This window comes from Anas acuta, chromosome 2, assembly GCF_963932015.1.
Source record: "Anas acuta chromosome 2, bAnaAcu1.1, whole genome shotgun sequence".
Taxonomy (NCBI): Eukaryota; Metazoa; Chordata; class Aves; order Anseriformes; family Anatidae; genus Anas; species Anas acuta.
Window position 1 is genome coordinate 128,572,368 of NC_088980.1, and position 72,089 is coordinate 128,644,456.

At 45.0% G+C, this 72,089-nt stretch overlaps 1 protein-coding gene across 8 annotated transcripts; it reads right to left on the bottom strand.

The window, feature by feature from the left end:
• Positions 1-21,742: 21,742 nt before the first annotated feature.
• TPD52 (tumor protein D52) lies at positions 21,743-57,160 on the bottom strand. Of its 8 annotated transcripts, none has more exons than XM_068672159.1 (8): positions 57,028-57,160; positions 33,587-33,702; positions 31,803-31,951; positions 30,933-31,034; positions 29,931-29,957; positions 25,663-25,704; positions 24,268-24,316; positions 21,743-23,165 (listed from the first exon to the last, which is right to left on the bottom strand). In XM_068672159.1, the coding sequence occupies exons 1-8, from the start codon at positions 57,143-57,145 to the stop codon at positions 23,049-23,051; spliced, it is 720 nt and encodes a 239-aa protein (XP_068528260.1). In that variant the 5' UTR covers positions 57,146-57,160; the 3' UTR covers positions 21,743-23,048. The 8 variants fall into 8 exon arrangements, with proteins under 8 accessions (XP_068528260.1, XP_068528257.1, XP_068528255.1 ...); XM_068672156.1 differs by lacking the exon at positions 57,028-57,160 and adding an exon at positions 56,864-57,010; XM_068672154.1 differs by lacking the exon at positions 57,028-57,160 and adding an exon at positions 53,630-53,768.
• Between the last annotated feature and the right edge of the window lie 14,929 nt (positions 57,161-72,089).

The window sequence follows — 72,089 nt, forward strand, 5'->3', positions numbered from 1 at the left end:
TATCTGTAAAATATTTTAAAAATAGAACAAAAAGAGAAGAATTTAAAATGTTTCCCAAATAAAATTCACTCTGGCAACCATTCAAACGGCATGAACATTTTGATACAGTTTACCGAAACAACATTAGGTAATGTTTTAGGATGCTCATTAAGCTGTCATGATCTAAATCGCAGCCAGCATCAAATGATTTCTTCCCTCCTCTACTATTTAAGTTTGGCAAATATGCAGAGTATAAAAGGTGTCAAGTAAAATTGCCACAGGACATACTGGAAATCCCTGCACCAGCTGCACACCCAAACCTAAAGGAAGTGTCTTTCTGATCCTATAGCCTGATAATACTGGAGTTGCTGGAGGGTTAAAGCAGGCTTTGAAAATAAAGCTTCATTACCCTGGCATGGAAAGGTGCAGCTTAATCCTCTCTGGAAGTTGGTCCTACAATCCTGCATTTCAGAAAATTGCTGAAAGCCATTGTGCTTTGAATGGGAATTGGTCATTAACAGTACAGGTGCAGACCATGTATCAGGCAGTGTCAGCACAACCCCTTCCCACATTTTCTGGTTCTTAAGAATTCCATCTGATAATGGCAGCAGCAGGTTATAACAGCAACTTTTCACCATGGATTAAAGTGTTGCTCATTTGGAGATCGAAGAATGACACTTCATTTCCTCTGCATGTTAAAAGAAAGAAAGGGGAAAAAACATCATATTCTTCCTAGAACTGAAAAGTTACTTTACCCTGGCTTTCCTAGAGACCCTTTCTGCCATTCGTACGGTCTCTGCATGCTTCACAGAGTTCTGTATAATGTTGTCATAACTCAAAATTAATACAGCATTTAAATCAAAGCATAACAAGAAATGTGTATTTATTAATTAGTCTATATTAGATAAATACAGCACATATTAAGTAAGACCCTGAGATCATAACGGTAATAAGTACTTTTGTCACATGAAGTAAATCCCAGACAGCAACCCGCTGTTGATATTTATAACCAAATACATCCCTGCCTGACGCCTGTGACGTTTCTCCAACAATACCTTTGGTTTCTAAGCTGATTTACGCTTACAATCTCAAATCTCAAAACAATCAATACTGATAAAATATGCTTTTTGCAAACCTATGAAACAGCTTTTGCAAAGATGGTGGGAAGAAAGAAAACAAGCAGAAAAAAAGTAATTCAAATTTTCATTCAGTTTAAATTCCATACCACTACTGTTTTAAGATTTCTTTTACTTACTAGTTTACCTTTTTTGTTTTTAAGGTTGAAAAAATACTTTAGAAGAGCTGACACAAAAATATATTCAGGTAGCTGCTTCAAATTTGCCAAACTAAGGATATCTGTTTCTGTAGTTACTCCTTCAGCCAAGACAGTCTTGAGGATGAAATCCTGATTGCCATGGGGCAGTAGAACTGCAGGGTCTTTCACTTGCATGTCCCAAGAAATCACAGCTGTCAGGATCAGGACTTAGCAGGTTAAGAGAACGAGATTTTCGGAGAAGAACCTCAAGCAGGATTTTTTTTCAAATTCAAGCTCTTCCAGCACTTCCAAAGATCAAAGAACATTACATAAGAAAAAGCAAACTAAATTATAGTATCAAAGCAAATAGTTGAGTTCTGGTGAGAACTCAAAAAGCATAACAACTAAGAAAGTACCAATAGCACATGTTCTCATGAAGATGCCTCCTTACAGAAATGGCAAGAGAAAGGGTTTTCCCCCGTAGCAGTTCTAAACTAACATTTTGAGTAAGTTACTGAACACCTGAAGAGACAATGCAGAAAAAGCAAGGATCAGCATTAGAATACATGTGCTAGAATAGCCATGCTCACAAGGCAGACTGCATAAAACTTCTATTATGTATTTCCACATTTGAAGATTAAACCTGATTCTTCTGTCCTGAATTGATGGGCCTCTAGAAATCATCTGTTTTCTGTAGATTAATGTGCACTTCTTTCTCTTTGGCACAAACAATAAACATTTTGTGAACAAAACAGTAAACAGTCCTACTGATAACATGCCAGGAAGACACAGAGATAATGTCACTTCTGTCAGCAAGGGAATTCACAGAAATAACAGTATCAAAGTCTTATGGCAGTCACCAAAGTAAGTACAGACCTAAACACATACTGCAAATTCTACTGAGTTCTTTTCAAGTTTTGGAAGAAGGTACTGCAGCACTGTTTCGCCCCTTTTTCTGGTGATCTAAAACAGCCATACCCTTCCAAAGGGAATAACATCTCATTTCAAGGTGCTTTAACAACCAATGCACAAGACATTAAGCCTTCACACTTACTAAGAGGCCAGTATATGAAAAGATTATATTTGTTTTTGTAGGGCAAACTTTACTCAGGGAATCAATGAGCTACTGCCTTTACTAAGTACACAGATCAAAGCAATTGTACAAGCAACGACATTTGCTTGCATATTCTTCCCACTACATTTTAATAAGTCCTGAGATCCAAACTCAGCAGCACCTCGGTACTACTGATGATATATGCAGCTAAGATAGAAGTTTGCTGGGTTTATTTTTGATTCCACAAGTACTCTGCAAGTTTCACATTATAAATCCCCTTAGAAATGGGCTGGAACAAATATGTTACATGACTCAGCACCTTATGACAAGCTAACAACAAACACCAGAACAAAAGATTGCCCACAACTGTGTTCCTTGAAAAATCCAGATCAATTTTAGGAATTCTAATTACAGAGACATAATGAATTGGAAAAAGGGTGAGATTTATTTCAATTATTTATTTGCTAATAAAAATATTTTTATTTAGAGGATTAGGTCTGTATGGCATTTAAACGTTTAAGAGATCATCAGCAAATTCAGGTTCCAAGACTGAACTGATGAGAAACAGGATTTGAATCAATCTCCTACACCTCAATGAATGCTGGGGGTCTATGGGTCCATCAGTACCAACACTACTTCTCCCACTGTCACCACATTCTCGGTGTTTGTGGATATTGCCTATGCCATCAGGTGAAGTACCTACTGACTTTAGCTCCAAATCTTATTTCATTAAAAAATGCCCAGACTCTTTATGTCCCTCTCTCTACTGCCACTCAAAGGCAGTGGGCAGGCATGACCAAGCCTTATGTGGACCTACTTGTTTTTATCATTAGGACACAAAGCCAAAAAGTTTTATTGGCCTAGAGGCTCTCAGGGCCAGGTTTATGCTCCCAGCGTTCAACAGAGAACTCTGAAGCACCTGCTCCTACACATTTCCTTGGGCCTCACTTCCTACACCAGCACCACAGCCTGTGCTGACAGAGCAGAAACACAGCATTAGGAGCAAACAGAAAGGAGTTAAAAGAAAACCATGGACAGACCAAAACACCTGTCTACTTGTGAGGTTTTTCAGGAAGACACATTTCATTGAAATACCTTTCTTTCCCACACTTCATCTCATTACCCTGCTATTACAGAGCACCAGGACAAAGTGAGACACACAGGAGGAAGCAGGGAGTGGTGGGCTTAGCACTCACTGGGTAAACGAATTGTATGAGGGACTTACAGACAATACGAGAAGTTGCCTGTTCCCCAAACCTGGGACAAGAGAATGGGAGCTGCACCCTAAGCAAGGAGCAGCAGGAATGCATGCAGCCGTGCTATCCTACAGGCAGAGACAGCTGAGAGTTACAGGTCAGAATCACAGATAAGACCAAGACAGCCAGAGCCATGGTGGGTATCTGCCATTGTCTGTCTGATCAGCCAAATCACGTGCAAACTCCCCAGTATGTCACCTCACGTTCGTATATTTAGAATAGATAGTTCCTGTGCAACAAGGCGTGCTGTCTGTACAGGACTAAAGTTCCACGTTCACAAAGCTTCCAAGCATTTCAAGAAATAATGCTTGTTTTACCAACTCAGGTAATAACAATTTCCCTTTTTCTAGTGACAAAAGCCCCACCGGTCAGGTGAAACCTACTGCACAAGTGGAAATGAGACAAGAGACTGGGCTCTCCCTTTAGGGAAATTAAAAAATAAAAAATAATAATAATTAAAAAAAAGCAAGCTCCTTCTCACCTGCAGCTGCTGCAAAGCAACTGAGAACTGAAGAAAGCAAGACTCGATCAGTCTGCTTTTCATTCACACATCCTATGCTCTCTCACAAAGAACAGAGGTTTCTCCCATGGAATAAAAACTAAGCTCATTTTACAGAGGTAGATGAATTAGGTTTACTACCTTTACTATGAAAAGCTGATGCTTCTCTTACAGTAATAACCTCTTAAACTCAGATCTCCTTATCTGTAATTGAAGCAATATTATAACTAAGTTTCTTTAACTGAAATTCTCACAATCTAGTTACTTTCACGGAACAAACTGAAGAACCTGTTAGCTTTGTTGAATCAAACACACAAAAGTGAAATCATAGACACACATAACGTCATCCTATCACAAAACTATTCAGTCCATTATCAATTTGCTGCCAACATGCACTTCAGCAGAAGAAAAATGCTGTGAACTTGTATATTCAAATGAACACAGAACAGAAAATGCCAGCAAATTACTTCAGAACTGTAACTGGCATTCTGTGAACATCCCACACCTCAAAGAAAAGTAACTTCCTTTGGTCTTCATGAATAACGTAGATATCAATAAAGCAAGTTTACAAAGGAATTTGCATACAAAAGAGTGATTTCTGAGCTAGACAGATCTGCCTGTGATAAAATGCTGTGCAGAATGAACGTATTAACTTCCCTAGCTTAAACCACACAATTCACACAAACTAAGAAAGTTCAGTCCAGAAAATCATCAAGTCAAATTGCTTAGGCTCTTCAGTTCATCATTCCCCTATTTTATTTGCTTACCATAACTTTATTACTTACTTTCCATCTACTTCTGGTCTTTTGCACACACAGTGAAACTTGCCACCAAAATCTATGTAAAGGTCGTCTTCTACGATGTGGAATATTTGACCAATGGCAATTTTATCTTTGGCAGGTCCCATCTGAATCAAAGGTGAACGCCTCAGCATGGATGCAAAGGATTCCGACTTGTCTGAAGGAACCTACAGATAAATAAAAGTACTCATTTCACAAAATATACAATTCGGAGGAGGAAATATATTAAACCTGTAACATACAGAAAGGATTATTGCAAGTAAAGAGTTTAAGTCTTTTGCACATTTTTAGTAATACTTCTATGGAGTCATTTGTTCTATTCTCCAATCCAAAACATTTTACACACTGAAGGCAAAGATTTCATTAACTCAGACAAACATACCCAGTTACATCAAAGTAAGACTCATTCTCATGTGTTTCCTCTGATACACTAAATTTGACCACTTTTTAAAACTGTCACCTTTTAAAGGGGACACACGTTTTGGAAGCAATACGTACCTGAAATCCAAAAGTGAAACCGAGTGTTTTATTGGATGGCTGGATAAACAAATTCACAGAAAAGAGAGCACAAACACACAAAATGAGAGCCTATTAATTTTTCCCTCTCCTTTAGTGGTAATTAAATGGATAGAACAATTACTTAATGCGAGATTTCAGACTATTTTCACACCAACACAAGAACTAAACAGAACAACACAATGAAGTAATTAATGATTTAGAGATACATTGGCTTCAAAGTAAAAAGCTCTTCTGAAAATTCACTCCTCTTTACCATAAAGTCTGGAAGAAGAGAGAAATAATATTGCTAAGGATTCTCACGGTGAATTGCTATTCTATTACAGTAATCCAGTGACTAAGGATGTTCAGCACAGTATGTGAGTGTGGTAAGGATACACGGGCACTCTGGATTTTATATCCAGATTTTATCTGGATATATCTGGATTTTATATCCAGAGTTTGTGACCTTGCAAGGCTCTGCTCGGCACACAGGAACTTGGGGCTGAATTCACAGCATGAAGTTTAACTAAACTACACTGCCCTCAACTGTAAGAAAGCAACCAAAATCTGAAATTTGTAAACAATACATGATAGATTCCTTTTATAGTTACCATGTCCTCAGAATAGAGGCTAGCATTGACTGTTCCTCCCTGGTTTTCCATGACACTGATGAACAGAGCTGCGGGAAGCAATCGCATCCTGGATTTCGCACCAGGACTGTGGAAAATGCACCAGGATTTTTTTTTTTTCTTCCTGATTTAAATAACATAATTTCAAATGGTTTAAATCAAAGTATCGAAACCATGCTTTCCTAGACCGCAGAAGAAAGATGTCTCATTTCTGCCAACCAACTATTTACCAAACATGACAGAACCAGGGGGAAACATGTCCCCATTGACTACTGCCAGCAGATGCTGGAAGGCCGTCTGCATTTCGTACCAGCAGGGAATAATGCCATCATTTTCCCTTCGCACACTTGGAAACTTTTACTCTCAGGGAAGTCAAAACAAGGAACAGTTTTGAATTCCAGATTCGCTGGAATGCACAAACAGCATGGGTTGTTCTGACATGACATAACCTCAGGAATTAAAAGCTAGAGATCTGACACCTGGTCAGTTTGAAGCCTCAGAACTGGGGAAGTTTAAATGTAGCATCCCAAGGACAAGGACCGAATAAAATGCCTTCTAACACACACATATGCACATGCACACACACTTCACAAAAGTAAAGCTGCTGGTGATGGAGAAACACAAACTGAGCAGTAGGATTTCATACAGGAGAACTAATATCAGACAAAGTTTCAAGCACGGGAATTCATAATGCACTCTGAATTCCAATACACAAAAATTAATTACACAGGATGCATTTCTAAGTGCTGCAAGACCGAACGCAAAACACTGGAACCAGTAAGAGGAATATTTAAACGGCATCACAGAATCACTCAGGTTGGAAAAGACCTTCAAGATCACCTAGTCCAACCATCCCCCTACCACCAATGTCACCCACTGAACCCCGTCCCCAAGCACCACATCCAACCTCTCCTTGAACACCCCCAGGGACGGTGACTCCACCGCCTCCCTGGGCAACTCGTCCCAGTGATGACTGCTCTTTCTGAGAAGAAATGTCTCCTCATTTCCAACCTAAACCTGCCCTGGTGCAACTTGAGGCCATTCCCTCTAGTCCTATCACTAGTTACCTTTGAGAAGAGGCTGACCCCCAAATCCCCACACCTTCCTCTCAGGTAGTTGTAGAGAGCAATGAGGTCTCCCCTGAGCCTCCTCTGCTCCAGACTAAATGATGTTGAAGACAGAGAGAAAAATGCAGGACCATGAACTGGCAGAGATGCTGGCTTTTCAGAAAACGGTGTTTCGGAGATAAGCCTTCCATTCCAAATACTTCACCTGCTCTGAGAGTGAACATCTGACAAAAATCTCTCTAGGGTCCTCCAAAAATTCCTTTCAGTCTTGTTAATTTAGGATACCACTCCATAAATTGGTTAACCAATTGGTTTAAACCAACCAAGGTGGCACTGCCATGTGTCACCCTGCCTCCACTCTCCACTCCCTCCCAGACAAAATTCCTGTCTGGGAAAGTGCCCACAAAAGTGTGGTTTTTTGTTTTTTTTTTCCAGAAGACTGGTTCCCATCAGGTCTTTTCCAATGGGGTGGTGCCTCCCCGGTGCAGGACTTTGCACTTCTTGTTGAACTCCATGAGGTTCCTGTCAGCCCATTTTTCCAGCCTGTCCAGGCCCCTCTGGATGGCAGCACCACCTCTGGTGCACCCATCGCTCCCCCCAGTTTTGCAGCACCTGCACACTTGCTGAAGGAGCCCTCTGGTCCTTCGTGGAGGTCACGGATGGAGGAGTTTAACAGGACTGGACCCAGCACTGACCCTGCTTTGTGCCACTGATCAATCACATTCACCTCATCCTTGCTGCTTTCATGCCATGACACAGGCAGCAGCTAAAGCTACCCGAGAGCTGTTGCTTGTGACATTTTAATCTCTGCGTTGTGAAGACGGGTACATGAACATTGTATGGATTTCCTGTTTTTATCCCCTACAAATGGCCCATTTTAGTTAATAACATCCCTCTCCTTTATCTTTCTGGCAGGAAAAAAATTAGACAGAGTTCTCCCATCTGAAAGCCTGCTTGGGAAGAAATCTCTGTACACAACACCCGAGCACTATCTTTACACACCGACAGATGTACTCAATTCCTACTGCAACGGAGATTGAAGTCAGTGAGCTCCGAATGCTAATGTACCAGGAACCCCTTGGCCATCCTTCACTGTGGACAGTTTTCCAAGCAGCCACCAGGATTTTATTTGAATTATATCACTGGTCTGCAACTCTGCAGGTTTTTTCCATTCAGCTTCCTGCAGAGAAACCTCTCAAGAATATCATGAATATCTAATTCAAGTACACAGGAATCTTCAAAAGACTCCACTGGTTACTGCCATCAAGAACATGACTGAGGACAGCCAAGAAACAGAGAGTGAGCTAAAGCACAGCATCTTTTCCTTTGCATAACCCACAGGAGCTCTCTTATGAAAGTAATTTATCTAGATTTTTAAAGAGATTTAATGAGTACTTTCCTCCACCATTTCCAAATCTCCTTCACTGCATTCCTCACAGTGCCCCTGCAGAAAAATAGTAAGGCAGTAAGATAACAGGGCAACACACTTTATGAAACCCTCTGTACGTTTTTGATTCTCAATATGTGCTGGCTGTACAGCTGTGATATATGCAATGCATTGATCACTCACCTAGTAGCAGAAGTTGGAGGCCACTAAAAAAGTTCAGAAGCATAAAGGGAACATTCTTCTCAAATACTTCAAGTGCAAAGACTTCTTTTTTTTCTTAAATGCCCAGCCTGTTTGATTTTCCTTCTAATTTTCTAGGGTCAAAAGTTATTCGCAAATATTTGGATGCCTTCCACTCTCTCTGGACATAGGGAAATAATAATAATAATAGAACAACGTAGCTCTTTAAATAACAGAATATTCTGCAAGTTGGAAAAGCCATCATGGATGTAAGCCCCTATAAGATCCAACTGAAAGAAGCAACTCCAATGGAGGAAAGCCTATGAACTATACAAGCAGGGTGGTCCTGTCCCACCCACTGAGCAAGACATCTTTAAAACCCTCGCTATATGTTTTAAGTTTGCTTGCAAAGACAAGTAGCACGCGTGTTGGAATGTGAGAGATACGGCTGCAACATGAAGGAGGGAGATGGGAGATTGGTAATCAGAGGGCTACAATTAGAGGGTGAATGACAGACGAGCATCCAGCAGCATGCAAAGAATGCAACCCTCCACAACCATCAAGGCTGTCCCCGCAGCACTGTCACCCACAGCCTGCAAGGTTTTTCTGCCCAATGTTTGTTACACAAAACAAGAAAATGGAAAAAATAGTTTGGAACAGGGAGCTAGCACGATGCCACAATAGCTAAAGGCACAACGGCTTGGAGATACCCAAACTTGATTTGGAAAGGCCCTGAGTCATCTGCCCCAAGTCTGTGCTGCTTGGAGCTAGGGGTCTGAACAGACAGCCTCCCGAGATCTCTTTCAACACACATTATTTTATTCAAGAAACAGACTGAGATCCTGTTATAAAGAATATTAAAATGTATTAAGCTTCCCTCTGATCAGGTATCTATTGACAAGGCACGTATTTCAACCAGCAACCTAAACAAACCCACTGCTATCTACTAGCCCAGCAAACTTTGCTTTTCCCTACACAGTAACTGCTACGAGTGTGCTGCCTTAATTAGCCATAAGCCTAAATCCCAGGAATTGTTTAACAGTTTTTGAAGGGATTACTGGGGCAACAGATCACAGTGCTTCACAGTTAATTTACCGAATTCCTCTCCAGTGGTTTTTTTACTATTTTTTAAATCAAATGAATAACCATTTCTATTTTTTGCTAAAGCGTCATCCCTTTGAAATCCACTTTGCCCAGTAAACAAGGCACAACTAGATATTCGTTCAAAAATCACCAGTCTGCAGTTGTTAACGTATTCAGACAATACGAGCAGTAATTGCAGCCTACAGTCACACAAGACTTCTGGCTTGGACACTAAGTCAAAACTTCATTTTGCACAAAAATATCACCCCAAAGCCACCAGGACTAACTCACACCGACACCACGCTGCCAACGCTTACACCAAGCAGCTAATGGCCTTCCACCCAGAAATAGATAAGCAGCATTAACAAGCGAAACTCAAGAGTTCTCCTGAACCCATCAAAGAACACGCTTTGTTTTCACCACCACTTTTTCCCTATACGCTGAAGCTTTTCTGAGAAATGAGGGTAAAGCCACAAGAGGAGCACTGCGAGGGCTGCCGTATGGTGACAGCGACTGAACCCTCAACACACAAGCAATCGCAGCTCAGAGTTGTACAGCCCATTTCTCTGGCTGTCGCCTTCTTTTTATACATTAAACTATTTGGGCCGAATGCTTACGGTTCATTACTGAGAAGCTCAATGCTTTTTATTCTGGTCCCAGAATATAATCCTCCAGGCTTTTGGCCCCATGCCTTTCACTCATGTCAAAACAAAGACGTGCAGCCCCGTCTCCTCTCGACCAAATAGTTCAAGTACCTTCTATACCTCCAACCCCGAGCACGTTCGCCACATTGTGCCCAGCAGTAGGCGGTGATTTTAGAGCTTTCTAAAGCAAAAGCTCTGCTACTTGCATTAGCAGAAAGAAAAGCTTAGGTAAAACATGTTTTAAGAGTTGAAGCTGCCACTAATACTTACTGTCTCTTTCCTTTAAAATAAGTAAGTGCCCCATGTAGATTTCTTAAGCACTAACTCAGTCTTGCACTTCCAGGCTGATGCCACCGCAGAGCTATCTGCCACCCTGACAGCATCCCCAAGCAGCCTGCAGGGTCCTCCTGGCCTCCTCCCTCCCCAGCCTTTTTGTCTCCTGCTCCGAAGTAGCTCAGCACTTGGCAAAACACCTCTCAAGGTGCAGAAAACACCACCAGTAATCGCCTCAGTATACAACAGTCCCTGAATTATTACGCATCCCACTCCCTCGAGGGAGGCTGGTGCCTACTTTCCCTTTTTTACATGGCACGAGCTATAGCCCTGCGTACCAGGGGTTCACAGGCTTATTATCAGCACCTGTACTATCAGAAAGTAGGAGCAAAATCTTAAAAATACTTATGCTTGTCTTATGCAGTACATGACTCGCTCCTATTTTGCGTCACTGGAAGAAATCACAAATCTGACTCCGCAGAATCTCTCCGGCTTTTTCGTGAACAGCAACGCAAAGTCAGGAATTATCCCCCAGCGTAACATGCATCTTTGCCATCTCCAGTATGCCATTTGAAAAAATAATACCAAGTTAGTTGCTATTTTCTTAATTCCAGCATTAGTTTCAAGTAGTATTGAAGAAGACGTTTTGCATATCGCCAGCTACTCTGCAGTACTCATGCACGGAGAACACATGCCATACCCCTCAGCCTGATGCTCCACCAACACATCTGACTACTGTTTACAGCCTGTTTTGAAACCTGATGTTTAATTCTGCAACATTCAACAAGATAAGTACTAAAATATCAGCTATTATTAACAAAACACGTCATGGATACAGCAGGCATAGATTTACAGGATCACTAAGGCTGGAAAAGACCTCCAGATCATCTGGTCCATCACCCTACTACCAACCTCACCTGCTAAACCATGAAACTACACACACTCAAAAAAAACAGTACGATTATTCTTCATACAGCCCTGCATACAGCAAACTAGGTCACAAGTTTTAGCTAATATGCAAGTAATTAAACACAACTGCCAGCAAAATTCACCTGGTAAAGTTTACGAGCAGTTGAGCGGGACTCAAAGCTCGAAGTCTCACTGAGCATTACCAAAGCCAGCACAAATTCAAGAGGTTGCTCTTTTAAGCTCCACTGTGTGTTTTGCAATTTTTTCCCATCATAACATATCTGGATGTCCTCTCCTGTTCGTGGTCAGAGGTTTTGTCCTGTTTAAAACCATCAAACAAACAGAACAACTGAAGTTCATGCTGTTTGCCAACAGATTCGACTTACAACCCAAACTGAGCAACCATGAAGACGTGGAAGATCTCTTCAGTTTCCTCAAAACAATAGATTTTTCCATTTTATTCTGTGAAGAGATAACAGCGAGCAGCTAGCACATAGCTCTTGATTCTCAAACCCCTTTATTAGCAACAACTGTAGAAAACAAACAAAAGCAAGATTTGTGTTATTTAATAAAGCCACTGAAGGCAAACAGTGCCAAGCAGAAAAGAAGGGCCCATGATTCAAAGCAGAAATAAAAGCAGTGATTCAGGGAAAAATCCAAGATTAATGACTGCGAAGTCACAAAGGACAGCTCTGAAAGCAATCGAGGAGAAAACTGGAAACTTCTTTGCTTGAAAGCAAAAAGATACTAATAAAAAAGCTTCACATGATGCGCTTGTGTTGCAAAGACTGTTTCAATGCCCAATTTACAAAAATACTTGCCCATCAGCTTATGCTATGACAACCTGAGTTCTTCAGGGGAAGTGTTTTAGCTGTAAGGATTTTAATATATTCCAGTGTTCATCATTTAAAATCTGCAGGCAAGCTCAAGACGTATCAGTGTAGCTAAAAAGCTCTATCTGGGATCACAACAGATTAGATGCCAAACATTCTTCATTCCGGCTTAAAAGTCTCCTTTGTTCTTCTGAACATGGAAATACGCTCTGGAGACACGGGGACTTGCAGATAAGGGAACAGCAGCAGTTCAGAAAGCCGAGCAATTCCTGCAGACACCACATCCACCACGCTCCGTCCATGCCTGCGCAATGACTTGAGTTCACCCTCAATGGTAGCAAAACCCCGATTAGTTTTAGAATAAACACACACGGTGTCTGTGTCCATTTTTTAAAGGCAAGTTGGTTGAAGAAAACAGGAGAGAGAAGAAAACACAATCATTTTTCAATATGGAACTACAAAACCGGTATTCAAGAGGAGAACAGTGACTGCTGAAGGCTTTTCCTCCAAAACTTTACAATTCAAAGGAAATACATCTCAGATTTTATGACCAAAAACCAAAAAGGGCAAAGGAAAAAAAGGAAAACAGCTTTTTTTTTTTTTTTTTGCCTAGAACAGGATAAAGGAAATTGACTGCTATGTTTTCATTCTTATCTTTATTAAATCTTTATTAACTTTCAAAAACTCACATATTTAGGGTTTTAATTGTCCAGAGGTATTTCCCATCACAAACTTGAAGCTACAAGCATCCCTAAAGAACCACCAAAGAGCAAACCTTCAGTTGTTCCAACCAAAAGAGGAATATCCATACATTTTCCTCAGTACAGAAAAAAAATGTGGTTTCATTTCATAAAGCAAAACAAACAAACCTCTTCAGCCAAGAAGCCTGGAAGTAAAAAGCTGAAATTAGACATTTAAGCATCCCTTGGTGAGAAGCAGTGACTAAGTGTTTTGGCAAAGAGTCATTTAAATTTTGCTGAAGATAGTAGGATTTTTGGCAACTAATACAGTGTGCAAGTCTAATACTATTTTGTAAGGAACTCTTCATTAAAACCCTAACATTTTTGTTTTTATTATTTTTAATACTGCAGGATCAGGCTTTAAGCAGCACAGCTATAGAAGGCAGGGTATCTCCATATTCACCACTAACCTGACAGTAAAACCTATCTACTTGAAACTGGCTGAGCTGTAAGTCCTGGAAATGAAGTATGCCTTATTTTATTTCTCAATCTAGTCTTAAGTAAACCATAATAATAATGAAAAAAAAAAAAAAAAGCCTCTAGGTAATGCCATTTGGAAGACTACTCTACGTGAATATCCAAGCTGCCTTCATAAGGCACAAAACACTGCAAGAAATACTGGAACAAACTCTGAGGTTGCGTTCTTACGTGCAAGTATTATGGCTGAGACTTTTTTTTTTATATAAAAGTCCAAGAGTCTCTGGCTGAAACTCCAGTGCTCTATGTCAGAGTTAGACTAGATGCTCACAGTGATCTTTTCTAGCCTAAAAAAAATTTGTTTAATCTTCAGTTAAGATTAAACTGAAGATTTCAACAATGCAGGTACCATTTTTCCAATCTCTCATGCAAGCAGCAAGATCTCGTGGTGTATAACCCCAAAGAAGATCTGCAAGAGCTGCAGCTGCTTCACTGACTCCCACCTCGAAGAGTTGTGACAGGCTAATACACAAAAACATGCACAAAGCTAATTTGAAATGCATGCTATGAGGAAATGACTGATTTCCATTGAAGAATACCTTCACTTTGTGCATGTTACAGATTTTATTTGCCAACCTTTTTCATCCCCAAAAGAAAAAAGAATACCAAAAGCACCTAGCATCAATTATACTAAGAGTAGTACAATCATATTTTGTAGCATTATCCAAAAGGGAACAGACACGGTCATAGGAAGTTACAAGTTATTTGCTGTCATACTTGGCAAAGCCCTCTAGGTTTTGCTTTGCAATTCAGTGCACACACAATTTTAAGCCAAATCCCACATACTGAAATTACATTTGGGAAAAAAAAAATGTTTTAAAATTGTATTTTGATTGGCGATTGAGAAAGGACTACCCTTGTATTTTTAAAATAATGAAAGATTCAGCACACACTATTTGAAAGCAGTTGATGTTGGTGTTTAATGTTCAGTCTTTACCTTCTGCTTATCTTTCCATCAAGCTCCGCATTTTGGTACTCACTGCAACGCTGACTGAAGAATATAATCTCATTTTTGCATACAGAATAACTTCTAATTAAAAGCTTTTCAACTGCACAGAGAAGAGGCATTACACTTGTATGTCAAAATATATTTGTATATATATTGTCCTCGTAATAACGAACAATGTAATATTGTGAACTAAGCACATTTTTAAAAGAGATGCAAATAACAATTAACCAAATACATGTAGCACTTAACCAGGAAAATACCACGGTGAAAACTACCCTTCTGTCTCTCATAATTACACTTTTCAAGTAGGATCATGCAGACATCAAAAAAAAAAAAAAGATCACAGGAATATGATTTGTACGCTGTGCATAATATGCAACAGGTTTTCCAGAGCTGGACTTTAAAAATCAAAACTTCTCTGTTGTCTGGTAAGCTCTTTACATTGCTTTCTGAAGCTTTTATCTGTCTGAAGACGGGTATTTCTTAGACTTATCATCTAGATGTAGCATGAGAACAGTTCTTTAAACTCACAAAACACACTAATTATTTCTTTTGTGAAATGACTCATTCCTGATGTCTTACTCTGTGCTGCTAAATCAAATGTAGTAGCTCTGTTCATAAAACAAATGTAAATGTTCCAATTCAAACTACCCTTGCATGTCTTGTAAGAAATGCTGCATGCACTAGCACAGTGAGTAAAAAAACTGGAGCCTTCTGACTCCATTATGGCTACACCTGCCCCTTTCCAAAACTGCCAACGGTATGGTCTGTTTTGCTTAAATCTGGATTTTTTTTAGTATACAGAGATGTACATGACTAAAATTTGTATTTATACTTTTTTTCTGTGACTTTAAGCAACTGCGTTGAGGAGGAACAGCATAAAACAACAGAGCACATTTGGTGAGAGGAAAGCCATCACAGCTCTATTTCACAAGGAATTTAAGCATCTACAGCTGCTTTTAGTCCCTTTTTTGAAATTTCTTGTGAGGCAAAACAACTGCCCATTTATAATACCAGAAAGCAGCAAATACATCGCTAACACACTGTAATGCTACCAAAACCTACAAGGTTTACCCCCCAGATCTTGTAAATGTACATATAAATCTGCTGCACTGGCTGACTCCACAGCAACTGTGTTGTAAGAAGAAGGTTCTCCATTTATCTTCATATTTTCATTAGATACACAATGCAGAAACTGGAAAACAAGACTTCCATAAAGGGTTTCAAATGCAACTTAGAAAATATACTGGTTAGTAGCTGTAAGGATCACGTACTAGGAGTGCTGAGTGAAGAACGTATTTGATAACATAAAATTATATATAATTTGTTTGCAATAAACCTGCCTGTTTTTCTTGGATGTCAATAATATCTGTATACAATTTAAACAAAGTATATCTATATTTTTCTTCAAGGATTATTTATAGCAAAAAGTTATAGAACATTGTGATTGTGTCAATATAAGGTTAAAATATGAAGCCCTCGGAGAACAAACAAATAGGTCAAAAGAGGTGAAGATCATAGCAGAGATGAAAGTTCACTGATGTTCTGCAAAAGGAGAGATGAGTCTCAATGCAGTATCTTCACCAGTAATAGGAAAAAAAGCCAACTCAAATCACTTACAGTTCTCTAAATATTTTTACTGCATTTTGTTATATATGGGAAGGGATGGGAAGAAAACGTAAGAACTAGGAGGTGATTCCTATAAGGCCCTGACCCTGCGTGCCCACAGCTTTTCACATTCCTCCCAGCTCTCCCCCAGCTCACACATACTCCTCCCTCATGCCTGCACCCGCTCCTACATGAGCTAGGATCCACTCTCAAGAGCAAGATTCCTCCCTGCGCACATGCTGAGCGCACCCAAAACATCCAACTCTTCAGTTCACTTCTGAAAAGAACAGAAATTCTCATCTCTGAAGAAGGGAAATGTCTAAGCCAGGGTGAGCCCGCTCCATGGGTCACATCACAAAGAGTCGTAACAGAGCAGCGCACGCAGTGCTAAGAGAAACCTGTGGTGCCTGAGCCCAGCACCTGCAGCTAGGCTGCTTCAGTCATCACTTGGATAGCAGTCTCAAAGCTATCTGAAGAAGTTCCAGAAGACAACTGCAACCCATTCCCTAAGTGCTGTGATCTTCACGCTGAGGAGGGAGCTCAGCACGGTGTTAAGGGCCTTGCCACACAAGTCTGTGCTCCACAAAGGGGCAGCAAGCACCACACCTCTGTGTTCTGCCAAGGACTGGAATGCAAACCAGCCTTTAGAGCAGACAGAGCTGAGAGGATGCTGAGAAGTCTGCGCTGTAGTCCTTGTCCTGCATTCAGTCTCAGGAAGCATTCATGGTGTAGGAACAGGCATAACCCAAGGCTCTCAAATGCACACACAGCCAGCGCAAGCCAGGAGAAACCCACAGGTAAAGCAAACTCGTTCCAGGTCCCATAAACTCCATGTGGGGCAAGTCGTGCTCTCTGCTAGTCAGCAGCGTCGAGTACTTGAACGCTGGCCAGAAGGTAATCTGCCTAAAAGAGTCACCTCTGTATTTTTTGTAAAGTGCTATTACATTTGCAATCAAAACAAAAACGTTTGTAAGTTTTTTGTTAAGACTGAAAGCGCACTCCACCCACAGAGTTTATAGGGGCACTAAGAAACATTATACCGAAGTGAAAAATGCCCAGAGTAACTAATTTTGTTCTCAAATAACTGCTACTTCAGTAAAACCATCTTCTAGACAATATCCTAGGTGAAAAGATAGATTAAGAAAACTATTTCCCACCAGCAATTGCACTATAAATAATTCTGATATTTTTTTTCAAAATGTCCCATGTTAGGCATTATTCCAAACCGAGGTTGAGAAGACACTGCATAAGTAGGGCAGGTATGTGTCCTTTGTAAAGAACATCCACGTACCCTTTATAACAGGGCAGTACATTCATTTAAAACTATTGCTTTTGTGTCTTATTTTTTAGTCTCTTGCCTTAAATATAAATAGCTAAGACAGCTCTTTATATCATCTGTTACAGCACTTGTCTTCTCTTTACGACCATGGATATCTTACTTTTGAAAATAGCAACCAGAAATTTAAATATGTGGATGCCCTCAAATTCCCAAATCTTTTTGGAAAAGAACATCTGACTGGACCAAAAAAAATAAAAATAAAAATACAAACATTTTTGATGGAATAATTCCTAATCTATTTCAGAAATTAGTTATGATTACGTACTGATACCAATGCCCTGAAAAGTCACTGTTTTGTAGATTTCTGATGCTTTTCTTTTGCAGAGCTCAGAAACTGCTACAGAGTTCAATCCATGCTCTACAGATTAAACTAAATACTTTTCTCTCAATGATCCCAGTGTTTAGACATACACGTTAGTATACACTATTGCCTCTAAGGTTGCAAAATGAGGATTGCGATCCCGTAAGTGAAATTTAAATTGAATCACATCCACAACGAGGATACAGTTGGCTCTCTTCAGCATTTCCATATGCATAACGTGTAAGAATTTAAACAGAGAAGGCACGATGCACGTGCTAAACTTTGTGTGTGAGAGCTGTGACACCGAGGAGAAGCAACATGAAATCTGCACGCCTCTGCCAAGGTGAAAATATGGAAATAAAGCCCGAACGCTGCAAGGTGACACTCTCAGCGCCGCCCAGTTCAGACGCAGGCCAGCTTCTGCAGGGAGCCTGTCCCCATAAGGCCAACTTTAAAAAAACAACCATAAAAAAGAGGGAGGTTTGCTCTGACCCTGCGCCTCCCCTGGAGCTGCCTGTGCGCGACGCGGCCCCCCCCTGCCGGCCGCCGCAGGAGAGGCAGGGGCAGGGGGCCCAGACCCTCTCAGCGCCCCTCCGGCCTTCCCAAAAACGGGGCTCCCTACCTGGCTGAGCGGGTAGCACCCAAAGCATCTCCCCCACTTCTGACAGATTTCCTTACGGGGCTCCACGCAGAGGAGGAGAGCTCCAGGCTTGTCTTTTGGTTTGGTGTTCTAGGCTCGGCACTACATCATCACCAAAATGCAGAAGGAAAAAGCAGTGAGAGGTAAGCCCCCCGCTGTAGGCAAGGTTAACCGGCATGCAGGGTTCCCAGAATATTTTGCTTACCGTGCTGCTAACTTTTAACGACTTAAAGCAACATTTAAGCACCTGCTCCATAGATTTCCCTACCTGAAAAATAAAACACGTTACTCTGATACATTACCAGCCAGCAGGGAACAACAGCAGGCAGCTAGGAAGCGAGGTCGGCATCACACATTTGGTGCTGTGCCCTAAAAAGTTAAGAAGCTACCCAGGGAAAATACCATCATGCTTGTTTAGTTACCTAAAACAACTGCAAATCAACATGTCCATTTGCCAAGTTTTCTGCCATCCACATAAAATAAACCTTTGCCTGCAAAACACCACAGCATCCCAAACACCACGGCACCTGTGCAGCTTCAAAACTGAGAAGAAAAAACCCTATATATGAAACCAGTGCAGAAATGCCACTGAATCTGTGTATTTCTTCCTCTATTGAAGCAGAATCACCGAGGACCCAAATTACATCCCTGTGCTGTTACAGCTGCTGTGTCTTGCAAGAGCAGATCCCGTGGATGTACAGCACCCCGGAAAGGGACTGCAGCTGGAGCCACTGCACGCTTTCCTCAGGAGAAGAGCATGTTGCTCCCCTTGAAAGGATTTTCCTAAAGAGACTTCAAATGCTTTGAGTATCTCCCATGAGTATCACAGAACTTTATGCTGCGTTACTATCAGGGTTGCTCATACCTGTGGGAAGTTTATTTATCCAAAAACACGCTTTCTAGCAATCAAAATAGGTTACAGTTAGTGAGACAGAGAGCTAAGAAACCTGGAAAGAGCCAACAAATAACACTGGGTGTTGGACCCCTTGTGTTCCCCTCTTGTTCCAGTATCCCACCTTGCACAGCTCGCTCACTCTCATCAAGCATGCTCCCTCTTCTGCATCCTCTTAAAAGAGAAGAGCCATGAACAGCCAGCGGCTACACTGGGGCTCTCTGAGCGCTTTGCTAACTGGGCTCTGAACAGCACAGAAGCAGGCTTGTGGCAGTCTCACTTCAGCTCCTTGTCATGCTCTTAACATCCCCGTGACATCACACAGCACGGCATTGCCCTTCCTCTTCCTCACTTAGAAACGATGCTGTGAATACTACATAACATTTCAGTTAGTTCAGTATTATACCTACACAAACTTGAAAGACTTTCTGTAAAGATGTTTTAAAAACTTTCTATAAATATATACAAACAGAAAAAAAAAAAAAACTGTGTTCCTAGCTTGTTACTTTAACAGGGAAAAAAAAAAATCTAACCCCTGAAGCAGAGTTTGCTATCTTCTACAGCCAGGTCAGCTGGATCCACTTTTAAAATCTTTTGCAGACTTCTCCCTTGGACAGTACCTGAGCCAGCTCACAGTTTCATCCTAGCACAGCCAGCCTCATTACTAGGGATACTCAATGGAAAGCAGAATGTTACACATAATTTGGGCTATCAGCTCCTGGATCCAGTAACTGGCATTTCTGCATTCCCCGTACTGTGTCAGTCCTGCAATGTTAACAAACAGCATTAGCCTCCACATCCTATTGGGCACACTCTAACATAAACCCAGCCACACAGAACTGGAAAAATTACAAAGCGAAGCGCAATGAGGGTGACCAGCAGTATGGATTATCTTCCACGTAAGGAAAAATCAGAGATATTGGGATTTTTCAGCCTGGAGGAGATATTCTGTGATATGTTAATACACATCTACTGCTTCTTCCTGCGACTAGGTGCCTGTTACTGGCCACTGTCACAGCTGATACTGGGGGAAAATCAGCGTGACAAAATTCACTGTAACGGCCACAGAGGGTGACTTAGCTGCTGCTCACCGTGGGTCTCACCATGCCTGTCTAGAGCACCTCTGCTTCATGGCGGGGTAAGAGGAGAACAGCAGGCGGGTAAGGGCGTGCCAGCTGATTGCCCTCCTGTTGTTGGGACATGGGGTCTGCTCTCCATCCAACTCCTGTGCTGCTGGGCCTTGCCTGGAACATCGCCGTCCCCCTGCCCCCACTGTGACAGCACCAGGGAACGGTGGCTGTCCTCCCTCGTAACTACCTGTTTAACCCCCACATTGCAACTTCTGCTGCTTTCACAGGTGAGTACTTTCATGTAAGCGCTTTCCACTTATTTCTCTCATTCCTTCCCTAATATTTCTGCTGTAAGCCACTAGAGTATCATCCTCAAATGTCTTTGATCCCCCCACTGACGTTTCATTACTTTCCACCTTCTTTCTGTCATCTTATAAAACCCTGCACATGGCTTTGCTGCAGACCTGCACCTCCTATGTTAAACCCACGTGTTTCCTACAGAAACAGGACACGTTTTTATGGGAGTATTTTAACTGTCAACTTTTCTGTAAAATATTCACTACAGAAAGTGAAGGGATGAGAGGTGAGATAGGCAAATGCAAACAGGTATATCAAAGAATCATTACGGTTGGAAAAGCTCTCCAAGATCACCTGGTCCAACCATCCCCTACCACCAATGTCACCACTAACCCATGTCCCCAGGCACCACGTCCAACCTCTCCTTGCACACCCCCAGGGACGGTGACTCCACCGCCTCCCTGTGCAACCCGTCCCAGTGCCTGACTGCTCTTTCTGAGCAGAAACATCTCCTCCTTTCCAACCTGAACCTCGCCCGGCACAACTCGAGGCCATTCCCACCCCCCCACCCCACCACCCCTGAGGCGCCCGGGCTCTACCCGCCCCCCGCCAGCATCCCCGGTCCCGCCCCGCCGCCCAGGGGCGGCCCCTCCCCGCCCTCACCTGCCGCCCTGCCGCCGCCACGGCGCCTCCCGGCCGCCTCCCCGCCTCCTGCCGAGGGGCTCCCTGCCCGGGGGGGTCCTGCCGGGGCCCGTCCTGCCTGAGGCCGCCACCGCCGCCTCCCCGCCCGGCCGCCGTCAGCAGCCAGCGCCGCGCCGCCCGCCATTGCCACCAGCCCGGCGCCGCCATCTTGGGCCGCGTGCAGGGCGGGGCACTGCGCCTGCGCGCGGGGCGCGGTGAGGCGGGGCGGCCGCCATCTTAGGGCGGGGAGCGGCCGCTGAGGGGCGCCCGGCACCGCCCCATGGCGGGCTGAGGGGGCCCGGGTCCCTCAGCAGCACAGAGCTCCGCTGTTTTCACGTGGAAGTAAATTTATTTTCTTATTTTTAAGTGTAATCGTCTATATTAACAATACATTCCTCACACTTTTGTTTTTTAATTTATTTTTTTATTAAGCTTCTCACAAGGAACTGAGCATATATACATGACAGCTGGCATGCTAATAAAGTTGTCAGGAACTTTTTTATTTTTCTTCCACACCCCTCCACAGCAGGGGGAAGTTTCAGGCTTCACGCACCTGTTTCAAACCTGCTTCCAGTTCTAACCGTGGTGATAAAACACATGCCCAAAGCTGTAATCTTGCCCACACCAGGTGCCAGAAACATAGAAAAGACGAGCAATTTGAAGACAACAAACCAATAAAGCAACAGGTAGAGGAACAGACCTTGCCAGAGTGCCGTGCTGCAATGTAACACTCTGCGCAGCAGAGTAAATGGGAGTAGTGGTACATGTTAAGGGGTTCAGGCCCTCAAGATGTACAGAAAAAAAAACAGCTATGTAGTATGTAGTAGATCTTTTCCAGTTAGTCTACAGGGGAATGAACATTAGCATTTGACAGCAGGTCTCTCCCACTGCCTAGTAGAAGAACCACTTTCATGCTCAGGCCTATTCTTACCATCCCTGCTCTGTTAGTGTCTGACACCTCTGCATCTGAATTAAGATTCGCAACTGATCAAAAGTTCAGAACAAAACGTGATATTGATCATGTTATTGTAACTGAACTAAACCAGCATTAATAGGCATCTTGCTTCCAGAGTCCTCCTAGTTAGATAAGCCAAAGACAAATCAGTAAGTTTTAGATGTCATGTGTTACACTACCAGTATCTTTTGTACAAAAACCAAGCTCTTAATACAGTACATTCCAACACATCTGTAACTGTGCTACATGTAACTTGTTCAAAGCCTGTTGAAGTACAAGTCCTTTCTTTAGCTGGGAGTGATCCTCCTAGTCTGGTTCCCATACAGGCAACACTTAACTGAAATAATCACAAGGGAGTAAAGTTTGGCAGCAGAAGTAGATTCAAAATGATCAAGTTGAACAGTAGCTACAGATTCAGAAGCAATTATGTATCCACAGTATATGTACAGTATAATTAACTTCTCAGAAGAGTTTTCATTGCTATATTTTAAAGGTTGCCTTCAAATTAGAGATAAGTCCTTTAAATGTTTGAAAGGCATAAAAATTCCCCTTCCCACACAAAACCCCAAACAATGCATTTTAGTTTCAAAAATAATTTGAACCCACAAACAAGCTTGGTATCAGTTAACCTGGTAAAACAGCTACGTGCTAAATAAAAGCACATCTGGTGGAAAGAGCGCAAAGAATGTTAGAAGTGTGCTTAGGTCTTGCTTGCAGCATCTGGCAGTGGGTAGCAGGACAGAGGCAGGAATCTCAGTGGGTCTCCTCCTGTGACTGTTCTGCAATTGTTTCTGTGGCACTGGCATTGGCAGCAGAGTTCAAAACTTCTCCAAAGTCTCCCCCGGCAGGTTTGTTTCCTCCAACTTTAAACTAGAACATAAAGAGAGCCTCAACATAAAGGTATCTACATAAAACCAGTACCTTTGCACAGAGGCTTAACAACTCTTCTCAGCAGAGCAGCTTCTCCAGGACTGAGCTACCCCCATGACACTCTTTATATTACTTAGAAAATTCTTAAATATCACAGACACCAGCCTCCCTGGGTCTTCAAGACACAAAGAATGAAAAAGAACGAAGCAGACCTAATTCTAGGGAGTCTGAAGGTTGACACACACACACCCTCAGTTAAAAACAGTACAGGTATGCCACCTTTTAAGCCAGTTAGGCTTTTTAAAGATTCAGAGTTAAAACTAGCTGCTGTGTTGTTCAATTAGGAGCCTTGAACGGTTTTCAGTCTCACAAGCAGATCTTGAGTTCTTTCATGGAGCCTTGCAGCTATGCTACTTTCTCCAGGCAGTCTGTTCACCTTTTCACTTCTCTCTACAGAAGTTATTTTGTGGTATGGCGTGGCCATTAGTGACAATGAGCTTGCAGAAATCTAATGATTGTCTAATGCTTGTATGCTTCTCATCAAGCTCAGTGTGCCCCTGAGAACATTGGAGTCTGGATCTAGTTACATGTTTTAGTTATTTTTGAAGTTGGTGTTGTTTTAGGTGTTTTTGCTTGTTTTTGTATTTTTAGGGGGGAGGGGTAGGAAAGAACCTACTAATGGTATTAAGGCTTTTATGAGTAAATTTAGTTTTACAAATATTTTCTGCAGAACCAAAGTACAAAGACCTTACATACTTTAAAAAAGAAGCAACCCAATCTGTACTCCTACATATGATACTAGTCCTTAGGAAGGCACAGAAGTAAAAGCCTAGACTGTTTTTGATATAATACTAGGTGTGTCATACTATCCACTTGTACAGGTTAGATAGCTGTTGATCCACCTAGTTATGAGCATCCTTCTGTTTTATTCTGAAATTATTAGGCAGAGAAACCGTTTACACAGCACTTCTAAAGACATCATCTAACCACTTTCAACAACTTACCAGTAACATAAAAAAATCACACAGGTTACCCAGAGCCCACTTAAGTCTTCTCCATATACACAGCTCCACAGTCACCAGGACTTCTTAGTAATGCTTACCTTTAAGTTCTCAACTTTTTCCTCAAAAGATTTGAAAGTAGGAGAATTTCTAGGGACAAAAAGGAACCACAGAATTAAAAATGTATCTAGTTAGCATATAAATATCAGAAAACAAGCAAGCAATTGCTTTTCCCAATGTCAACATGCATTTTGTTTATTTGGGGCTTCTTCCTTGTTTTTAATTTCAGCTTAAAAGAGTTTACATCTGGATCTCTATTTATAAAATTGAAGAACACTCAAGCTGCAACTTATTCACGTCAATTAGCCATTGCCAGTCTCAGCTATAGGATCCTTCATTAGAAGATGGAAGAGAGCGCTAGCAATTTCCCCACACTCCCCCACCCCTCCACACACAGTGATTTCAAACAGGTTTCTGGCTTAAAGGGTTTGTTCAGAAAGGCTTTGTCATCCCTTTTGGATAGCCTACTGTATTACTGCTGAATAAAGCTTGTCAGATTTTTTTTCGCTTGTTGGAGAAAAACAACTTTAATTTAACAGGCTGCGTTTAGATAACAAAATAGTTCACAGTGACATTTTCTGCTAACGTAAGTTTGAGAGACTCCCCCTTGTTTTTTAAGTGCTGGAGACAGCTGTGATTACAAACAGTGCGTTCTGCATATGCAAAGCGGGACAGCTCACAGTGTTCAGTGCTGAGGGCCGCTGTATTTTTACTACTAGGGTCAAAAGAGTGCCTGTCACTGACACTTGCAAACTTGTGCAGTAGCTTTTACACCTTTTCTGCCTTTATGCAGAATGGAAAATGCTTGCCCTCCATGGACCAAGGCTAAGGATTCATAGCAGACAAAATATAAGTTACATAAAAATGGAAGAAGTTTTTGTTAACAGGTTAAGCTTCCTTCCCGCCCTTTGCTTGGTGTTTGTGTCAGTCATCCACACCTAGCAGAACTCTTTCATTTAGGAAAACACACAGTGACATCTATATTTGAAACCAGATTCCCTCAGGAGATGGAGGGACACAGTGCCCAAAAAAATAATGCAAAGAGAAAAGCAAGCAAGCACTACAAGTCAACAAAAAGACTTTTTAGGAAACCACATTTTCTATTCAGTTCCAAAAGACAGTCCTAAATCAGATGCTGAACTACTGTCTTTTAAACTTGTCAATTACATTTCTAACAGGAAGGCAAAGTGTTACAGTTCTCCAAACATCAGGAAAGTGCACTTCTTCCCATTCCAAATGTCTGATAACCACCACTGATAAGTAGAAACAAACAAACAAAAAAATGTATCCTACATAGTCAATTTCCTTCACCAATATGAAGTCTTGTTCTTTCCTGGGTTTGTTTTTTTTTTTTTTTTTAATCTGTTAAATTCAATTTTACTTGATTCCACACATGACAATACATATACCAAACAGCTGGATTATGCATACGTTACCTCATAATAGGCATGCTAATTGAATGCTGTATGGAGCGTATACTAAGTTGCCAGCATTAAGAAAAGAGAAAGCAAGAAGTTAGTCAAAATGATAGACAGAAGAAATTGGCTTAGACAGCTGATTTCCAGACACCATCTTGGGTAAACAGCCAGTCTTATACAGTCTTAAATAAGAACTGCTTCGTTTTGCTTTTTTTTTTTTTAATTGCTTAGCCATGCACGCATACACATACAACAGAGCAAAAGCTGCAACAATTTTTTCCTTTTTAAAAATATCCAAGTGCCATGCTCATTAGTAAGTACATATTTTTAGCTGAAGTCTGTCTGCTGGTAAGTTTTTTCAAATGAGACATGCTGCATTTACGGTTTTGACAATATCAAGTAGAAAGCAAACAATCCGGAGTTATCAACCAACAGACCTTCCTACTCAAAGAATTAGTCCAAAGGTCAGAGGGCTCCCACTTCAATTCAGTGTAATTTATATTGATAAGTGTATAAATTCTATCTAGAGAGAGCAGTTACATCAACCCATATCCAAGTTCAGGCTTATGGTGGGGGCAGGGAAAAAGTCCTCGTTTCAACACTTCTGAAATTCATGGAGGATTTCTGTAACCTACCAGCGTTGCTACACTGGTACTGATTGGTGAGAACACACCTACTCCTAGAAGATGGCTGGAGGTAGGTTAAGGGGCTCCCAAATAACTTCAAAACCATCAGTTTCATACTCTGGGACATCCTTATTTACTCTTGATACAAATTAGTCTTAGTGTTAAATGTTTTTGTCAGCTACCACAACAGTAAATTAGAAAAAAGTGATGATTTTTCATAATTGTTTGGAATACTGTTTTTTTGATAGGGCTTGATGATGTCTTTCAAGAGAATCCTTTCCATGCTTGCTGGTGTGGGGAGGAATAACAAAAAACCCTCACTTTTGATGCACCTCCAAAGCTCAAATTAGTACCTCAGCACAATAGAATATACGTTCACAAAAGCGGTCATTGCATAGGAAGTTCTCAGAGGTTCGTTGGCCAAACACAATGATAGGAAGAAAAACACACATGTAAGAAAGCTTGCCTTAAGGCTGGAATCCCTTAAAGCAGATGTACGACTCCAGGTTTTGTAGGTACAGTGCACTGGGAATCAGATTCATTAAGGCCAGCTGCTGTCCTGCTACACGTCAGTAATGTGTGGCCATGCTTTGTTCCTTTACCCTAATCCTCTTTCTGCTGTTTTTCATCTTCACTGATGGTTTGGCTTCCACAAAGTTTTTCAGCACACACAGAAGATGACTATCTTCAGAAGCATCTTCATATTCCTTTCTCTGCTGTGGATTTCTAGTAATTCTGGTTTCACTGCTCTGTGCCAAGTTTCAGCACAGAACTAGGCTGGTGCTACATAACTCTTTGTAGAGTCACACTGAGCCACTTCCCCTTAGCCTGCAAGAAGTGCCTCAGCAGCTGAGGAAGTTTAAGGCTAAAAAGGGTGAAAGTTACCTTCTTTTTTTTTCCCCGTGTTTACAATCTGCCAACCTGCTTGCAGAGAAAAGCAACAAGCTATGGTATATTGCAGATCTTCTAACAGGTGCCTAGAGAGCTTTAATCTCAGATCACTTAATAGAAGAACCATTTACATTCTCGAGTTTACTTCTCATGTGATCCACTTGCACATACTCAGAATGTTTTTTAAAGTGTCACTGTAATGTATAGGTTTGGCACAGAATGGTTTGGTTTGCAGGAGCACTGGGTAATCTTAAACATCAAATCATTTGTTCAACGAGTGCGTTCTAAGAAGCAAGATTAAGTCTTGTGAAGCTTTACAAAGATGAGTCAATTTTTCTATTCCCAACTGACAGAATGCCACAAAGCACTCACTCAGCTAGACCTAGAAGCAGGGCAGCTTGAAGATGAGAAGCCCTTTTTTACAACACCCAGAAGTTAAGACACTAGCTTATATGTGAAAGCAAAACCAACACAGTAAGTTCCTCCCTAATCTTCCATATAGTTTGTATTACATTAAAAGGCTTCTGGTCTATTAGAAATTATTTTTTTTTATAATTACTACATTGCCTCACATTTTGAAAATACAGAGCCATGACAGAGTCCCTGTCCAGAAAATATGCTTAAGAGCTCAAAGCACTAATGCCTTTTGTTAATAGTCAGGTTTTCAATTGATATTCTGACAAATGATGACAATTTGAAGTCCATGATCACATCACATTTCCAAAGCAAGCAAATAAGTTATTCTACAACCTCAGAACAGGGGAAAGATGAGGATTTCTGCTCCATGGTATGGACGCAGTGTGAGAGGAGCTAAGCGCAGAGTTATGATAGCTCAGGAAGTTTGGTGAGAGCTGCATCGTGGTACTACTGCTATTTGGCACACAGTACTCATGTTGCCCACATGAGGATGTCTAGCTAATCAAAACATTCGTATAAAGGAGAATAAAGGTATTAAGAAAAACCTCAGAAGGGACAGAATTTGTTTACAGCACAACAAAAAGCAGAAGAAACAGATAAAGAAAGCAACAGCTGCCTGACTTTGCAATACCAGTCCTCCCTGTTTCAATACTTCTCAAGTTCACAGCTCCATTAGCTAGCTGCCTTATTCCTTTTTACAACTGTCTCCAGTCCCATCGCATCAATGAACACCTGCATACGTTTGTGGCATGGAAATAATCCAATCATGTCACTACAGCTAAAAAATCCCTAAGTTAAGACAGCACAAGAGGAAGCCATAATGAAGAAACCACTTTGAAGAAAAATGCACACCAATATTCAGTAATTGTTCAAGTATCAGACCCATAAATTCGCAGTTCTAGGAAAAGACTTTGACATCTAAATGCTTCCTGAAATTCAGACTTGTGCCATCTTAAAAGTAGACAGCGCGTTAGGGGTTATATAACCACAGGACCTGAATTCACTGGTTGAATCCCAGTTGAAATCCCAGTTGACATGATCCTTATGAAAGCACAAAATGAAGTGTTTCTAATCTCCTAAGTGCAATTAAGATCTAGAACAGCACTAATTCCACCCCCCCCTTTTTTTTTTTTAAATCCATCTGCTCCTGAGTTTATATCCATACCTCGGATTTCCATTGCCACAATTTCCCCAGAGCAGCACACCACCAGTGTGACTCCCCAGGCCCTGTCACTCTCACTCCCAGTGGCCTCATTTCTGTTCATGGCCAGGTCACTGTTGAATACCCTCTACCTTGAGCAATTAGGACACTCTTGTTGGGTTGGATATTGAGGTATTAAGTTCTTGAGGCCAGAAAGAGAGCTAGGAGTTGAGCTTATCCCTGTCAAACAGAGCACTCCAATAGCAGGATGAGAACACCACAGCCTGATGGAAGGAAGGTGAACCCCATTAGTTAAGCAAGCAGCTGAGCCCTGCATCCCAAAGGCATTTTCAGTCTCCCTCTGTCTTGCTGATGGCTAAAGATGAGATATATTGCAGACGTTCTTACCCTTGAGCAAACTGGGCTCACTGCCTGCCTCCTCTGCAGGCACAGCAGAAGGGGCTTGAGCTCCTAGCTCGTGTTCTAGCAGCCAGATCCCTACATCTCTAGAGATCCTATTACCATCTAAATGGGTACATAATAAGAGAGCACAAAGATGATGAAGCCAGACAGCGGTGCACACGAGAGGATGAGGCAATAGACAGAAGCTGCTACACAGGAAAGTTATCTACTGAAAACTTCACACTGAATATTTGCTTAGAGTAAGCAGATAAAAGGCACTGCAGCAAAGGTAATTAAAATACTCCACATCCAGAGATGCGGAAGTAATCAGGTCAAAGATAAGGACTGTTTCACAAAACCATGAACAGTGAATGCACAAGCTACCTCACACTGCACCTGTAGTGATTTGATTAGTCACAATGCTGAACAACCACTGTAATAGACACCAGAAAGGGAAAAAATTTACTCTCTCAAGGCACAAACACTGTACAGACAAAGGAGGAGTTCCGCATGCCATTGACCTCAAAACCATATTCTGCTTCTTTAAAAAAGAAATCCAGAGTCACTTTAACAGATTCCTTTCTTATACAAAAGGGAGACTATTACATATTATCAAGATTTCATGTCCTGGGACAGTTAGCAGATGAACTTGACGAAATGTCTTCTGACATTAGAAGAACTGCAGCTTTACGTCAACTAACAGCAGAGAAAAAAAATTACCTTTTACAGACACAACTCATTTAAAGCTTTTAATGGAGACAGTCTGACTACATGCTTAGTTTCAGAAACAGTTCTTGTGCCCACCTTACCTAAAGGAATGTGAAAATGCCTGTAGTCTGCACAATGCCAGAGTAAGCATTAAAGAGAGAAAGGAAGTTCTGATAAATCTGAAGCAAAATAAGTAACTGAAGCTGCACCTCAAAGTTTTTTTTCCACTCGACTTCAACAAGCAAGAAAGAGGTTAATGGCAGCACTTCAAAAATCAATGGTTGATTTTATTACATTGCTCTCCGATGCAGCAATATTCTGTTCGAATGTGTTTTACTTGTCCAATAATTGAAAAATAAGTTTGATCCACTATTCATAACAAGTTACAAGTGGAGATAAGTTTGATATGTTCCAGCAGTAAAAATGATATAATCAAGGAATTCTAAGCATATGATTAGATTGCATCCAGGAAGAGCTTAGTTTGCATGCAGTTAACAGTACGTGTAATGACAGAAGTTACCATTAAACTTACCTAATTTGTATGAAAGGGCTGTGTCATTTCACACAGTCAAAATATGCTGTTACGTACCAATGTTTAGGAATTAAAATAGTCTGCTAAAAGGTAATAAAATCAAGCCACTGCTGTGAGGTAGAACAGCTTACAAACAAGTAAGGCACCATAAAAGGAATTCACAAACACAAAATACAAAAAGTCTGTCCTTCAAAACTGTCCTTCAAGTGTGGCATTCCACAAGCTGAGAAAGTCAGGGAACAGAAGTGATGGTGCTACTCGCATTAGGCACACAGAGGCAGGCAGGGATGCTTCTATCTGCAATCCTACCAGAAAAATCGGAGTGGCAGCAAAGGTAATAGCATATGTTGTGTCTCTTGCATATATAAAACACACCCCACAAAACTCTTCCACATCAGGGAGGACATACAGGCACATTTTGCAGCAAGTCACTCAGCACTCCTAAGGCATGCCAAGGGTTCTTGATAGATTAACTTTTAGAAGTGCCAAGTACGTTAACAGCATAAATTTGTTTCAGTGATCTGCTCAAATAGAAAAACGCAACTTTTTGTTAAAAACTAAAGAAACCTACTTGACATCTTCTAACTTCTTGGTTATGACTGAACCAACAGTTGAAAAAGCAGCCGAAGCCTTCTGACCAGCCTGAGACAGGGTTTCTGATGTTCTCTTGTATCTGTGTTCAAATAAAATTAAGTCTGCAGTTATTTTAACAGAACACATGAGAAACTTTTAGTGCATATATGTTAAGTTTTATCAAACCCAGAAGTATACTTCAACTTTTGGGAAGAATGGACAAGCTACTTAAGAGACTATTTTGAATCATTGCTGTCTCTTCTGGCTACAGCATCTCTGCCACCTCAGATTTCAGATCAGATTCACCAACATATCTCTACTGCTCCAGCTCCAGAACATATGCTATCTGCTACTGTAGGGCTTCAAAAAGAGAAAACAGCACAAATACATGTTATTTTTTAACGTTTTTTGGTAACAAGTGTCTGAAGTCTTATCCATAATGGTTTTGTAAATAAACTTCATACCACAAGATTCTGTATTAAGAGGTACATCCTCACACATTCTAGAAAGTCATTGACTGCAGAAAATGAAGTTCACTCTACGTCTCAAAGTAGAAGTTTTTGTTTACAAAGTTTTCCACGGTAGAAAAGGATACTCTGACTTGGTACACCTTGATATCTTGGTAATGGTATCTCAGTTCTGTTAGTCCAATGTATTAGAATCTCCCATGTTATGGTTAATTCTTATTTTGCATGAGATGGTATGACTAGTAGTGGCCTCAATTAAATAAGTCTATGAATTATTCACACAAATCTTAGTGCAACCTAACTTTGTGTTATCAACACATCTTATTTCACAGAAATAGATGATTTAGACATTAGAACTTCATAGTTTTCATCTCAGACTACCATCATTAAGAGGTACATACGCTGCAGTTGATGTAACATCTTGCCAACTTTTGGTAATGTTCTGCTTTAGTTCCTGTAAGGAGTTAATTCCCAGCTTTCTCTTGATTTCTGCTAAGTGCTTCTCTTTGGCAGCTAGCACTTGTGAGAGTGTCTGGATTTCTTCTTCCACCTATTGCAGCAGAGATGAGAGAATCAAGTTAACAAGTGATCTACACGGCCATTTAACTACATATATAGGAAAAAATACCTACTAGACACCAGTAATGGAAGGGATAGCAGCTTTTTTTTCTTTTAGCATTGCCTCATGGTTGTTTCTGATTACTGAAGGGGAAATCCAACATAGTCTACAACAATAACCAGTTAGTCAGAAAGAAGCCTACTTTCAGCTAGCTCTGTTAGTATAATAGGCGTAAGCAACTGGGTAGCTCTGAAAGACTGTATAGTTAGAAATTACTACCTTTAGACTCCACTGGCCTAAATTGAGCTTGAATATTAGTCAAACCTGGGGCAACCACCAAGCCTGCATGCTCTTTCCACATCAGAAGAGATGCTAGCTTACAGACAACATGAGGAAGCTCAGAGCATGTCTGTTCCACACATGAGTTTTGTCTCCTTTCTTGGCCGTAAAAATTCTTCTGTGGCTGAATTCAGCTACAGGAGTGTCCTTCCCAGAGCATACTGGAAAGGAGTTGGAGGGGTGGGAATAGTGGCAGACTGAGTGGTTTAAAAAAAATATAACCTGTTCCACAACTAGAAGAAACTACAATGTCTGTGTACTTTCTTATTTACACATATAGTCAATTAAGTCCCTCAGAAACATGGACCAGGTCATGGTCAGAGGCTTACAGCCTACAGAATAGCACTGTAGAACTGTTTGACAGAGGCACTAAGGCAACATGTACAAAGGTAGGCATCCAAGCCTACTTTCTTCATCAAGACCGGGCCACCCTACTTTAGGATATCAGGCTGCCTACTCATTTAATCCCCTTTGAGGGAACACCAATATCCTTAATGCACCTTGGGTTTGGATACCTGTATAAAGATCAGCCTGACAGCTGAGCAGGACCAGATTCCCCTGCCACCTTCAATTGAATGTTTCTGCGTGGAACAATACTCAGGACTACTAAAAACAAAGCCTGACTGAAAAGTTGTATGTTTATTTCACAGCTAACCTTGGTATGCCAAACTTTTAAGCTTATGCTAGTTTCTTTTATTCCCTTTAGGGTCCTAAAGTCACAGGGAGCTACAAAGGAAAGAAGTCTACTTTAATGACTTATGAAATGCATACACCAGGCTTGAATATTTTACTGTCCCTCAACAAGTGCTACTTTAATTGCTCTTAAAACTTCTGCTACTGTTAAGTATAGACAAGAATAGACAAGAATAGTTACACAGTTAGCAATTAGCAAAGCAGTGTACACATGGAGTTTACTACAAAGCATCCTTCATGAGAACAGCTTTAATCACACCATAGCAATAGAGATAACACTTGGTACTGGCTTCTAACCATGTTCTCTGACAGCTTTTTTTTCCCACCCTTAGGTGAGAAAGGGGTGGACAAAAGAGTTAGACATCTATAAATTCTGTTTTAAGCTCCGTTTACTACGAACTTTTAGCTTAATTCCCTGTAGTTATAACTGGAGTTTCTTCCTGACATGTACCCTTTCTCCTCACACCCCGCAACACAGAAGAGTGCAGTACCCAGCTTCACTCAGAATTAATACACATTGCATTAGTTGTATGTTCAGAGACATGGATTTTAATTCTCAAAACCAAGAACTTAAGAACTATTTAAGAGATTTACCTTAGCAAGCTCTCTCCTTAGCTCATCCTGTTCTTCTTCTGAGAGTGTTTCTGCCATACCCACTGTAGCAGCAGCATCCTCTCCAACCTCAGGTATAGAGTCAGTTCTCAGCAGCCCTAGAAGTGAACAAACCATTAAGAGTCAAATCATTGTGCATTTGCCAGACAACTACATGCTGATATACAGCCCTTTCATGCCAGTGTATAAATAAGACCAATGACAGGATACCAGAGTCACACTCCAAGTACAGGAGACCAGAAGACATTTTACTGTCTCATTCTATCAAGTTGCAATAAAACTCAATATAATTTCAACTTCTGCTGTAGGAGGAGACTGGAAACTTGTTGAGAACAACCTGGCCCACTACTCTGATGAAAACCAAGGCTCAGAGCACATCTCAACCACAGAGCAGTTCATACACAACCTCTGCCCAGGACTTCATGATTACTGCTCTGAATTGCCCCTGCAGCACCAACTCTTGGAGACATCAGAGGTGCTTGCTCCCCCCCTTCCTGCTCTCTAGATCAGAGAAAAATGCCTGTTCTCAGCAAACTGGGAACTGCCATGGCCACAAGCAAGTTCAGCACCACAAGTGGGGAACTCCTCCCCATATGCAGTGCTTGACCTTTCTGCCCCTCATAACTGGAACTGCCATGGCTAGGAAGTCACAGAGAGCCTGGAACTAGAAGTAAAATCCAGCCACAGAAGAACAGCTTAAGGCAGATGAGAACCCCAGAGAAAGTTTAAGACCAAAAGGCCTCCACTTCAGACAAGGTGGTAGAGTGCTGAGAAGGGACTGAGGAGGATGTCAGTCAGCTCTTCCACTCCTCCCCTTACAAATCCAGAAACCAGAACTGTGCTGAACCCCTCTGTATGAATCTCAAACACCCCTATGACCCCTCCCAGCCTTTGTCTTCACACCTTCATGAAGAGGAGGGAGAACAACATTCTTTGTATCACTATGATGTGCTCAGTTTTAAGAACTCCATTTTGAACTCCAGCAGGCTCGGTGCTGCGACCACCTCCCTGGGGAGCCTGTCCCAGTGCCCGACCACCCTCTGTGTGCAGACCCTTTCCCTAACCCCCAGCCTGACCCTCCCCTGTCCCAGCTCCATGCCGTTCCCTCGGGTCCTGTCGCTGTCCCCAGAGAGCAGAGCTCAGCGCCTGCCCCTCCGCTCCCCTCGTGAGGGAGCTGAAGGCCTCCATGAGGCCTCCCCTCAGCCTGCTCTGCTCAGGGCTGAGCAAACCAAGTAACGCAACAAACAGCAAAAGATTTCCCATTTTGTATCTTTGTAGCTGATATGTAAACACAGTTCACCAAAACGAAGGAATCCTGTACTAATTTGCAAAGAGACCAATTTGCAGAGAGATCGGATGCTGGAACGGTTACAGGATCCCTGAACCAACACTCACCAAGAGGTAAAATAGCTGTATATATAGTAAAATAGAGTAAAATGAAGAGCCTAACAAATTAAACCACGGAGATATTTTTTTTTAAATGACAGTGGAGGGTGACAAACCCAATAACTCAGGAAAAGCAGAGTTATGCGTGGACCTTTTCCAGCTATTAGCCAGCTATTCTGTTAACAACAGCCTGGCACTGAGGCGTTTCAGGGGTACCAGGAGAACAATTGCCTCCTCTATCCTTTCACAGGGCTGGAAGCATGCATCTGTTCAGACAAGTTGAGGGCACATTAGCGTTCCCTTGCTAGCACCACAGTGATTAACCAGATCAATCCCACCCTGGTTTCAGCAGCTGTTGATGGCATTACGTGATAGCATTTGGTTTGAGAATCCAACAACTCATTAACGAGCAATGTTACATCACTGTAATTTCCTTGTGAGGCTTGGTATCAAACAGCTACATCACAACACACTGAAAAAGCCTGGGAAAAAAAAAAAGATTCTGTAAGGCTGTAATTCTATAAAATATGCTCCCAGCAGCTGTCAAGTGTATAAGAAGAGATGATGACTTCTTGATAAAGTTATTAAACTAAAACAAAAGCTCAGTTTCCACAAATTCTCTCCCTAACAGTATGTTTTCCACCTCTATTTGTGCCCAGAACAGTAGAAGCACACTGCTGTATGGCCAGAATGTGTGTAAGTAGCGAGTCAGTTGTGAAGCACAGCAATCAGGAACCATACTGAATCCTGCATTTATGAAACCAGCACCACATCTTCCCCAGAGAATTATGTCTGTCTTAAACATAAGAGAGCCTACAGGTTTCCCGATTATTTTCTGGCAGAAATCTAAAGGGGGGGACACAGAGGGTTCAAGTCTAATGCCCAAACAAAACACAGCACTACAGCCCAAAACACTGAAGGATTACAGCTCATGTCCCACAACCAGACCACTTATTTATACATCAACACATTTCCTTTTTGTAACACCAAGCCATTAGGAATGCCATGACTTTGTCTAATTGCTACTTATGCTATTACATATGCCCAACAGAAGGAAGAAAATCAAACTGCACTTTTCCCTGATGCACTGTCATCCTCTGCAAACTGTCCTCTTCCTGACAGCAGGTTTCGAGTTAGGTTAGCAATCCCTTTAAGGGCTACAGACCTCACCACTTCAAACCCAAATTTGAGATGCTTTTCAAGCACCAAAGAGCACGCTGCCTACAGAGCATTAGCACATCCTGCTGAGAGGCTGCTCAATCTGGTTAGGAAGGGTCATCTGGATTATCTCACCAAAAATAGATCAAGTGAACTCAGGGGCAGAAAAACAGGCTGGATTGCCTCCCACATCATCAGCTTGCATTTGGGGAATATCCTTTACCTTTGGAAAAGTGGTGTTTCAAGGCGGTTTCTGCTGCTTCTTGCAGCACAACGCTGAACTTGAGGTTCAACACTAAGCAGCATGGGAAAGATCTCACCTCGCCTCCCCATTTACAGATGGTTTGGGAAGATAGGAAGCCACTGCTAATCAAATGCCTCCACACCTCACCTAGCTCATCTCGTCACACCTTCCCTTCTTGCTTTCTGTCCCCCTCCCACATGATACTCCTCCTTCAGTCCCATCTGAAGCATGCAGACACCTGCCACCCGCGCTCTCACCCCATTACTGTTCACCTCTGCCCTGGCATTATTCCCGCTCTCACGTCACTACTTGCAAGACATGGTGCACCTGCAAGGCAGAGCTTGGCCTCCGTTCTTATTTCACAGTGCCTTACTTCTCTTTAGAGTTGCAAAGCACTTAAAACTCAGTCATTGGATACTCTGCTGTAACCAAGTTTAGTGTGAGCATTTCAAATCTCTTCAGCAGAGGGGAAATTCTGCAGAGAGAATCCAGTAGCTGGAAGTAGTTAGCCTGTATTGGGAAAACTTACCTAGTTTTAAGGTCAGTTTTTAGGTGTCTGCTTTTCTAAGACCGAGAAATTATCCCAACAGTTGATTAGATCTAGTTAAATGAACCAAATAAAGACATTAAGAACTCAGTTTGTCAGGTCTCTGCAGATCACAAGCAGTCAAAGAAATAAGACTTAAGCCCACGTTCCTCTTACAGGGCAGATGAAGCATTTGGTTCTCACTCAGGTTTTGGTCTGTGCTTTGCTGTTTTCAACCCACGTTTGTTACCCATCTTGACCTGAAGTTCCTACCACTTCCTGGCCTGAAGGCAGAGATTAGCAACACACACTAGCAGTTTCAGGAAGCACTGGTCACTTCAGATGAGCAACCTTTTGGGTGGGGAAGGGTTTGCCTTTACAAAACCTTACCTTTAGACAGACCTTCTGTGCCAAAACACTCATTGCAAGTGTCTGATATGTAGTTGGCAAAGCTAAAGAAAAAGCTAAAGGTACTTGTTAGAGCTCAGAAGAACAAGCTGCCGAATGATCTTAAATTTATAGTATGATGTGGCTAAAAGAGGGGATTTATTTCACAATATATAAGAAAGATTGAAGATGAAGTGCTTCCCCTTTCAGTGAAAACGCCAGTCCCGTTTTTTCAGCCTCAGAAAGGGAATCCTTTGGCCTCTCCCAAACACCATAAAACCATTCAAAGTGAATGAAGAAGGTAACAGCAGAAGGTTGACACTTGCTGTGATGCATTGCCACTAGGTACTGAGGGCTGCTGCTCCCCTTTTCAGAGGAGGACAACATGCAGAGCTAGAGCTGACCGCTGCTCCTCAGCGCCCTGCAGCTCATCTGGGTCATGCAGAGGTTTGGTTTCGTTCACACCCCCAGGGGTTGCAAGACTTTAAAGAACAAGCCCACAAAAAAAAAAAAAAAAAAAAAAGCCATCACATCTAACTTAGCTTTGCTTTGTCACGCTGGAAGGAGGGCTAAACCTTCTGTTTTTCATTACTCCAGAGAATCGAGCACTGAAAAATCCCGTCCAGCAGCAAGGAACAGAGGTCACCAGCTGGGAGCTGCTCAGGGTAGGCACTAGGCACCAGCACAGGGCACCTGCTGCTGCAGCACAGCACCTAACAGCTGCTTCCTCCAGAGCACGCTAAGTGAGGAGAGCTGAGGTTTTACAGGACATTTTTGTCAAGCAGCTAAGTGGTTTTTTTTTTGTTTGTTTGTTTGTTTTGTTTTTGTTTTTTACATATATATACACTCAGGCAGCAGCAGGTAGTGTAATTTCAGAGCTCCAGTCTAAGCATACAATTCCTACACTTCCCCCCCCTAAAAAAAAAAAGTAATCTAATCAAACTAGCCTGGCTACATCAATCTTGCAGATGTTGCCCTTTTGTTCCTTATTTTTTTGCTTTGTTCCCCCACAAACTGCCTTCCTACAGAGTTGATGAGTATGATAAAGGTGGTAGATGCACACGAGATATTACCTCCATGAGATCCCAGAGCCCACAGACCACACAGATAACAGCAGTACTTCACTTACGCTGGCCTTTCAGCCCAGCCACAGATCCCTCACACAAGCAGATCCTTTCTACAGATACTAGTCACTAAGCTTCCCACACCACGCTGTGACAAAGAGAGAGCAGGACGTTACCAGGCTTCGTCAGTGTCGGCGACCCAGGCGGAGAAAGGTTTATGCCGGGTGAGAGGTACAGGTAGTTTCTGTCCACTCCCGAGTTGAAATCGAAGGGCGACTTGTAATCCTCGGCCAGATCCATGTCAGAAAGCTCAGAGCACGTAGCCACCCTCTGCTGCTGCCGAAGGAGGCATCCTGGCTTTCGGCAGCCACAGGGCTTCCTTCAGCCCTCGTTTCCTCACCTGGCACTCACCGTACAAAAACTCCTCCTAAAAGTCAGCCGACACCTCTCCCGTGTTTGATAGAGCCGTCCACTGAGGAATTTCTTAACCACGCCGTAGCTTCTGCTGTTTACATGGCACAAAGTTGAGTTCCTGTAAATTTATAACTGGGGCTGGACTTAAACAGACCGTGCCTTTGCCAAACAGAAGCCCAGGAGCCGTGCACTGAATGGAGAAACCTTCGCCCTTACTGCAAGAACGGCACCAAGAATTTTCAATCATTTAAATAAAAAAGGGTCAGCTGACAGCAGCCACACCAGGATATCCTTAATCTTCTAGGACACAAAAGGATTAGTAGCCGTAATCTACCCTATATACCATCTGGGGAGGACTTTTTCCTCTGATTAATGGAAAATTCTGCCTGTGTAACTCTTGTCTCTCCAGCTGTGAGTGCCAGAAGCCCGGCTCTGCGAGCTCAGGAGGTGACAGAGCAGCCCTCGTCTCAAGGGCTGTGCTGGAGACACCACCCAGCTCCACGGAGGTGAAGATGTGCACTGCGGTATTTGACGGCTTCGTATCTACATATGAAGCTGTGTTTGGGGCTTTTTTCCCTCCATTTTCTTTAAAAAAACACTGTTGAGGTGCACTGCCCGTGCCCTTGGTGCGTCAGGCAGCCTTACGGCAGGAACTGGTAACGCTGGAAGGCACGGCCCTCATCCTGGTGTTTTGCCACGTGTACTATGAAGAAATCAGCAATGATTTCCTGAACGGAGCCCTCCCAACCCCACGCCCTCACCTGGGCTCCGAGCCGCAGCCTGCACACAGAATTAACCAAAAGGCAGCTCTCCTTTTCCTCCGCCACGGGAGCAGAGACACGAGGCCACTCTGCTCAGACCCACAGCAGCAGAGGAGCCCTGTAGCACAGCCACCTCCATGAGCTCCCCAGGGCTACCAGAAGAAAGCACACCACTTAAATTTTTAGCTTCTCACTTCCACCGCAGGAGCAGGCCTTTGGGCTAATTAAAGAGCAGCTCCTTTGGGCTGCAGACCTACTTTGGTTTCTGGCGCAGGCTGCCTGCAGGCTCCTAACAATGAGCGCACGCAAGCCCGAAACACAGCTCTGCTACTGCCTGAAACCACTCAGAAGATGACAATACCACGTCCCTCTGCACTTCTGACACATGACTGCAGCAGCGGCCAGAAATACTGTAAAATTCACCCCAAAAAGTTCAAAGCTTTGGTGGCAGTGCCCTGCAGCCTCTCCTCGTGCAGCTCAGAGGCAGCCTGTGCCCTGTGCAGCAGCTCGGAGCCGCTGTCTAGCTGGGTTAGCCACCAGGACAAGCTGTTAGACGAGGCGTACTGGAAAGCTGAATGTTTTCCACCACCACTTCCCTGAAACAAAAGCACGAAGGGGGGTTTACCACTGGCAAGTTGACAGCCCCAGAGAATCACTCACTGGGAGCGAATCGATGCGAGCTACTTGCAACTGTCCTGATGTGCTGTTAGAGCTAAAAACATCCCTTGTGATCCATTCATGCCATCAGGAGTACCATTTCCCGGGCTAGGGCATGAATGAGACTCAACATTAATGTTCCTGTGGCTCACAGGAAACGCCCCGTGCTGCTTTTTCAATAGATGGCATGCGGCAAAACTCGATCTGGGACTCTTCCTGTATGTCTGCTATGCAAAAGGCACTCTCACATCCCGTCTGGCACCTGGCTTGCTGGTCTGAGGTTACCGCCCCGGCCACCCACTGCTGCACAGACACCAGCGTGTGCCACACGTCCTCACTGCAGCCTGAGAGATGATGTCCCCCCGAGCGAGGCTCCTCCTCGGTCACCTCAGCCAGGTCACCTCCAGCCCTCCACAGCCCCAACACTGCAGGGCCTCCACTCTCCAGAGGAATTTGGAGCCCACACAGCTGGCTCAAGCTGAGTTGAGGCTGCAAAGCCATGCCCTGTTAGACGTGCCTTGCCCTCCTCAATAGATAGGAAAGCCTAAAAGCACTTACTTGCTCCACAGACAGGTAGCAGTGGGGTTCTGCTCACGACCCCTGAGATTTAAACTGAAGATTTCGCTGTGGATGCTTCTGCTGCTCCAGAACTTGTACTGCTTTGTTATCCTGACTGGCTAAGGACAAACAGGTTGGCCCTTCAGGCACCTGCACCATGTTAGAAGACTGACACGAAGGTAAATTACTTCTGTCAAGGATGCTTGAACCAATTACTGACAAGTTCAAGCGAGTATCACAGAGTGCTCAGCAAGGCATTACCACCACATCTCCCACCACTAATCACCCCATAATCAGTTCTGTTAGGGTCTGAGTGTTTGAAGCTTTCCCAGGTAGCTATTTAGCATTACCAGGTAGCACAGATTGTGCTCGGGAATTATATGGGAAGAAGCACAGCTAGCACAGCCAGAAAGGTTGAGCAAACACCACTAAGCAGACATTTGCCTGCTTGCTGCCAGGTGCTGCTCTTTCTTCAGGTACCCTCTGCTCCCCAGCTCTCTGCCACCCCAGCCTGCTGCTGGCCAGCACCAATTTACATCAAGCAGTGCTGTTCACAAGAACTAAAAAGCCACTAAAGCAGCTTAAGCCAGCATAGGCTCCGTAGCATCAGGTTGATCTTCAAAGCCTCACCACCTTATGGACACATAAAGCCTTTCAGCACCTGATCTGAGGCCTTAAGACTGCTCTAAGAGGAAAAGATGCCATGAGGCAATAAGACAGAAAACCAGACACTCAGCAAGCCTTAAATCGGTGCATTTATGCTCTAATTTTCATGCTGTGCTCTCTCCCCCTTCCTTTAAAAACCAGAAGCTCTTTCATCCCCCAAGATTTGTTAATAGGGCAAGTGGAGCTGTGGAGATACGGCAACAGATGAACAGTAACAATTCGGGCTCCTGCAGCCCTGTTAGGGACAGCCAGCAGACCTGCAGGTGGAGGTTTAGGTGCCTGCTGTCTCCTGGCAGCACCCAACTCACCGCCACCATCCTCACTAACACCTCAGCCTCCCCCCAGGACCTCCTCTGGACCAAACCTGCACACGACAGCACTGCCCAGGAGGGCTCTCTGTACAGAGACAGCTCCCCCAACATTTTCTCAGCACTGAACTGTCCTCATTCACCCACATTAAAGAACAGATCTGTTAGAATGACCAGGTGAGATGTACTGTCCTATAACGTGGATGCTTTTGGGTTCATGACTACCAGGTTACTGGTGCTGCTCCTTTTTTAAGGCCAGAGTCTCAGCCTGCAGCATTTCAGCCCGCTGAGGCAGATCTCAGCAAGGGCAGCAGTTCTCATCCCTCCTCCTGCTGGTCCAATTACACACAGGCTAATTTCCTGAGATATTGCAACGCATTAAACCCATTAGATCCATGCTGCAGCATATTCTGCAGCCAGACAAGATGATACCATAAGATTCACAGCCTGTGTATCTCAGATAAAAGTCACACAGCTTCTCCACTACCTTCTGAAGCCATCTCCTCTAGCATTTAAGGTTTTTGTTAGGGAGAACTCCCTGCCTCATTGCAAAGTGCTGTGTCTCAGAGGCCAGAACAATCCCATTTGTCCATTCCAGCAGTAATGGGTGAAAAATGTTTCCAGCCCACACCGAGAGCCCAGGCCAAAGGACGCTGAGTGAGCCATCAGGTAGGCACTGCACGACCTTTGGAGAAGCCAGGCCAAAACGAGAACACAGAGGAACGCTTCCAAACAAGATTAACCGAATCAAAACCCTGCCAGGTAGGTTTTAGAGGAATTTGTATTTTTTTTATTTGATTTCAGCTGCTTATCCCAGCTCTGCTGCCATTCTCTAGAGACTCTGATCCCACGTTCAGAGACAAATGGGGAAAATGTCAGAAAAATATTGCTGAGCTGCAGCTAGATGGCACTTGGAAGAGATTAGAGAGAAAGAAGGCTGTGGTGTGGAACAGCGTTGTTTTAAAGTTTGAGCATGTAAGTTTGCAATCTAATTAAAAGCTTTACTAGAGGGCGTTTGATTGGAACGACTCGCAGCTTCCCCCAGAAGGCAGCTCTGATCTGTGCTCTGCAGCCTCCTGCCTCTTCCAGCTGCACATCGGTGCTTCTGGCTCTGGAAAGCGGCTCTGGGAACACACAGAGCTAACCTCACAGCATCAGGTCCCGCCACAAAACGCTGCTGGGAGTGACAGAAACAAAGCAGGCTGAGTTACTGATTCATGAATCATGTGTTATGAGATTTAGAAAGGAAATTTAAAAGGCAAAGCACCGAAAAAAGCACTATTTGTAGGTTTAGCAAGGCTGTTCAGCAATGCCAGCAAACACTGAGTGCTTGAGGTACGGACTAACTCCCACAAAACCAGTTACTGGGTTTGCACCTGATTTGGCACAGCAAAGGGTGTAGATGTGCTATGAGGGACAGAAGCACAGCAGGCAGCAGTACCAGCAGCACCTCTGCAACCAAGCAGCACACAAACAGGGCTCAGAAGCACTCCGCCAAATAGTTCGTATTTACTCCAAAAGGACTGCCTACATTTTGTTCACAAAATGAACAAGCAGGCAGCTCGTTGGGCACGAGCTGACTTCAGACCTTTAACTCATAAGTAGCTCCTGGCAAACGTGTTGGAAAGCCACTCACTTCTCCCTGAGCCCCATTCTCCAGAAGACAAGTGAGCATCCACCTCTTCGGCAGGAAGAATGTACTCTTGTAACACAGAAAAGCTGGAAGACAAGCTACCTGTCAGTGCCACAGAATTCAACTGAAGGTACTTCTAACAGGACATTTCTGCCAGACCATGACTTCACACTTGGCTAAAGAGCCTCCTGTGAGGACATCAAAGAAACAAGACGCCACACGTGCATGTTCCAGGGTAACCCAGAACCTCCAGAACCTCCAGAAGTGAACAAGAAGCCAGGCTTCTCTTATCCTTTCTTCCCAGAGCCCAAGCTTCAGCCCCCAGCATGCCTCTAATATATAAGTATTAAGATGTGGAAGTGAATTTTAAAGCTTACAGCCAAATCTAGCCCTTTTTGTACTCTCAAACCAAAGATATGCTCACATTCCTTGGACATCAGTTATTTTCAAGTGGTTCCTCTTGAGAAGCACGAACTTTTCTGATTTCTCAAGTCAAGGCTCCTTTCAGTCACACCATGCTCTTGAAGACCACAAAGCTGTACAAATGTACATTTTTTGACAGAACTTTCCCACAGAAGTTACCGGTTGCATGGTTAAGCTGCTCTCCTGCTGCACCATCTCCTTACTCAGTTATCCACTACAAAGACAAAGGTTTTGCCAAGCCAGCCAATGCGATAGCCAATACCAAGCTGATACACTTCCCTATTTCCTCTTCCCAGGCCTTAACTAACCAAACTTAAGATTTAATGTTGTCAAACAAGTGAAATCTGGTTGTTACTATTGCACGACACTTCCAGTTTGATGTCTACAAGCTCATTATTCACCTACCTCTCTCACCCAGTGCAGAGTTTTGGTGAGCCCACACAAACTTGAGGAAATAGGAGCTCACCCAGGCGTGCCAGCACCACGTGCCAGAACCACCTCTGTGCTTTTGCACAGCAGCTCCCTGGTCCTGGGCACCTCTCCCTTGAGAGCACAGAGTAAGCTGTGGGTTCAAATGTTTTTGCACTGCTCTTCATCTCATTGAAGAGACGAGACAGAGCCCTGCAGCTGTGTGTACAACAAGCCAGGAGCGATTTGCTAACAGACAGCCAGTGCAGGGGGTTGTGTTAAATATAATGCAGCTCGTGCACCTACCTTTAGAGTAATACCACCACCATTATATTAATAAGTACGCTGAGACTTGATCTGATTGATACGTCCTTGAATGACTTTTAATGCTGCCTGAGCTGAGTAAATCCTGTTAAGAGACGTTTGCTCTTACTCCAAGTCAGAGCAGGACAGTAAATTAAATGCAATGGTTGGCCCGCAGATATCGCTGTCACATGAATCACCGGCCAGCCATAAAGCACGAAGCACTCCAGCAGCAGGAGAAGGTGAAGAAGAGGGTTGAGAAACCTTGTCCAGAGATGATTTCCTGCCAAGGGGGAAAAGCTTTCAAGGATTTCTAGATCCTGGAGGAACTCGAGCATCCCCCACCTCCATCAGATCTGGCTTTGGGCAGGACACCACTTTCTGTCTCGGGGTGACACTGCAGGCAATTTATCTTTGCTTTTTCACAACCTAAATGGGAAACTCCTTCAGATAAGAAGAGCATTGATCTCAAGCCAAGATTTCCAAGCTGTATTCGTGTATTTATGCATGACATAATTCTGTCCCAGTCTACTCCATTTAAAGGCAAGTTCTCCTAAACACCAACATACTTGGATAAGCTCATCTCCAGTATCCTTACTTGTATTTCTAAAGAGAAGTAGGTAGAGCAAGTTAAACCCTTTATTTTACTGAAATATGGGAGCCTCACAGTATTTGAGCAGGATCTCAGCGTCAAGGAGCAGTGAACAGCTTTACTCTCAGGGTTTGCAGGGAGGTCTGCATTTAGCATCATCACTTCCTATTGCACAAGCTCACCCATCACATGCCCCATTTCACAACTGTAAACATAAAACACATCAATTCTAATCCCCCCCAAAATACCGTCATGCTCCAGTCCATGTAATGAGTTGTCATTTAATGGATTAGTCTGGTAAACCTTTCAGCCTCTGTGTTTAAGGAGTGGTCTAGCTAATAATACCCTGCACATCAGTGTCACACCAGGTTTGGCAGCTCTGCCACGGGCACAGAAGGTGCTCCAGATCTAACTGTTAATAATGCAACTCCTTAAATTTCCTCCTGATATCTAATCTAAGCCTCCCCTCTTTTAGTTTAAAGCTGTTCCCCCCGTCCTATCACTGCACCCCCGACACAGAGTCCCCCCTCAGCTTTCCTGTAGGCCCCCTTTAGGAACAGGCAGGCCGCTGTAAGGTCTCCCCGGAGCCTTCTCTTCTCCAGGCTGAACAACCCCAACTCCCTCAGCCTGTCTGCATAGGAGAGGTGCTCCAGCTCTCTGAGCATCCTCATGGCCCTCCTCTGGACTCACTCTAATACTTCTGTGTCCTTCTTGTGCTCTGAGCCCCAGAGCTGAACACAGGGCTCCAGGTGGGGTCTCAGGAGAGCAGAGCAGAGGGGGACAATCACCTCCCTCGCCCTGCTGGCCACGCTGCTTTTGATGCAGCCCAGGATGCAGTTGGTTTTCTGGGCTCCAGGCACACATTGCTGGCTCACGTCGAGCTTCTCATCCACCAGCACCCCCAGGTCCTTCTCCTCAGGGCTGCTCTCACTCAGTCCATTCTCACCCAGCCTGTATTTGTGCTTGGGACTTTGCAGATGCAGGACCTTGCCCTTGGCCTTGTTGCACTCCATGAGGTTCGCACAGCCCCCCCTCTGGAGCCTGCCCAGGTCCCCCTGGATGCCATCCCTTCCCTGCAGCCCTCCAGGGGCCTGCTCCCAGCTGTCAGCCTGCACCGGCACACTGTGACACGAGTACCTGGGGCACCTGAAGAACCAGCCAGGTCTGTCGGCTGCCATAAGCCAGAGGACAAACCCTTGAAGAACAAGAACAGACAGGTACCTGGCAGGCAGGCACTGAAGTTATCCTGGAAGAAGAGAAGACAGGATCTCACTCCAGGTCACCGTGTTGGGGCTGCCTGTGTCAGAGGGGCAGCACCCCAGGCTGTGACAGAGCTCAGAGCCCCTCAGTGTCAGCCCTGAACTCTCCCCACCTTGCTCAAGGCTCCCAGGGTTGTCCCAGGTGATCCTCAAGAGCATTACTTACAAAGTTTCTCCCTCAAGGTTTTTCCTCACGAAGTGAGATCAGCGTGGGCACCAAACCCAGCCCCGGTCACATCCCTTTGTGCATGGCTCAGCTTGGGAGGCTCTGACAATGCTCCGCTCCCTCTAGCTGCTACGGAAGGGAAAGCAAAACAGGAGAAAACGTGCGCCTGGCTGCCTCCTCCAACCGCTCCCACTGCCCACAGCAAGCTGCAAGCTGCTCCCCGGCCTCTGTGGGATATTCCCGCAGTGGGGTATTGCCACTGCTCCAAGCTGGAGACCCCACAGCTACGGGGACGTCAGAGACTTACAGTGGGAGCAGACTGGATTTCAGAGGTAACAGGGCACAGAAATCGGAACTAACACAGATAAAGGTGTTAAATAGAGTGAATTTGAGTGTAACATGGAGCTTGCAGACCAATGAAAGAAAAGGCAAAGGGGTAAAAGGCATGTTAGCAGACACATGAAGAGGATCCTAAAGATCCCAAAGCGATGAAGAAGCCACCAAAGGGGTCACAACACCGCCAGCTTGCTCTCAACACCCCTGCCACCACCAAGGTGACGTTAATAGCCTTAGAAGCTGGTCGAAGGGTGAGAACAACACCAGAAGGTGCAGCAACTGTGTGTGCAGATAAGAACTTTTGCTGTATTACTATTAACGACACCCTGTCTGTATAAGTAATCTTTCTGCAATAATTAGATCCTAATTAATAATTATTCTTCAGCTAAAGCTTCATGGGAGCGTCAGGAAACATTACTGCAATTGAAGTGTGCCTCCTCTTTGCCCACGGAGGTTTTAGGCACAGCACACGTGGCTGGAAGCAGGGGGACAGCTCAGAACCCGCTGCTGGCTGCAGCTCCGCATCTTTCTTCCCACAGAGGAGCTCGGCTGGGCAGAGGTTCCTGCAGCACCTCAGGGTTTTTGATCAAAGGCCCCAGCCTCCCTGGCTGCTGCTAATCCAAGTCCACACAGGAGGGACTCTGAAGATGCTCACTGCCTTTAAGAGGAACATAAGTGGTCCCTCTGCAGCCGTAAATTGAAGCTGACAGAGGAACATTTTTGGCTGCACAGCAGCATTTCAACGTAGTGCTTAATCTCACTTAATGCTCGCTTTCCCTTTCGGTCATCCTTTGTTTGACATTTTTCTGCTTACTCACTGCAGGACATCAAAAGGACAAGGGTGAACACCTCCCCTCCTCTGGTGCGAGAGCCTCCACACACAGCGCCCACGTTACCAGGACTGCAGCAGAGCTAAAAGTGGAGTTGTCACCAATCTACCTACCAGTGACTGGAAGGGTTGTGGGGTTTTTTTCACCCTCCTTTTGAAAGCTGGTCATCAAGACCTTGGCTTTCAAGACAACTCCCTGTTCCTGCTGCCATGGAAACATCACTTCTTTTGTACAGCTGACATCCTCCCTCACCTGCACGGGTGTCCAGCACTCTCTCACTGATGCTACGTGGTGAATCTCATCCCTTGACTTCACACAAGGCTCCTTTGTACTGCCTGGGGGACTCCTTCCCCATGAAAATCACCTGGGCCCCTTCCTGTTAAAAGAGCAAGGGGTGAGAGGAAGAGGACACAGCCCCAAGACCTGATGGTGAGGAGGAAGGAGCCCAGTTCAGCCCCGCACCACTGCTCTGGCCAAAAGAGGAACCTGGCAGAGGCTTGAGGCAAGGTCATCTGATGACTGCACTCACGGCGAGGGCAGCAAAGAGAGGAGGAAGGAAGGAAGACAACCATGACTAAGGCTTTTTTCCTCTGTCCCCTATGGGCCTTACAGAGCATCCGACAGCCTCAGTCAGCTGTACCACTCCGCCACAAGGCACACAGATCAGGCAGAGCAAGGCACTCACCTCATTCACAGCCCCATGGTCCCAGTTTGTTTTGAACTGGCAGGGCCAGCGTCATCACCACCCCACCTGCTCCTCCTCCTGAAAAGGGGGTGATTACAAGTGACAGCTTCCCGTTACCCTCCAATTCCCAAATCTCTGACCCAGCAAGAACAGCTGACGCTGCTCCAGCCACCCACGCTGTGCCAAAACACAGGCAGCTGCACATGTCAGCTGCTGAAGGGCCCCTCCAACACCGTGCACTGATCCCCAGCAGCTCAGCACCTCATCCAGGCACCCGCTGAGGAGAAAAATAGGACAAACATCATTAAATAACCCATGTAACAACACCCAGGACCCTCAGAACAAGATTTCCCCCTCCCAGAGATTTCAGGCAGGTCTGCTCCTGTTCAAGGGACCCGCTGATGTAACAGGTCTTCTGTTTTTCCCTCCTCCATCCTGAGGACACAGCTAGAGATGCTCAGCTCAGTGAGCTAATTCCTCCTTTGCGGTTCTGACACCAGCTGTCTTATTTACTTACAAAGCCTTTGACTTTTACAACAGCGTGTTAAGAAAAACCTCACCTCCAGTACTGCAAGTACTCAGTGATAGAGAAAGCAAACACAGCAGAAGAAAGAGGTGCTCCTTTGTTCGGTCGGACAATGAGGTAAGCTTTGTCCCACTGCCAGCAACCAGTTCCCTCGGCATATAAGGAACGTTAAAGTCCACTTTATCAGCCCCAGAAATGCAAGTCAAGGCTCTAGGAAAAGAAAGGCTTACATGCTCTCTTAAGAGATCCCATGCAGTATTTTGGGACTCGTCCTGAAAGTCCCCCAAGAACAGGACATTTTGAAAGTCCCCAGTTCACAGAAATGAAAAGCTGCTGAATATACAGCCACCTTTTATCACCAAGTCAGAGTTTCTGTATCACCAGATCATGGTTTGTGCTGTGTGTGGTTACCAGACTGCTCAGAAGCAGTCTCCTCAGTCAGAGCACCACAAGGTGCTGCTTCTGTACTGCGGGGGCTGCTCCATCCTTGTTTTCCAGTAGGGCATGGGACCTGCACTAATGGTATCAGAGGCAAGGCACACAGATACTCTTTTGCAGCAAAACCAGGTACTTTTTTTTTTTTTAATTAAAAAAAAAAGAAATTAGAAACAACTTCAGTTGTTAGCCCATTCAGCTACTCAGCCCATGCAACAACAGGATTTTTGTTCATGGCACCTTGACACATAGCAATAGAAGGCTCGGAGCACTGCGTCCCTTCAGCCTGAACTGGCAGCGCTGCTTTGGTGCCTGCAATCACACAGCAAGAGGCTCCAAGCACTCAAAGCCCCGGCTTTCTGGAGTGATTGGCAAAGGAGTGTGCACTGAGCATCGTTTAAAGGAATGCCAGACATCCCTCTGCTGAAAATAAAGCCTCTCCAACTGAGAAAGAAATCATTCAATGATTCTGCTGCTGCTGGTCACAGGCTAATAGTACCTTCCTGTCCACTCTTCTCCAGCATAAGGCATCAGTGCACAAGCCAAGCAGAGACTGCTTCTTGACACTTGCAGATGGTGGGTGGAGGAGAGAAACACAGGCAGTTTTTAACTCTTCTCTGGTTAACAGAAGCAACCCAGGATGTTCACACCAGCCCCAGGGCCAGGACTTGACAGCCTGGGGCTTAGCAAAATGCATGTCATTGGTGAGTAACGCTGCATCACCAGATGGGATTTCCAGCACAAGCACTCCAGCTTGCCAGAAATAAAGCCTCTGAGGGCTGGCCAGCACAGCACGACCAGCCACTAACTGAACAGGCACAAGCGTGGTGCCTTCCTTAGCTTTTTCTCCTTGTGCCTGCAGGTCTTCACCTTGCCTGAATGAGGAAATAGCATGTTCACCCCCCTAAAACGAAGCAGCAGAAGGTGTTTTACCATGGATGCTTCATGGCAGGTTTGTCACACCAGATACACCGCTTCGTTACACAGCCTGGGGTGCAGCACCCTCCTTACCCAGGGCTGGATTTCAAGCCACGATGAGTTCAGGAACAGGACGAGTCCATAGGAAGCGTCAGCACTGTCTCTAAAGCTCTCGAGGAAAGCTCAATAGTTCGCTTTTCCCACAAGAAGCTGCCCAAGTCTCTGTAAGCGCAACAACTAAACCTGAGACAGCTTCAGGCACCACAGCAGCGGCCCGAACACATCACAACAGGCCCGGACCCATCGAGGCCGGTGCTCGCTTTGCTTTCTTTTTTTAAAAAAAATCAAACCCTTAGGAAGGATTTACGGACCCAGGCACCAGCCGTGCTCCGCGGTCCCCTTCCCCCTGCAGCCCCCGGGGGGTGCCGCCGCCATCGGGACGTGGCAGCCGCCTCCCCCCCCACACACCCCACCCCGAGTTCCTCGTCTGGCCGGCAGCCCCCCCGTATAAATGAGCACCCCCCCTGCCCCGGTGGGGTTTCACCGAGCAAAGGGCAGCTCTCTGCCCTGCCCTGCCCGGCCCTACCTTGCTCCCGGCGGGGCTCCATGGCGGCCCGGCTCCGCCGCTCCCCGCTGCCGGTGCCGCGGAGGCGCCGCCCGCGCTGCCAGGCGGGGCGGGACGCGTCAGGGCCGGCCCCGCGCAGGTGAGGGCGGCCCCCGAGGGGGAAGGAGCCGCCATCAGCGCCCGGCTCCGGGATTTAGAGGCCGAGCAGCGGCCGCACGGAGGTGTCGAGGGCACGGGAGGCGCTCCCAGCACTGGGGGTGCCCGGAGGGACGCGCCCCGGGGCCGCCGCTGGGGGCTGGGGGCGCCATTTTGTGGCCCCGCCGCTGCCCCCGGCTCCCAGCCGCGCGGAGCGATGGCTTCAGCTGAAAAAAGGCTTCAAAAACCTCAGCCACGCCTCAGGGAGGCTCAGATCTGCAGAGTGAACACACACAGGGGCAGTTCTGCACATCCCTTAGTTTTAATCCAGCATTAGGAGCCCACAGGCTGGGGTTACTGGCTTGTCCAACCCAGCCCCAGTTCCTCCAGCCACAACCCTTTTCCCTTCATCCGACTCCTTATAAAGCATTTTTCTCCCCAAGTGTGGTGTCTCGCTGTCTGTACACCTTGTCTGGTATGTGTGTAATGCAACACCAGGACTTCTGTTCCTCGACATAACTTCACACGGGGTAACAGGGCAAGAAAAACTTGCTCTAACACCATTAGCATGAACAGGCTTCACGGTATGATAACCGAACACACCGCCTCGCGCTGCTGTGGAAGCAGAGTCCTCGGTGCTTCCACCTCCTATTTGTTATATATTTGCCAGCAAAGCACAGGCACGCTCACAGATAACGCCACGTTACTGAAATTAAGCTGTGATTTGGTTTTAGCTTCAGAGATTCCCCCATGAGACTTGCTAGCACTTAAGAACAGGCAAGCCAGTGCCTCGTGGATACATTACAGAGAATTTAACAGCTGAGGAGAAAACAGACCACCGACTGTCCTGCCTACAATCTGAGCTCTTCCTCCTAACATAAAGCATTAAGCACAGCGTTTTCATTATGTAGTCTCACAAGCAAACCGTTTTAAGAGACCGTCAAGAGCATTAAGCTACCTAACACATCTCTCGCTGCACCCTTTTCAAGCCCCTGGCCTTGCCATCGATGGATGCGTTTGTTCAAAAAGATCGATGTGTGCAGCGAGTGAGTGGCAAGGCACGCATGGCGTGGCTTTGTGAATAGCCGGCTTGTCCCTGACACGCAGCATGCACAGTCACATGGCGAGACAGAGCACAATAGAGAGTCAGGAGGTGCCAATTCAGGGGTGCCCTTGCTTCGGATAACAAACAACAGCATCAAATCCAGGTATTTTTCAGCCTACGAGGCTGCTGAGGACACGAGCTTTTGCTGGGTAAAGGAGCACTGGCTTAAATTCTGGGATATGCACAGCTGAAGCGTGAGGCATTTACAGTGGTGCCGTAAAAGCGAGCAAGAAGATAAAACAAAATGAAAACACAGGAATGTTTCCTTATCTCATAGCACAGCAATTTAGACACATGATTCTCACCAGAACAAGCTCATCCTGCACATCTCAGTTATGACTATTTCAAACAAGAGTTACTTGAAAACATTCTTTTCCCCTAAATATATATAATTTTTTTTTCCATGGTACTCCACGTGAGGCCCCAAGCTTTCCCACTGATCAGCTGCTATTTCCTCCTGAGCTGTAGTCCCAGTGAAAGACCACCAACAGCACTACAATTCGCATCCCTTTACTTTGCAGCTGCTTTACTCTGGCAGCGCTGGAGCATCTGCCAGGAGCCAACCTGCAGAGCAGGGAAGCTGTCAGCGTTTCTCTGCTGCTTTAGCAGCCAGGAATTTTTAGCCAACACATCCCAAAGTGCAAAAGCTAGTAGTGAGGACAGCAGTACTATCCCAAGAGATGACTCCGTGCCCCTTGGCACAGCTCACAGGAGTCGCTGGCACTACATCAGTGTCTCACCCATGGCTGTCACACTGAAGAAAACCATCTGTAGCTTAGGTGTAGCCCTCATGTATGGAGTCCTGCACCAGTTTTGAGGAACTACAAGTTCACAAATCCCTGCTTTCCAGCTCACCCTGCAATTTGGCTTCCTTAGCAGCTGCAGGCCACTCAAAGTGAAGATAAGGCTACCTGTAGCATATTGGCCAAATCAAATTCCTGTCTTTTCCAGAAGGGTTTTAGTTGCAAGAAAGACACTCAGAAGCCATAGGCCATCTCCAAATACAATGACAAATTCCTTTTTACACAGTGAGGAAACTGAATTGTAACAAGCATCTGTAAGTAGTGCCTATTAAAAAAAAATCAGTATGACTATTGCCTAAAGGCTTAGGTACAATCACAGATTATAAACAAACTCAGAAGAGACGACTGGGCCTGCCCTGAAGGCTTCATTGTCTTTATGAATAAGGATAAGACAGAAAGGCAATGGGACCAGCAGCGCACTGAGCTACCATGCTTTGTGCAGTGACTTCTCTCTTCCTCCAGGTGGTTATAAAAGTACCAAACACACACACATATAGAAGGCAGGCCTGGAACTATCCATGTAAATACAGGACTTCAGAATATTTTGTCCTTGGTAGGATGGCACCCATCCCATGCAAGTGTTGCTTGTATGGGAATGCAAGTAGAGCACCAGAGGCAGCTCCTGTGACAGGGTTTCATTGCACAGCCACAGAACTGGGACTGCAGTACAAGTAACAGGCAAAGCAGCCAGAAGTAAAGGTCAAGGTTTTGGAGAATTAATGCTTCCACGTTCATTCAAGAACCCAGACTTAAGCAATTATTTTTCAGACTCACTCTGCACTTTGTCTCCTCTCCTGTAGTCACAGATGCAATTACCTCCAAAGAACCCATATTCCTGCGTGCAAAGAGCTGAGTCCAGTGGTGAGCTGTACTCGCTGAGGGTGGCTGCTGTGCTCATGTATGGCCATAAACAGACACGGTTGTGCAACCAAGTGCTGAGCTGGCCATGGCTACTGAGAGGGCTAACACATTTTAGAGCTATGCCTGTGGACATAGTTGGGCAACACAGCACAGCAAGTCATCTGCTGCAGCTTGCAGAGTTCACATGACACCTTTGGTTGCCAGATTGAGAGTTCGGTGACAGTAAATGGGAACCACAAAAGCACACAGGACACCTAGCCTAAGCAGCAGAAAGTGCTAGAGAGCTGTCCTGAATGCCTCATATTTCCAAGGCTACTTCACTTGGCACCAGAAGAGCCCTCCGTTCATTCAGAGCCTTGAGTCATCTGCCAGAAGCAATCTGTCTTAAGGAACACGTCCAATGTTTTTATTTCCAAACGCAGCAGAAGAGCACAGTCAGCTTGGCTCCTTTTTAAGGCAATGCCTAGAAGGATTTAATGACCTAAACCACAGGATTTTGTTAACCTAACTGAGAAGGGGAGACAAGTGCATACTGAACCATCAGTATCACAGGAAAATCAAAACTAGATACTCAATGAACCTGTACTTCCTAGGTGGTTATCCCCTATTATTAAGGTTAGGAAAAACAGACAAGCAAGAGGCTTTTTTTTTTTTTTTTGGCCTGCTTTATCAGAAATACCCTGAAAGCACTTACTACATCAAAGCCCTGGCAGCCAATGAGGGCCATACATTGGGTCAGAAATCCTGTGCAGTATGTCCCACCTGAGGCAGCGTTAGAAATCCTCAGAAGCAGAATTCCACCTTCCCAATTAGATTTGCTGTCAAAAATGGACACTTCACATGTGAGTGCCTTTTCAGAGTCAGGTAGCAGCTGGCTAGCAAGTAAGAGAATCTGTACTTTTGACTTGTCCTGCTGAAACCCTTCAGTAGAAAATGAACCTTTCACACCTTTAAGTGTCTACAGATCAACTTAAAAATCACATCTATGTACGTTCTGGGGTAGATAAGCAGGCTTCTTGTGGAATTCAGTAATGCCATAGGCTCCCATCTCACCAGCAGAGCTGTACATTGCTGAAAATATCTGCAGGTGACTTTTACCTAAGTGCAATAGTGTCTCCAAGTCCAAGGTCACTTTTGCAACTCAGAGTTAAACTCTGAATTGCTCAGATGCTTGATAAGAGACTTTTCCTGCAGTCCTAATCATTCAGGTGTTGATACAATTTGTACAGGGCTCTTAGCTGAAGACCTCAAAGTTAGGAGGTATCTCCAATGAGCTCCAAAAGTCCACCATAGTGAAGCTTTACATTGCACCGTCACCATTGCAGCACGGCCATTTAGGTGTAGCACAATTATTTGTCCTGGAACAAAACCTGAAATACTTTTGAGAACTAAATCTTCCAGAGGACCAGGCTCCATGACACCCACCTACATGAAAATCATTTCCTTCAAACCTGCTTGGTGCATGCAACAAGATGTTAGGTGAGAACTCATACCTCTTCTCCATAGTAGGATGTGACACCCACCCTGCACAGCTGCCAGCAAGCATATGATAAATAGACATTAGGGGAGTTAATAAAAATAAAAAAAAAATTAAAAAAAAATCAGTTTGTGGTACCCGTGGTGCAGAGTCACTAGAGGGAGCGTTGGAGCACCCCAGGGGTGCGGAGTTTGCCCACTGGTTATTTCGCAATTTCCCGGTGAGGGGATGGTACCTGCGAGCTTATCTTAATGAAGACCCCAAAACTCCTAACAAGGCTTATTTTGCACGCAAAAGACTCGGCATAGATGTACACACAGATAGATGAACGGTACAGGCTTTACCTCATCAAAGAATGATCTGTAACTATTAGTTTGATGTTAACGTCACTTTTTAATTCCCTTTGCCAAAGTTACTAAGCCTCACGCCTGTCTAGGAATATCCCATCTAGGGATAACCTTCCCACCCCCAGTCTTGAATTTCTCCTGAAAAGAGGGGAAAACATTTCTAACTTGTCACTTCTTCGGTAGCACAGCTTCCTCTGGTAGCGTTGGTTCAATCACAGCTCCAGGAATTCTGAGTCCTCAAGCCTCCGAGCTATCTCCAGTTACAACAAGTATATTGATCAGGGAAACACGCTACTTTCTTTGCCACACGCATTGTTATCTGCAACTAGCATCTTTATTGGTGTGGTAAATACACTGTAGCCAAAGCTTCAGTTAAATTATATCTGTGTCAACTAACCGCTGCTAATTAGTCATGAATATTCCATTGCAGAACAAGGGCTAACTGGAACATTTTCACCTTCGAAAAACTGAAACTAGGGATAAAATGAGGTCACATCTTCAGTAACTCATTATTAAGCAATTTTTAAGGCTGCAGTGCTGTACAGTTACCACATGGTAATTAAGAAGCAGGGGACCTGGTTGCTTTTCAGACTGTAGTTAACTTCCAGCATACTCCTGTGAGATAACTAGGTAATACCAGGTCCACTTCATTGCTGGCAAACCAAAGCACAGAGGCTTCTTTATAATTTGCTAGAAACAGACAAGAAAACAGAACCAAAAGATTTGGTTACAAACACTGGAATACCATTAAAAGCTTACAAGGAAGGAAAAAAGGAGTGATGACCTAATTAACTAGAACTGCTGGAAGTTTTTTTTTCTTTTTATAGGTTTTTATAACAAGAAAAATCCTATTTGAATAGCCTGCTCACTTTCATAATGTGAGCCACAGAACTTCAGCCTTCACATTCATTCACTAAACATTTTTTCCTTACTTTGCAAATAAAGTCATCCCTTACAGTTCCCCAATAGCATAGCATCCAATCTTTTTAAGAGAGGCATTTTTTGAGATTCTAAGCATATGGCTGTTCTCACTGATAAGACACTTCACTGAGCCAGCCAACATGAAGTGAAAAGATGAGCAACAAATCAGACCATAAACACCACAATTAAAGATTCATTCATCTCATGAATGTTTCACCAGCAGTGCTGTCTACTTCCTGCCACCACCACCCAGTCAGGAGGTGCTTCCACCACAGTCTCACTTAGAAACACACTTCCAACACAAGATGCACAAAAGCTGTGATTTGTGTGTGCTAGTTTTTCCTTCAGACTGCAGCGAAGGCAACTGTGCTACATCTCCCACTAGTACCATCTAGCTCCTACCTGATCTCACAAAGCTCATTTTGAAACTCCACTCTTGAAACTTCCCCCAAAGTAGGCAGACTGTATTTCTGATTTCAGAAAGAGCAAAACAGATCAACCAAACCTCCTCCCTTCCTTCCTTTCCCACCATTTATCAATGCGTTCAAAACCAGCATGGAGATCACCTGATTTCTCAGTGAACCCAAACTTCCACCAGAAGGCCTCAGGAACTGGGTCAGCCGCCTCCCGGTTCAGAAGCAAACGAGGTGAAGGTGTGGTTGTGCAAAGTGAGCCATCTGGCATCCCCTGCCTGAATGGCTTTCTTTTTTTCTTTTTTTTCTCACATCAAAGAGAAAATCCCTGCAGTTGCTGTGTTTGTAAGAGACTGTGTACTTTGTGCCCGAGTTATACATCCGTGCATGTGCTAAATGCAAACATGAGGGTGTTCTTATTTGCCCATGCAATTGCTGAGGCTGCTTGCAAGTAGTGAAGCTTGCTGCATGCTTTGAGCACCCTATAAAATCAGTCCTCACCACAGCAGCTCTCCACAAATAAATGCAAACTGGGGGAGTAGCTGAGAAACCCCAGAGCCTGAAACATGCCCCTACGCTCCTGGAAGAGTATTTTTGTGTTACCTGTTTGTCATTTCCATTACTTCAGTAAATAAAAAATCTAAGTCTCTGATATGTATCCAACTAATAGATTTAATGTCACTAAAGATCCTGTTCCTTTCATGGCTGCAGAAGTTAACTGTCTGTAAGGTAATTTATGCAGGTTTGCATGAAAGTCATTGCAGCGTGTTGGTGTACCCACACTGCAGGACGCTCACTGGAAGTGCTGAAAGATGTATTTCCCTCTGTAATGTAGCCATTCACATATGCATCTGGCCCTGTCTGAACTCTTGTTTGCCCTCCCTTTTGCACATGCATCAAGTCCCAGCCTTTCCATTTCTCCTTCATGCAGCCATAAGCATACTTGATCGCTCCAACCCAACCTTCTTATTTCCCTCATCCTCAAAGACAGCATCTCTGGGTCAGGTGTGCAGGGGCAGGACCCAGCACTGCAAACCACAGAATCACAGAATGGCCAAGGTTGGAAGGGACCTTTGAAGATCATCCATGTGGGTTTTGAATATCTCCAGAGAAGGAGACTCCACAACCTCTCTGTGGCCTTACCAGGGCTGAGCAGAGGAGGATCACCTCCCTTGACCTGCTGCCAACACTCTTCCTACACACCCCAGGACACTGTTGGCCTTCTTGGCCACCAGGGCACATTGCTGGCTCGTGGTCAGCCTGCTGCCCACCAGGACCCCGAGGTCCCTCTCTGCAGAGCTGCTCTCCAACAGGCCACCCCCCAGCCTGTGCTGGTGCTTGGGGTTATTCCCCCCTAGGTGCAGGACCCTGCACTTACCTTTGTTGAACTTGATGAGGTTCCTCTCAGCCCAGCCCTCAGCCTGTCGAGGTCCCTCTGAATGGCAGCACAGCTCGCTGGGGTCCCAGCCGCTCCTCCCAGCTTTGTGTCATCAGCAGACTGGCTGAGGCTGCTCTGTTTCATCATCACTGATTAAGTTAAACAAGACTGGACCCAGCACTGACCCCTGGGGAACAGCGCTAGCCACAGGCCTCCAACTAGACTCAACCACTGAGCACAATGCCCAGAGCTCTGCCATGTTTTAATCCAGTTTAATGAAGTTATTAACCCACCCCACTGCCAATTCACCTAGGCCACATTTCACAGCTTGCCTGTGAAACCAGGCCCTGGGCCGAGCCCTGCCAGGTGGTTGCATCGTGCCCTGGGCCCACGGTGCACCTCCTGCCGCCCATTTTGCACCTCGCTAAGGGACCGCTGCCAGGGGGCAATGTTCACCTGCTGTGCAGAGCCCCGACAGCTTTGGTTGTCAGGTTTAGTCATAGGATCGTTGGTTACTTAATCGAGGGAGGTCTTTGCAGCAGCTTTATGAACCATATTTCTGTTTGCTCTGGAGGAGAGAAGCATCTGAACGGCTGTTGCTCAGGTGGTGGCCTCTGCCTTCCTACCATGGTGAAGAGCTGATATTTGCAGCTGTTCTCTCTGATATCTGTGGGTTTATTTCCCTTGTTGTAACAGCACACACTGGTGTCTCTAGTGTGCTTTCCACTTAATATATTATCTGCTGCTGTCGGCTTAAAACAGCCTGGGACAAAGTCCATGTTTTCTTTTCAGCTCTTCTATGCTTTATCCTCCAGCGTTTATGAAATAAATCAGTGTGTGTCTCTGTGTCTCTAGCCAATTTCAGCATTAAGAAAAAATATCACAGATAACACAAATAATTCTCCTCTTGTCTATGCCAAGATAAAGTCAGAGTCAACTGACTGGTGTGAAGCTTTCACTGCTATCAAAACAGAAAAGGGAGGAGGATCAAGCTGCCCATATAACATGTGCCTTGAAGAAATTGAAGGCATGCTGCACAGTTGTTCTCCGTACCAAACAGAGCAGCAATAAAGAGGTTTATTTAATTGTGAAAGAGCAATTAACTTTGGAAGATGTGTTCCCTGCTCCTGTGAGGAAGCTTGGTTTTGTGCAGCACGTTTCTTTCATACAGCAGTCTCCGAGTGCCTGGCAGTATTAAATATGTCAGCTGAAGACCTAAATAATAAATAAGGCCAGGGGAAGACAGACCTTTTAGCAAAGCTTCCTCTGTCCTTAAGTGGTCTTTTATTTCATATTTAAACAGCATGCACACTTCTCTCCCCACCCCACTCTTCTTCCAACCCTCCCTCCCCCCCCCCCCCAAAAAAAAAAATCTTAAACTGGCTGATAATTATAATAAATACTCCACATATTTACACTCTCCATCTGCCTACAGGAGCTGTGCACGCTTATGAGGTGTGATTACAGGTGAATGATTCCCTTGGCTCTTACTCTCCTAATAGCTTGGCTTTTCTGATGCCCTTATCTGGCATAAACTGGCCCTTATCTAACATGGGGCTGCTTCTGGACTCTTCTCACCGAGGCCACCCCTGTAGCCTCTGGCTACCAAAACCTTTTCCCGTAAACCCAATACACCCCCCCAGTGCCCCTGGAGCCTGCGTGGAGCCAGACGTGGAGCAGAGCAGGGGGAGAGGACAGCAGAGCAGTCAGCAGTCCTGAGGCCAGCAGCCAGGAGGGCACACTTAGGTGGCTCTGGTGGGGAGAAAACAGAGGGCACAAAGCTCCAGCAGGCTTCCTTCCTTGCAAGGCTTCTCATAAGACACTTATCTTGTATTTCCTTCTTCAGAACTATAAATACTAAAGGGAATTGGGAAGAATGTGCCCTTCTGCAGACTTAATATAACTGCGTGTGCTGGAGAAGAGAACAGCACAGAGAGGCCAGCCTCATGTGCTCTCCCTAAATAGCCTCCTTCTTGTTGTCACTGCTGAAGACAGGATAAAATCTCCAATATCGTGCAAATAATTTAAAAAGGGTGTTTGATGTAATTTTGATTCTTTTCACTTCATTTTCAGAGACGGAAGCTCAAAGGAACACTCTGGTCTTGTCCTCAGACCCATCTCTGCCTCCTGGCTAGTTTTAATGACGCTGTGCTGTCCTCATCTAGATCATATCCACGTTGCAGCCAGAATTGTTTGACTCTAACCCATAAAGAAAAAGAAAAAAAGAAGAAAAAAAAAAAAAAAAGAAGTTTTTTCTTAGTTATGGATTCCCTGTCCTTGGAGGTGTTCAAGGCCAGGCTGGATGGGGCCTTGGCATCCGTGCCAGTGGGTGGCATCCCATGGGATGGCAGGGGGTTGGAACCAGGTGATGTTTAAGGGCCCTTCCAACCCAAACCATTCTGTGTTTCTGTGTCTCTGCTGCTGCTCCTCTTGCCCCATGTCAGGCCAGGACATGGCGGCACAATTGTGGAGCCCAGCATGAGCCCCCTGCTTCCCAGCTTCACATCGTCAGCCCCTCAACCAGTCTGGGTATGCCGACATGAGGCGGGATTTGGGCAGGGATTCCAGCATCGTGTGCTCTCTCACAGAAAAGAGAACATTCTTTGTCTTCTGTGAGGTGCACACTGCCATCCATGTCCTGGTAATGTCCATGTAATAACACAACCGAGTCCAGGCAGAACTGGGTTCAATAAAGCAGATCAAACTGAGAGCATTTCTTCACATGAGAAATGGAGTGAAAATGGTGGCTCTAAATATTTGTTTAGCACTTGCTATTCCCACCTGGAGGGTAACACTGCTCTCACACACACTGGGAATTCCTAAGTCCTATGCTTCAGCTTGGGGTCCCCCATGAAGCGGAGGGCTGGGTTTGAGATGCAGGGTCTCCATTCTCACCCCACTGCTGGCTTTGCACCCTTAGGGCCACACAAAGGCAGTCATGTAGGCAGAGAACATTTGTATACGTGCACTAGACGCTCCCAAGGATGTGACATTGTGCCACAGCTGAAAAGTACTTCTAATAAAAATATAACCCTGTCTTCAGCCTGCTGACCCTGCTGTTCACAGCGCGCTCGGTGCTGTCGGGAAGCTGTCAAAGGCTGTCAGAGGTGCTGAAGGAAAGTGCCAACACCATTTCCCTGCTCTCTGACCTCCATAATGGGGAATATTAATACGGAGCATGAATGCATATGAAGACGGTTATAAAGATGCAGAGGTTTTTACCTTGACTGAACGGTTTAGAAAACGTGGACAGCTTTTCAGCCAGAGTCAATAGCATGGTTTATACTGACGTCAGCTTAAACAAGCTGTCTTTTCCTGGGGGTGCAGCATAAATATTGGCAAATCTGCTGTTACTCATTGGAAGTAACGAGCCGGGGAGAACCAGATTCATCCCGTGACTGCACGAGGCTAATGCCATCTCACTGAGGCTTTGCATGGAGGGCAGAGACTGCCAGGATGCTGAGCAGCCAGCCTCAGGATCAGGCCCACGGCAGTGATTGGGTCAGGCATTGCCTTGGGCTCATGTGAGTGATGGGGAAGGCTGAGGGGCTGTGCTGGGGGCCATGTGAGGGCCAGCATGGTGTGAGCTTCCCAGCAGCTCTTCCTAACAAGGGAACTGGCCTCAGAACCATTTTTCCATCCCCAAAATGAAACATTATTTTTGCCACCTTCTCCTAATCTCATTGGATAGATATTACTCAAAAGAGAACTGTATCTCATTAGTACAACTAGAATTTCTCCAAATCTTCAGCAGTCCAATTGCTGGGTGAGTTTGCAATAAAAGGAGAAAGAAAGTGTATTTTAATTTCCAGACTAAAACAGAGGGATTAGGAGAAGACAGATTGAAATAAACCAGTAGGAAGAACTTTTTAACATACTGCTCATTCTTCCTTGCAGGGAACATGAAAACCCAGGGGATTATTCTTATGGATTGAAGAAATCCATTTAGAGAAGCTGGTCTCTGCTTGGAAAAAAAAAAAAAATCACAAAAATAAATGTTAATGCTTCTATTGCTCCCATTACTAAACTCAGTGTCACCTTACCTGGACTGTGTGGAAGGGTTGAGGAATGGCTGAGCACAATGGTGCTGGGGTTGGATTGTAAAATCACAGAATCACAGAAAGGTTTGGGTTGGAAGGGACCATAAAGCCTACCTGGTTCCAACCCCCTGCCATGGGCAGGGACACCTCCCACCAGAGCAGGTTGCCCAAAGCCCCATCCAGCCTGGCCTTGGACACCTCCAGGGATGGGACATCCCTGGACAACCTGAGCAGGCCTGGATTGTGTCATGATGGAAATGCACATGGAGCAGGATCTCCTTCCCCGTTTGTCTGTACAAATGGTAGAAAACCTCCGACTGATGCACTTGCTTTCATTTTGTTCATTTTATGCTGTGTGCTGGCATAAATGTGTGTGGTGGGGAGGAAGATGCTCTCTGGCCCCAAAACCTGTTTTTCAAAGCTGGATTCTGGTGGGGATAAGAAACAGCAATCAAAAAGGCAACAAACACATGGAGAGCCAGAGAGGGGACAGATGGCCCAATTAGAGCACTAACCATGCTAATTTTCCAGTGCTTATCTTATTATTGAAATACTGGCAACTCGGAGGGAAGAGGTTATGTGCTGCAAATGAGATGGAGCCTGTTAGTTCTGGAGAAAAATTACAGAGTGTGCAGAACCAGCCAGGAAAATCCTGACCCGGGGGTTAGGGCTGATGCTTCGCAGGGCTCCTCGCTGCAGAGGGGCCACCTCCTGCTTCCTTCCAGGCACTGCCTGGGAAGTGGGAGCAGCCCACCCAGATGTGGAGGCCGGCTGCTCCGTCCTGAGCCAGAAGGCATCTGCTGTCCCTTATCTGAGGGACATTTACAGGGACCTGGACCCTGCAGTGAGCAGACTCTCAGCTGTGGTGGCCTGGAGGGATTTGGGGGCTTCTACAGGGGACAGCAGGCAGGGCCATGGGGTGTGTGGGGCAGCCTGCCCACGGGAGAGGTTCTGGCGACCACTGTCAGAGCATTGAACCTGAAAGGGTCAAATGAGCTCTCTTTGAGCCACGTAGTGGTGGACGTGGCTCGTGCTGGGGATAGGGAAAACGGGGGATGCTTTTCCCCACTCTCATTCCACACATTCCTGAGACCTGACAAGGGGCGCCCACGGCCAGCTCCTTCACATCCCTCTGGCACCCCACAGCTGGGAGAGTCCGGGTGGGTGTTTGGTCCATAGTGGGTTTTTACATGAGGTAGGAGGGAACAACAAAGTTTTAGCTGTAAAGTAACACAGCTCCAACATGTTTCAGAAATATATGTCTGAAAAGTTACAGGAAATGGTCAAAGAGGGTGCCAGCCATTCAGCTTTCAGGCATTCAGTGAGTTAGACCTGAATTTCTGGGGGCAGACTTTAAAAAACATGTATAAAGAAATAAAATGCTTAGAAAGAAAATGCATCTATTTATTGATCTAACAGCTTTCATTCCATGTCTGGGCAAATTGCTGTGGAAAAAGAGCGGTTTGAGCTTTTCTCATCTCAATTCCCATATAGTGGTCACTGAGCAAGTGTGGTTTGTGGCAAAAAGACCTTGATGAATGAAATCTCACATTGAGAGTATGTGAAGGGACAACAGGCAAAAATGTCTGTGGAGGAAATTTTGCATGTTCACATACTCTTCACAGAGACTGTGCTGGCCCTGCATATGCCAGAATGGAAGATCGAGGTTTAATAAAAGAGAAATAATTAGCAAAATATGTGTCCTGTGTTTCTTTCTTTTCCCAGAGCAGCTGCTATTCCAGCCCATGGCAGGAGATAATAGTCATGAAGAGAGGAGAAAAGGAGAAGGAAAGCAAAGCTATCATAGGCAAAGCCATTGTAGATGCTGCTGGTGGAAAGGGGACTGGGCTGGAACGGAGGCAGATCACATGGTAAAGGCTCCAGGGACCCAATGCCAGGCCACCAGCTCGTCGGCTGAAGGGCCAAAAGAAGACATCGTGGGCACATAAATACCAGCAAGTAACAGTGTGCTCAGGGCACAGAAAGGAAGCGACTGCAGGGATCCCTCATTTTCCTTGACCTAAATACGCGTGTGTTCATTCTTTGAATATTTTATGCTGCTCCAGCTTGTAGCATGCATTCCGCTTCTGTGCCTTGGGTTGAATGCTTGACTTCATGTGCAGTTGGTAACAGTCTCAAGAAAGATAATGTAAAAAACAATAATAATAATAAAATAAAAGGAAAAGGATGATCCCCTAAAAGAAAAATGAGTAAAATGGGCATTTCTACCACTAGCATCTGGGGCCACAGAGGGGGCGGTGAAAAATGTGCCTGCAGGGCAAAGCTCTGCACCAAGCACTCCTCTGCCCACAGCACACAGCTTTTCGTTTAAAGTGCCAAGAGTTATGCAGTATGGAGCTACACTTGGTTAATTTATTGCCCCCGCTTTAATCCTGCACGTAAATCATGACAGCAGGCAAGCACGTAGCAAAAGGTGTAGACTGCTCTGCCCTGGCAAGCAAACAGAGCTACAATAAGAGGTTTAAATATGAAGAAACCCTTACACATCAGTTTAAAACACTCCCACGTTTTCTACGTTAAAATGTCCCATCAGCCCAACAGCAGTCCTTAAGCAACAAGGCAGAAAGTCCTGTATACAAAACAGAGAGAGGGAAATTTTGATAAATGAACTGTTTTCAGTATCATATCTCTGAAAATTTCTCAGGATGAGATTTAAAAAAAAAAAAATGTAGTTCAGAATTAAAAGAAAGGATTTGGATGGCCACTTTTTAACCAAAAATGTCAGGTCAAAAAGAGAAAGCTTTTCTCTCTTTTTATTTGAATGGTTCCATGCTGTATCCGTAGCCTAGTGATGAAGCTTTTCCTTTGCTATTGCACACAAATTTGCAGAATCTGGCATCTCCATACTGAGCTGTGAATCCTCCTGAGTTAGGTTTCTGCCATAGATCTGCTGGCACTCCCCCATGGAGGTGCCTCTTCTCGCTGACAAAGAGCCTGATGGTCTAATTTATGACCAAAACTAGGTCTAAAGCCAAATGAGACAATTAAAGCATTAATCATTTATATTAAGCAGCTGAAACAGTTGTGTGAATTCCCTGTGAGCAGCTCCCTGTTTGACAGGGCGATATCCATGAGCCTCCATACTTCTCACGTCTCAAGCAAGAGCTTTGTCTCTGGTTTCAAGCCAGGTGGATCTTCAGACAGGACAAACAGGCTCAGAAATCACTTGGAGGTCACAGAAAACTGCTAAAATTTTTCTTATATGTGGCTGCTTGGAGCTACTGAAACTGTGGAATGGAGAGGCAGTGCATGAATAAGTTACTGGGTCTGCAGACAGGAGGCTGCTATCACAAAATGCTGCCTTGCTGGGGGAACAGTTCCTGGAGGCTTCCTCCAGCGTGTGAAGAATCCAAAGGAAAAGCTCGAACTGGCAAAACCATCTTTGTGGACAACTGGTGAGCAGAAATTTACTGAATTTGTCAGCTTTGTACCAGAGATTTTGTCTTCCCATGGGGAAATCACCCTGCACATCTACAAGGCTCTCTGCCTTGTTTGGGGAAGATGAAAAAGGGAGCTCCTGTAACCCAGTATGCACAAAGGAAATACTCTGCAGAGGTGCCCATCAATAAATGATGAATTGCTCTGGGCACGTCTCAATCATACCAACCGTGCTCCTCTGGTAGGAAGATTTTGCTTCAGGGTACATCAGTGAAAGCTGCGTGCACAAAGTGTTCGGGATCCATACAGAAAGGAGGCTGGGGGGAGATAAGCAGAGAGCACCAGTGGTTACGGAGCTGGGAGGTACTCCAAAAGGGAGACAAAATCTGAGAATAACAGGGACTAAGTAAAAATTAAAATACAGGGAAGCAGGCATGATACAGGGCATCCCCAGGAATGGCTCTCACAGGAATAAGAGGAGGCTGCTGGTAGAAGAAAAATAAGAGAAAACAACCTAAGTTTGGGATTGCTCTGGTCCGTTCCTAAAGGATAGATGCAGTTGGCTCATAGAGCTTTTGCTGGTGTGTGACGGGATGCAATGCTTGTCTAGTGTCGGGCTGTGGTGATAATCATTGCTTTTGAAAGAAAAAAGGATCAATGTTTGCATCTGGTGATGCTGGTGATGCTGGTGATGCTGATAAAATTATAAAGAATGCTTGCACCTAAGTCTAACTAATCGTTCTGGGGAAGGTGGGTGAGTAGGCTACAATATAATGAGTAGACTGCAGCATAAATGGTCAAAGGTACCCGAAAAATGTAGTTTCTGGGCTTTGTGCACTGCTAGTGTGCTACCTACACAACGGTTTGACCGTCCTGAGCAATATGCTAGACTTCCCAAGCCGAATGATTTAGAAATCAATGGCTTCACCATTACTACAATCTCAGTCCGGTGCTGTTAATTTACTAATCCCCTTGCGTGCTGCTGGTTGCAGGCATCTGAACAACAGCTTTCAGCTGCGATTCAGCTGGGCTGAGAAAGGCAAAGGTGGCACTGCCAGGCGTCCCCCTGCCTGCCTCGCAGATGTTTGGAGCAACAGTAGCATCCAGCGGCCAGCCTGTTAATTACACGATGTGAGGGATCTGCGTGAGGGCAGCATCTTCCCAGCGGAGAGAAGTGGGTGAGAGCGAGCCTTGAACGCTGAGAATTGCACTGGAGGATTTCCTGGGCAGCCAGGAAAACAGGAAGACAAGGCAACCAGCACAGGATGTTTGAAATTTAGCAGATGGTAACCACGGTCGGATATCTAGGGTTGATTTTTTTTTACCCCTGGAATTGCAGCAAAGCTAGGAGGGAAAAAGAGAAAAGAAAAGAAAAGAAAAGAAAAGAAAAGAAAAGAAAAGAAAAGAAAAGAAAAGAAAAGAAAAGAAAAGAAAAGAAAAGAAAAGAAAAGAAAAGAAAAGAAAAGAAAAGAAAAGAAAAGAAAAGAAAAGAAAAGAAAAGAAGAAAAAAGAAGAAAAAAGAAGAAAAAAGAAAAGAAGAAAAAAAAGGCAGGGAAAGAAACAGCTTTTAGGAAATCTAAAGTTCACATCTTTCTGCTGTTCCAGCATCAGAGAGGAAGAGTCAATCCTGGCTGCAGCTCCACAGGTGCCTGGCTGCATGCAGAGCTCTGCCCTTCCCCAGCAAGGTGCCGTGGTCCCCCAGCACTGCCAGCCTCACTGCCTTGCGCTGCTGCTCCGTGACCTTAAGGCCACAAAACCTGGTGGTTAATGGTTCTCCAAACCCTGCTAACAAGTCTGTGTTCCCATGCAAACAGTAGCTGAGGTAGAGGGGAACCCGCAGCGAGGGCTGCCTCGCTTGCTCTTCCCGTCTCCTTTTCTAACAGGGCATCGAGGCAGAAATCTTGCAGCTTTCATGCTTTGTTTGTGTCACAGGACATGTCAGGTGCCTTCTCCAGTGGGGGAAGTGAGAACCAACAGCACGCAGCAGCCAGAGGTCCTGACATCGCCACAGGGTCATGCAAACCTCTGACACATCCCCCTGCTTGTCTGGGAGCCTGAAGCCCCATAACCTCTTCTGCTGCTGATGCAGGTGAGCAGAATCAGCCCTCGTGCTCTTATCCTGAGCACCCCCTCCTCACCTGCAGCAAGCAGTGCCACCTCCTACTGCATCACAGAGCAAAACTTGTTTGCCTGTCCTCTCCGAAGCCGAGCCTAGAGTTGCTGGGAAAACGAGCAGCACCTGGAAGGTGTTCACAGGAAGATGCATGCAGCAGAGCAAAGCCTGCTTCACCTCACATTTGTGCACTGCACTCTGCACAGCACCTGGAAAAGCACAGAAGAGGTCTCTGCCACAGCAGAGACATCAAGGCTCAGCAGCTTTTCAGAGGTTTTGATGCCCCTTGTTAAAAACTGACCACATGGGACACATGATACAGGATGCATATATCCCCTGGCTCATTCATACAAGGGCTGCTCTCCAAAAGCTTTGTGGATCCTGCATGGGAAGCCCAAATTGTTCACAAACAAATATGGTTGAACACACTCCTGTGCTTAAATAAAATGCAACTTCAGTGCCACTGAAACTCACCTCCTAAAAGAGCACCAAGTGTGCAAGCACTGGTGACACACGCAGCTGTGGAAACAGAGAGGTTTCAATTACTGGACAGAAGTGATTTACACCACGACGATGGATGCTTGGGAGAGGTCTCAGAGCTGCTGAGAGCAGCTTTTTCTCTTTGGGACCATGCAGGGATCTTGTGGCTGTAGCAGCAGAGGTCTGGAGATAAGGAGAGCTGCCTCATTCCAGGTTGCTTAGTTTCCGTGGTAACGATGATAAAACTCATGTCACATCCCACTCTGCAAAACCGTGTCCCAAGGCCACCGCACAGATTTGCAAGGCCCTGGAGGCTGGGAGCCCTGCTCAGATATTTCTCTCAGGTTCCTTGGTACGCTGATACACGAAGTGCCCTGGCACAAGCATCTGGTGCAAGCCGGGCTGCGCACGAGCTGCCTGCTGCGTTGCCTTGCTGTTCTTCCCAGCTGCAGCTGTGGTGGTTCTGGGGCAAATGGGACTTTGTAATTAGCAGGGTAAGGCAGGGAGTTCTAGGAGATCCTCTGGGTGAGACCTGCTCACAAAGACAGGCCAGCAGACGTTAAGAGTTGATGCTCTGAGAGCTTTCTGGCCCATTAAGCACCATATTCTGAACCAGGTAACAAACAGACAAGTGTGCTTATCGACAGCCACCAGGAGCAGGCACTTCTGAAGTGGGGTGCTGCCTCCCGCCTGCACCTTGCCAGAGCCCTCTCTGAATCTGAAACACCACCTCTCCTCCCTTGTGGATAACATCAGGTTCCCATCCTGCAAGGAGCTCCAGAGCCAGAGGGGTTCGTGGTGTCTGTGCTGTGCGACGTGCTCCTCGCTTGTACTTAACCTGCTACCAAAACAAGGCCCACAGGGCCTCCACCAGCTCCCTGGGCCACCTGGTCCAATGCTCGAGCACTCTGTGAAGAATTTCATCCCAACGTCCTTTCTAAACCCCTCCCGGAGCAACCTGAGACTGTTTTTTAGCACAATATGTGTTCAGCAGAAAGCAAGATAAATTCCTGAGATTCGTGAGGACGGCACATGAACCCCGACTTCCTCCACTGACTTCCTGCAGCAGCTCCCAGCCCCGTCAGCCAGCACAACTCACACTTCTTCTGTCTGTAAACACATTTCAAGGCCATTTGAGCAGAATGAGGTGTGGGCGTTCGGGCTGATCCGTTCAGCGTTTCCCAGCTGGCCCCATCCTCCTCTCTGTCCTTGAGTTTCCCAGCTATGTCTGCGATAAAGTGCGATTCCTCTCTGCTGCCTCACGCCAAAGTCCCTCTCCAGGGCGGCTGGCACTGGCTGTGGCTGGCAGCACACCTGAAAGCACTCGCACTCAAAGGGAATACTGTGGTTTATGGGTGCCGGATAATTGTTTTCACCTTCTCCGATGGAAAATTATTCCCAAACAGAGCAGCAATAAAACCCCTTAGCCAGGTGTTCAGTCCCACAGATGTGAAGACACGCACGCTGTTTGAACCTGCCTCCTCCTCTAAAATGCAAAAAGTCTTTGGCCCGGTGCAAAGTGCAGGGGAAGATAAGCCCCAGGCCTGCAGGTGGAGCACTGGGGCCATTGCACGGTAGCATCAGAAGCTCCTAACACCTTCACATTCCTGCACACAACAAATACAGCTGCACAACACAGCCCTCTGAAACTAGAGGGCAGCTGCGCTTTGGTGGGGAACGCGGTACAATTGCTACTAAAGAAAGAAGAGTCAATGAAGAGAAACAGCAGCTGCAAGTATTAAAAACACTTTCCTGAAATAGGTTCTTTACATACAAGCCTTGAAAGTAACATTTTAATTCTCCGAAGTTCAAAACCGCCACCGGAGGAGTCACAGGAATGTAGCAGCAAGGCTTTGCTCCTCCTTGCCGTTCGGAGCTGTGTGTGGTGGGTCAAAACCTCTGAGCCAGCCCCAGCTTTACATTGCTTGCAGAGCTGGTTCAGCGTGGCTGGCAGAAGGTCAAGGTCTGGCTTTCAGGGCTCGGATGTGTGCGTTACCCTGCACAAAGACATTCCTTCCAGAGAGAAAACTCCAGTGCAGAATAAGCCGCTGGCTTTTGCTTTTATGAGTAAGACACTTTGTGACTCCGTGTCTTGTTAAACGCACCTGGAAGGATTTGGTACCCTTCTGTCTTTCAGCTCATGTCCCTCACAAACAAACAAACAAAAAACAAACAAACAAACAAAAAAGTGCAAGGGACTTATGGCAGGGGTTGATAGGATCACGGTTGATGCAGCAAAGGAAAACAGGCAACAACCTCCTCTTACAACACCAAAATGAAGAGGCATGAAACAAAACATTTAACAACAGCAGAACAGCTGTTCTGTTAACAACAGATAACAGCATGGAAAATGCTTCTCAGCGCAAGACAGCATTAATTGTGGAGCATCCTGTGCGTGATTAGAGGAGTTATTGGAGGAAAAAGGTATAAAAAGATATCAAATACTGTTCTGTACAAATCATCCCTTCTATCTAAGGTACCTGCTATTGTTTGGTAAACACACGTTCGCTTTTCTGAAAGAAGGGATGGAGATGGGGGCTAAAAGATGACACCTTTAAAATGTTAGAAGTGCACAAACATGAGCATCCTCAACAGCAGCCATTGCTCCTCGACAGCATCCAGAGAGTTTCTGCAGCTACCTGCCGGTGTACTGGCCACTGTTATCAGCTTCTCTTGTTGGATGCCAGCCTGAACAAAGTTAAATGCTGTCCTCTTATGTCATTCCACCCAAAATTGGAAAAGATGAAGCATGGTGATACAGTAGGTTACAAACACTAGGAATTCTTTGGTTTTCCTTCCCTTTTTTATTTCCTGACTGACTGAAATTTCCTAATCCCTGAAATATGAAGCTATGACTCCCTGTAGTTTAAATTCCTTAATTGTGGTTTGGGTTTCTTGGAAGAGAGAACAAGGTCCACCCCCGTGGTCGGCTCACACCCCATCCCCACCCCTCCCCGGCTTCACTGAGCCCTGGTGTTGAGAGCTAAGGTAAGTAGGGCTGGGATGTTGTAACACTTGCAGGATGTTTTGCCTGTCTCTTTAAAAAGAATCGCTCTAACTGCAAGTCTTTAAAATTTTATTACTCTTCATGAACCTTATGCCCTTTCCAAGGCTTGTCCGTGTTTGTTTTGTGGAGCAGCGCCGCGCTCCCTGCGAGCTGCCAGCACGCTCCTGGCTGCAGGGCAAGCTCGGGTCTCTCGTCTGCACTGCAGAGGCATCCTGACCCCAGCAAGAACGGGCCCTTACTGTACCAAATCAGATCCCAAGAGCTCACAGGCTACATTTCAAGACAACAGGTAGCCTGTTACTTCAGGCCATCGTTCACACTGGTATCTCCAACAGCAGCGCTAGGCCTTAAGCATTCAAACCAGCGCTGAGGAAAGGGATGCCCGACCTTGCCATGCTTAGCTCAGGCAGCAAAATCCACTGTGCATTTTACCAGATCAGTTGTTTCAGCCACTGTCTCTGTTACCCCAGACCCAGTCCCTTGCTGGTTGGAGCTGCAGGGTGTGCAGACCCACGGCAGCTTTTCCAGCTGCCCGACGATGGTCTGTAACTCCCCTTCCAGTTTCGGAGCCTCTGCAGGCGCTTGAGATTCCCAGATGCAGCAAAAGGCAGAACTTGGCACAGGATCTATTTTTGCTCCCGTTCTTTTTCAAGAATATAATCTGTTAAATTAAATCAAACATTTCCTCCTGAATAAACAAACCACTACATATTTTCCTTTTGCTCCAAATGTACCGTTTAATTACAACAGAAGAGGGTTTGGCAGCTCCAGCTGAAGACTGCCCCTGAAGCAAACAAA

Coding starts and splice junctions, on each gene's coding strand:
- TPD52 (XM_068672156.1), bottom strand. CDS start 56,993: ATGGTGGGAAAGGAAGGAAGGGAGGAGGTTTGGTTGATCTGTTTTGCT. Junction 29,958..30,932: donor AAGAAGTTAGAAGATGTCAA/GTAGGTTTCTTT, acceptor GGCATTGTGCAG/ACTACAGGCATTTTCACATT. Junction 25,705..29,930: donor GCATTTTCACATTCCTTTAG/GTAAGGTGGGCA, acceptor CTGGCAACTTAG/TATACGCTCCATACAGCATT.